The sequence below is a fragment of the Castanea sativa genome, chromosome 11 (genome assembly GCF_040712315.1).
Source record: "Castanea sativa cultivar Marrone di Chiusa Pesio chromosome 11, ASM4071231v1".
Classification (NCBI taxonomy): domain Eukaryota; kingdom Viridiplantae; phylum Streptophyta; class Magnoliopsida; order Fagales; family Fagaceae; genus Castanea; species Castanea sativa.
Genome location: NC_134023.1, coordinates 23020323 through 23092411, shown reverse-complemented (window position 1 = coordinate 23092411; position 72089 = coordinate 23020323). Strand labels below are relative to the sequence as shown.

The following is a 72089-nucleotide window of genomic DNA, read 5'->3' as shown; positions in this document are numbered from 1 at the left end:
AAGTGACCTTCAGGAATCTTCGAAGGATGAGTTGGGTGATCAAGCTAATCCAATAACCTTGATAGATGATCCCAAAGGCAAAGGAATTGCCGTTGAGTCCTCGGTTCAGCTTCCATCTCCTAAAGACCCCAAAGGCCCTCTGAAGATCAAACTGAAACAATGAATGCTTGCTGCCTTTCTCTATTTTATTTTTATTTTATTTTATCTCTAAGTGTAATTTCTAAGTGTGATTGAAAAAGTACTATTTGGAATCTAATATAAGCACGAATGTTTGTTTAGATGATTCTTACTTTTTTGCTTTGTTTTGATCATATCATTCCATAAATACCATCTTTTTGTTCTTTACCAAAGTTAATAGCAACAACTTGAATTGAAATTGATAATCCAGGAAGGTTTAATTATGCCGGGAACTGCATTAAATGATGCATTTAAGTATTTGATTTTTCATTTTGGATCTCTAGTTGAACTATGTAAAAATAAGGCATATAGTCTTTTGATTTAGACATGCAAAGATCTGATGTTTTTGACAAAAAGAAAAGAAGTGTTTAATTTTTCCCAAGTAAATGATCCGAGGTCCAGGCCTAACTTAGGTTTTGTTTAACACTTGGTAAAGAATATTAATTTAGATGAGGTATGTGGTCCGAGGATCCCTTAGATAAATAAATTTGAAATGTTAATTTTCCCAAAGTAGATGATCCGAGGACCGTACGTAACTTAGGTTAAGAATATCAATTTAGACGAGGTATGTGGTCCGAGGATAAATTGAAATGTTAATTTTCCCAAAGTAGATGATCCGAGGATCGACGTAACTTAGGTTTTAACACTTAGTAAAGAATATCAATTTAGACGAGGTATGTGGTCATAAATTGAAATGTTAATTTTCCCAAAGTAGATGATCCGAGGATCTAAAGAATATCAATTTAGACGAGGTATGTGGTCCGAGGACTTAGACGAATAAATTGAAATGTTAATTTTCCCAAAGTAGATGATCCGAGGATCGGACGTAACTTAGGTTAAGAATATCAATTTAGACGAGGTATGTGGTCCACGAACGAAGATAATGAATGTAATGTAGTTTACAACAAAAAACGGCCGAAGTGCCTTTTATTTAGTAATAGTACCTTCATAGATTATTTACATTCCGGGGACGTGGTACAACACGTTCATCCAAATCTTCCAAACTTTCCTTAATACTAAGTCAATAATAAGCTAGTTGAACCATGGCATTTTCTCGCCGTTCCTCAACTAAGTCTAAGTTTCTCATTAATAGATCATCATTGCTATAAGTCATGGCGAAGGGTGTTTCAAGGCTTTGCTATCAAATTGTAAACCGTTATCCGAAATGAGAGTATAAGGGATGCCGAACAACGATATTCTTCCACACAAACTTTTTTGCTTCCATGTCTCCGATATTTGATAATGGCTCGGCTTCAACCCATTTGGTGAAATAAAGGGTCCAACAATGTCCAAGCCCCATTGAGCAAAAGGCTATGGGATGTATATTTGGAGCGAACCTTTGACATTGGTCACACTTCTTTGCATAATCTTGCGCTTCTCTCGCATATTTGGCCACCAATAGCCTGAGCTAAAGACCTTCCTCCCGTGTGACTTCCTCAAATCCCTTCGTGTAACTCTTCCAAAAGTAGCTCTGCATGCATAACAAATATGGTCCCGAAAAGGAACGTTTGTACAATTTTTGGTCCTGAAATGTTACTATTTGATCCATCCAACTAGGAATTTGAAGAATTTGAGTGGAGTTACCATCCGTCCAGTGGGTTTCAATAGATCTTCAACGAGGATAACTCGTGGTAGACTTTGTGCCGAGGACGTTGCGAGCGTGGCTAATGAGTCGGCATGGGTATTGCCACATCTGGATACATGCAATAGTAAAAAAGACTCAAATTTAGATTGCATATACTTAGGTATTCTCGCATTCTGGAATCCCTTGCTTCTAGCTTCCCTTCTACTTGGCCTACCACCAATAGTGAATCTGAGAACATTTGCACCGTCTTTCCTCCCATTTTATGAACCATGTTCATCCCTGTGAGGACGGCCTCATACTCTGCTTTGTTGTTGGTGGCCGAGAATCCTAATCTCAAAGATTTCTCAAAAGTAATTCCCTACGGGGATATCAAAACTAGTCCTATACCCGATCCTACGATTTCTTTGCTCCATCAACATGGACTTTCCATAATGGAGGCCCTTCACACGAAATCATGCCTCTGCGATTTTTTACCCATGCCTTCTTGATAGTCTTCTAACGAAGGCTCGGCAAATTCCGCCACAAGGTCCGCGATGACCTTTCCCTTTATAGAGGTGCGAGGCATATACTTGATATCGAAAGCTCCTAGGCAGTTCCTCATTTGGCAATTCTTCCCATATAATCTGCACTTCGAAATTGATTTAAGAGGGAGTTGTGTAAGAACAACAAGCTGTATGAGGCTGGAAGTAATGGGGAAGTCTTCGTGTAGCATGTACCTTGCCAAGATAGCTTTCTCCGGTGGCAAATAACTCAGCTCGGCCTCGTGCGAGAGATTTGCTTACATAATAAACCGGTCTCTGGATGTTATTGTCATCTCGGATAAGAACCAAACTAATGCATGGTTGGCCACCGCAATATATGCAAACGAATTTCATCAACCTCGGTCGAGACATAAGCGAGTGGTCGCGAGAGATATTCTTTTAGGCGTTGGAAAGCCACTTGCGCTGCACTCATCGGTCCATTCAAAACCCTTCCATTTATTCAATAATTGAAAGAAAGGTACGCATCGTCCGCGGACCGAGATATAAATCGTTGAGAGCGGCGAGTCATACACTGTCTCGCCTTTGCACTTCTTTAGGATTCCGAGGTGGTGTGTTGTTTATTGCCTTAACCTGAGCAGGATTCACTTCAATTCCCCGGTGAGTCACCATATATCCTAGAAACTTGCCCGATCCCACACCGAAAGAGCATTTAGAGGCATTGAGCCGCAATTTATACTCTCTCAGCTTCTGAAAAGTGTTGCTCAGATCTTCCAGATGTGCAGAAACTTCTTTACTCTTTACCACCATATCATCCACGTATACCTCAATAGTTTTTCCTAGCTGGGCCTCAAACATTCTCGTCATCATCCTTTGGTAGGTAACCCTTGCGTTTTTCAAACCAAAGGGCATTACCTTATAACAATAATTTCCTGTCGGAGTGACGAATGCAGTCTTCTCCTGGTCCTCAACGGCTAAAGGTATCTGGTGATAACCTTGGAAAGCATCAAGAAAACTCATCCGAGGATGTCCAACAGTAGCGTCAACCAATTGATCAATCCGAGGCATTGGGAATGAGTCCTTCGGGAAAGCTTTGTTTAAATCTGTGAAGTCTACACAAACTCTCCACTTCCTATTCTTCTTTTTCACCACCACCGTATGGGCTAACCATTCAGGATAAAACACTTCTTTGATAGCACTTGCCTCTTTGAGTTTGAGCACTTCCTCTTTTACGGCTTCGGAATGTTCTTTGGAGGACCTCCGAGGTGGTTGCCTCCTCGGTACTATAGTTGGATTGACCTTTAAATGATGACATATGAAGTTCGGATCAACCCCAGGGGCCTCATACGCGTTCCAAGCAAATACATCCATATTTTTCTTTAAAAATAAAATCAGTTTTGTCTTCTCTTCCTGCGGCAATTGAACTCCAACCTGGGAAGAACTTCTCGGGATCATTGTCTATGAGAATTTTCTCCAATTCTTCACATACCGCTTCATCTACCTCGGCGTGGGAAGAGACTTTGATTGCTATGCTTCTCGTTAGCCGAGACGAGGAGTCAGTTGCAGTCGACGCGAAGTTGCGGCCGTGACACATTGTCGAGCCACGAGCCCGACTCCCAAGTAACTCCACCACACAGTCTCGAGAATGAAATTTGACTTTGACATGCAAGGTTGAGGAAACGGCCATAGCTTAACGCATGCGGCCAAGGTCTCGCCACAATAGCCGTATAGGGAGAATAAGCATCGACCACGATGAAATCTACGTCTACCACCTCCGAACCTCGATTGCACGGGCGTCTAATTTGTCCCTTCGGAACGACGCTCTCCCTTCGAAGCTTATCAAGGGTGAGTCATATGGCATGAGATCTTCAACTCTTAATTTCAAGCCTCTAAATAGGTCGGGGTACATGATATCTACGCGCCCTTTGCCTTGATCAACCATTACCCTCTTTACATCATAGTTCCCTATTCGAGGGTTACCACTAAGGCATCATCATGAGGCTGGATGGTCCCCATCTTGTCCTCTTCGAGCTTAGATGGCGGGATGCTTGCCTTAATCTCTTGGTGATCCGTGACTCTTCGGCCAATGTTCGAGCCACGCGACATTACCCCGAAAGAGCCGGCCGATCCCAGGTGCTGCAAAAATGACATTGATAGTACCTAGAGGAGGTACGGATGAAGGACCGTCGTGGTTTGCCACTCCCGATTGGTTTCCTCGCCCGTTCGGTTGGTACGAAGCGCCTTGCTTTCCTCCTTAACCAATTGTTCCAGATGATTCCACAAAGTGCGACAATCTTCGGTGGTATGACCTCTCTCCGGTGATAATGGCGGTGGAGATTTTGGTTGCGTCTCAAAGGGTCCCCTGCCATTTTATTTGGCCATTTGAAAAAAGGCTCATGCCTTATTTTCTCCAACGTTCTTGCAGCACCGGCTCCCCGAAGACGGTGTTGACCACTTGTGGGGGTATGTGACCGACCTACCTGGAAAAATCCCGCGCAGGCCTATTGTTGTTGTATCTGTCCGACCTGAAATCCCTCCTTTCTTGTGGGATAACCTTCGCCTTGCCTTTTCCCTGCTGCTGATCTTCCTCAACCCTTTTGTACTCGTCGATGCGATCCATTAGTCGACGTACGCTTCTGACAGGTTTCTTCGTTAAGGATTTCCTCAAGTCATGCTCCGTTGGTAGGCCGACCTTGAAGGTCCTTATTGCTACATCGTCAAAGTCTCCGTCAATTTCGTTGAACATTTCCCAATACCGGTCTGAATACGTTTTCAGGGTTTCCCCTTCCCTCATGGCCATGGATAGTAAAGAATCCAATGGACGAGGAACTCTACTGCACGTGATAAAGCGAGAACCAAATGCTCTAGTAAGCTCTTTGAAAGAATCAATGGAGCCTGCCCTTAAGCCGTCAAACCATCTCATGGCTACGGGCCCTAGGCTAGAAGGAAAAATCTTGCATAACAAAGTTTCATTCCTGGAATGCAACGCCATTCTCTACGGCTGAAATGGCTTACGTGCTCCACGGGGATCCGTCCGACCATTGTAAAGAGTGAAGGCCGGTTGTGTGAAGCGCCGAGGCAACCTCCCTTCTTCCAATCAAGCGCGTGAAGGGTGACACGGAGATTTGGTGTAACGCTCTTCCCATTGCGTCATTTCCTAAGCCCCTAGGGGGTAGTCTACGCCACGCCTCCCATGCGGTGTCTTCTTCGGAAAAGACATATTCACCTGGGGAGTTCGGATCTCTGCCCGTAATTGTCATCCTCGGATCCTTCCGAAGAGGGGTCGAGGCCGGAGGAGTTCTCCTTCGCCTTTCGTGGCGCAATCTCCTCTTTAGGCCGTCAATCTCCTTACGCATGGCCCCGGCATTTCTTTCATAAGGAACTCTGCTTCCTCCTTGCCGAATGACTTGCACTTCGATGGTGTGTGTAGTATGTACACTTCCTTCTCGGTTCTCTCCGTGATCAGGATGCAAGGAGTGATCCTCACGCTGAGAGCCCACGGACTCCGCGCTGCGTTGTGGTCCTGATCCTACCATGATGTCCTAAACTTCCTTAAAGACTAAATTCCCACAGACGGCGCCAATTGTAAGGACACAATTCAAATTCCTGAACCACGATTGGGAGGAAATGGGCTTGAAAGGCCTTTCTTCACAATGAATTTGTAGAGGATGGGTTTGTAATCTAGATTTCAAGGATGGCTTAGACAATTACAAAAAGAACGGGCTTTGGGCCCAATGGAACAAAACAAAGAATCGTTGGCAAAGAGTAAGACTGAGAATTCCTCCTCGGACTGTTTCCGAGGATAGTTTATAATAGTATTTCTCAAGTTTGGATACAAATATTGATTATCATACACTTTTTCTTTCTTAAAAAGCCTCCCTCTTCTTCGTATGCCTTCCCTTCTATTTATATTCTTTTCCTTCTCTTCATCATCTTCCACTTTCTGGTTGCAATCCTGATTTTTGGATACTTGTCCCATCCATTCTTCCCTAAAGCCCGCTGGGATTAGGGACCAAGTTCCAAGCTCTATGCTCAGGTCCCATCCTTCCATCTATACAGTCAGCGTATCAATTACAGAGCTTTTAATGTATGGGCGGTGGTAGCAGCTTTACTTTAGACATTCCACCGCTCTTTCTTATTGTCCTCCACGTATACTGTGTATCCCCATAGTTGTAGGACTCTTTATAACCTAACTCGGGGACACTAAATTTCTCTTCCTATGTCCTCGGCTTAACATTCCGAGGACAAATCTACTCCTCGGACGTTTTGGGACATTTAAATACTCCACGATCATTTTGATGTTTTCGGATTTGGGTTTCTAGCCCAAAAGACTTCGTTGGGCCGTCCTTCATAAATTACTGGGCCCAATACCCCTACAATAATTATTATGTATATTTTCAATTTTTTGAACTCATCATATTGTGATTTGTGGCAACATTGTATAGAGTGTTGTACAATATTTTGCTGCCTTTTGTGCAAAGCAATGGAACAAGATAATCTTTTATTAGTACAAGCGCATGGTGTAGAATACTTCTTCAAAACTCTGTTCTCATTTCTCACAATACTTGAAGAAACAAGGTGTTCTTTATAAGTTGGAACAAACATCGTTATCGAATCATCTTCGGATTGTTGGAAATTACCTTTGCAAAAAAAAAAAATCAACTTCATGAGTAGTGGGTATCATGTTTGAACCATTGAACTTCCCAATTGAATTACTTTATGATCATTCCACCAAATGGCACTAAGATGGTACCATTATAAAGTATATAACACAAAATGGTAAGAGCATTACCATTACAACCCCCAAATTGCTATTTTACATCCACACTTGCTCAAACCTGATTGAGCCAAACAATAAAACAAATTTAACTAATAAAACAAACACACATGGCAAGCTTATTCGGTGGTTGAAAATTTTTTTTGGACAGATGGATTATTGACGTCATTCAATTTGGAATATTACAGTACCTTGGTTTTTTGCTAGATTCTTTTGTGAAAAAAAATTGTGATATGCCAAAAATGTATTGACCCCTTGTGATAGATTAAGTTGATTAATTAGCCAAGTTATTAATTAATCAAATTAACATGCAAATTGCGTGGTAGCACAAACAAATCACCAATGAAACTAAGTATGCAGCGGAAAATAAATGACACGGTGATTTGTTTACGAATGGAGAAAACCTACACGGCAAAAACCCCACCAGGTGATTTTAAGGTCACCACTCTCGAAATTCCACTATTATCACAACAAGTGGTTACAAGTAAAGGAATCCCAAGTACCTTACCAACCTACAGTTGAACCCTTACCCCAATACCCAATTGGACTTGTTCTGTAGTGACAATTTCTCCTTTCAATGCACGGCTCCCAAGTACGTGACTAACCAACTGCGCGGATCCCAGTACGCGACTTCAATTACCAACTAGAGAAGATTGTTGGCTGCAAAGTTCTTCAATTCATCCACACGATGAAGATCAAGAAGATGCTTGGTTACAAAACCCTACGGTGCACATTACATAGAAACTTCTTCACAAGAGAGATGAACTAGGGCAAGAACTTTGTCTTTGATCACAACTTGCTTAAACAATGATTTCTCAGTGCTTGTGCAACTTGTGTACTCTTTGACGGCCCTGAGAATAATCATTTTATATGTCTAGGGTTAGGAGAAAAGAAGGCCCAAAGACACATCCACGGATTGGAATCAAAACAGAACTCAAAATCTGTTTTTCTTAAACCTCGACAGATAGAGGTATCGAGATGCTGTCAAGCAGCTGTCAAGCTGCGGGGCTGGAACAACTCTTTAAACCTTGACACATGCTAGCTATCGAGATAGCTGTCGAGCTTTAATGGACTTGCACTTTTCAGCATGTTTCTTCGACAGACTTGATGACTTCAACACTTGATCTTGAAACACAGTTTCTTGAAGTATAAAACTCATCCTAAATCTACCTAATTACAAGTAAAGTGCATTTTGTCAAAGGATTAGCCAATTACATAAATGAATGACATATTTTCTTAAAAAGTGAAACACATGTCCTAACAAATTGAAACAAAATTCCTATTACAACAACCCCCCCCCCCCCCCAATTGCTATTTTCTTTCATCCTTTCTTCTTTTTATTTTTATTTTTTTATATTTTGATTCTTTTTCCATAGGATGTGTGTGTGTGTGTGTGTGTGTGAGAGAGAGAGAGAGAGAGAGAGAGAGAGAGATTTATTTGAAGTTGTCAATAAGCTTTAAACTCACCTTTAGAAAAAGAAAGAGAATTTGAACCCCATCATAGATCATTTTTAACAAAAACCATGACAGATAACTGGTATAATTGGCAACAAAATAATTCAACAAGTAGCGACATATCAATGAATCTGATAGATATAAAGAATACTAGAAAAGATAGCTTAATATGCGATGATAGCAATAGTTTTAAAAATCCAAAAGCAACTGACAGACCTATATCAATAACATATAAAGACAAAGAAAAGGACTTAAGGAAAGAAGACTTAAAGACAGAAAAGAAAGAAAGTATTATAGAAATAATGCAAGAAGAACGAGGCAAAGAAAGAACAACACGTATGGAAGACAAGGAATATTAAAGAAAGGTATAGTAAAAGAAATGATAGAAAAGATAGAAAGCAATTGTACTATTAAGCTAACCAACTCAAAAGAAACTCTAGGTAAGAAGTTAGAAATAGGAAAACACATGTCAAAAAAGGAAATAGAAAAGGAAAGACGTAATAGTGATAGTTTTGATAAAGTCAACAAAGGATGGAAAAATGATAATAATGATAGTTTAAAAGAGAAAATAGATGAAAGACTAAAAGCAATTGAAAGATCCATCGTATATACCCAAAATGATAGTTTGACAGAATTAGCTAAAAAGATAGAAATTTTGAATTCATGTATAGACAAAAAGAAGATAGAAAAAGACATAACAGTTTTAAATACTACTGAGTTGTCAGATAGTGAGAAAAATGACAGACACTAGAAATATTATGTCATAAATATAAAGAATACGGGCATACTAAAAAACAATGTGACAGACATAATAAAAATGTAAAACGTATAAGTAAATTAGAGTTTGAGAAAGACATAATAAATGAATTAATGGAAATATTTAATGTTAAGCAAAAAGAGATAGATCAAGTAATGAAAAAGGAAGAATTAAAATCAACCAACCCACTTAAAATTGATAAAAGAAAAAGGAAACAAAAAGACATAATAATGAAATTAATAAATAATTTACCTAACCACCTAAAAGATAAAAAAAAAAACTATTTATTAAAATTAAAAGATTCTATAGACATTCCTATTGCTTGTATTAAGTGTAAGAAATATGGACACCATGTTATGGAATGTGGAAAAGAAGCCAAAAAGGAAAAAGAAAAGGCTAAGAAAGAAAAGATGAAAATGGAGCAAGATAAGATAGATATAAAACCAGTAACTTTACAAGACTTAATGACAAAAGCAAAAATAATAAAACAAGAAATTAAAGAAGATAATTCGACAGACATAAATGAACAAAATATTGCAGAAATAATAAATCTAAAAGAATTCTCTAAACCCATGATAGACCCCCCTTTATTAGATGATAATAATAGACAGATTTTTTTTTTTTGAGTTTAATTGATAGAGTAATTTTCCAAAAATGGCATACAGAAATCACTTTAGTAATTAATAAAGAGTTCTCTTTGACAGAAATTGCTTTAATAGACTCAGGTGCTGACATGGACTGTATACAAGAAGGAATAATACCCTTAAAATCTTATGAAAAATCATTTGCAAGATTAACTCAGGCTAATGGAGAAAAGCTCATAATTAATTATAAAATACCTAATATTCACATATGTAATGACGAAATATGCTTTGAGACTGTTTTTGTGTTAATTAAAGACCTTTCTTCTAAAATCATTTTAGGCAATCCTTTTATGGCTTTACTCTACCCCTTTTCAACAATAGAAGAAGGTATTAAACTAATGTGCTAGGAAAAGACATACTTTTTAAATTTATCCTACCAACTATCCCAAAAGAAATCTATTCATTCACTAATACTTCGATAATAAAGGAAATTGATAGGGGGAGAATCGACATGAAAAATAGACATTTGGAATCTCTAAAGTCAGAAATAATATATGAAAAAATTGCTGATCAGTTGACAAACCCCATATTAAATCATAGAATAAAATTATTTAGACAACAGATTGAGGCAGAAATTTGTTCTAATTTTCCTACTGCTTTTTGGCACAGGCACCGACATATAGTACAACTACCCTACGAAAAAGATTTTAATGAAAGACAGATACCTACTAAAGCCAGACCAATACAAATGAATAATGAATTATTAGAACATTGTAAGAAAGAAATTGAAGACCTATTGATTAAAGGTTTAATTAGGAAAACCAAGTCTCCTTGGAGCTGTGCTGTTTTTTATGTTAATAAACAGGCAGAATTGGAACGAGGAGTTCCAAGATTAGTTATAAACTATAAACCTTTAAATAAAGCATTACAATGGATAAGATATCCCATTTACCAGTAAAAAAGATTTAGTTGATAGACTTCATGATGCAACCATATTTTCTAAATTTGATACGAAAAGTGGATTTTGGCAAATAAAGATAGATGAGAAAGATAGATATAAAACTGCCTTTACAGTTCCTTTTGGTCGTTATGAATGGAATGTTATGCCTTTTGGTTTAAAAAATGCACCTAGTGAGTTTCAAAATATAATGAATGATATATTTACACCTTTTACAGAATATTCGATTGTCTATATAGATGATGTTTTAATTTTTTCTAAATCAATTGATGACCATTGGAAACATTTTGATATATATGTCAAAGTAATAAAACACAATGGATTAGTTGTCTTAGCCACTAAGATAAATTTGTTTCAAGATAAAATCCAATTTTTAGGACATAATATTTGAAAGTTAAAAAAGCATGTAAAACACCTTTGAACGTTTAGACCCCTAAATAACAAATTACCAATTCAAGCTTATAGACAAACAATGTACGTGCGGAAAATGTAAATAAGCTAAAACAGAATTGATAACCTAATCTAAACCAAATAAAATCACATCCATAGCAGAAATTAAATGGCAAAGATTAAGGGAAGAGAGATGCAAACATAAGGACAACACAACGATGTGTTATCGACGAGGAAACCGAAGTCCTCGGCGTAAAACCTCTCTGCCGCCCTCCAAGTAGTCAATAATCCACTAAAGAATGTAGTTGGGATACATGGACAACAGAAGACCCTCCAAGCCTAATCTACCCAGTGTACCTAAGCCCTCCAAGCTCCTACTCCAACGAGGTTGCGCCGAGCCTATTTCTTCTTTAGCTTACCAGATTCCGCTATAGCCCATAGCATCAACCAATATAAAATTGGTGCCTTCCTAATTGCTTCCCAAAGCACCAAACAGCCTTCTCACAAATATAGGTATGGTGAGAAAAGGTTTTGGTAATGGACCTCTTAAGGATGTAATAATGGAGAGGAAGAGAGTAGAGGAATTTGAAGAGTCTCTATGTGAAGATTGTGGATGAGTCAATCTTGTTTTTCTCTAGGGTTTCTCTCAAAATTCTCTCTGGAAGCTCTCTACATTTCGTGGGAATAAGGGGTATTTATACTGGGGTGAGAAAGGAATGCGAAGAGTCAGATTTTTCCAAACAGGGCTGGTTGGCGGATTGGCCTCGTGACTTGACTGAGTCGCGAGTTCAAGCCGTGAGCAAATAGAATGGTCAGACTGGACTTTTTGTCCTGTAGTGCTCCAGCTGGCGTGACTGTTCAACTTCTCTGCATGCTTCACTCGTGTGCATCATCTGGCGACTTGCAAGCCGCGAGCTACCCGCGAGATCCAGCCGCGAGTCCATGCTTCACTACACATTCTTGAGCATTTCTTCACACTCTCTCACACACTACCCTTACATGAATCCCACCTAAATACAAGGTTTCTAAGTGCTGAATTTCAAGCAAATTGACAGGGAATAAAGCCAAAAAAATGGTTGATAAATTTCAACCTTACAATATTTATAAGGGAACCCATAGTCCTATTGATAGAGCTATTCAATTTGCAAATAAATTTGCAGATGAAATAAAAGATAAAAATCAGTTACAAAGATTTCTTGGCAGCTTAAATTATGTTTCAGACTATTTTCAAAGATGAAGAAAAATATGCAGACCCCTGTATAAAAGATTAGAAAGGAATCCTCCTGCTTGGATAGACAGACATACTATGATAGTTCGACAAATTGAAAAATATGTTAAACAACTCCCTTGTATTGTTATTCCTTCACCCCATGCTTTCAAGATTGTTGAGACAGATGCTTCTGATATAGGCTATGGTGGAATCCTAAAAGAATTGGCAAAAGATGGTCATAAAGAACAGATCCTCAGATTCCATTCTGGCTCTTGGTCTGCTACCCAACTGAATTACAACACTATTAAAAAAGAAATTTTATCTATTATATTATGTGTTTCAAAATTCCAAAATGATCTTTTTAATGTAATTAGAGTTGATTGTAAAAGTGCTAAAGAAGTTTTACACAAACATGTTCAAAATCTTGTATTTTAACAAAGTTTTCCAAGATGGCAAGCTATTTTAAGTGTTTTTGACTTTGATATTGAATACATTAAAGGAGAATCTAATTCAAAACTTTGATTTTTTAACCCGTGAATTTTTACAGGGAAGATGAGTTCACCTTCAGAAAAGAGTAACTCCCCAAAACCCAGAACTAGTCAGTCCTATGCTGCTCCTCCTATTCCCCCTAGCAGATTTCTTCCTTCCCCTTCCTTCACTTCACCCACTTCTTCTTCACATAGACCCCAAGACAGATCCCCATTGGCATACAGCCCAAATCCCTTTAGCCCACTTTCCCCAAGCCTCAATCCAACAACTAAACAGACATATGCTTTGCCCCCAACCCCAACTCCTCCCTTAAAAACACCATTTAATATAGCAACAACCTCTTTTCCCCCTTTAGCCTCTCCCTCTAGCCAACCAAAGTACAAATCCTCTACCTCTCAGGAAGCCCAAGCACCGAAAGAAAATCACAATATTGAACTCCCAAAAGACTCCTAGAATTTTATTTTATGGATTGAACCAGAATACCAGCACATAACAGATACCCTTTCCCTAGTTAGACAGCTTATACCCCCGGGATGGGAACATCCTAAGATGGAAACCTTACAAACCCAAACATTTTATAAGCATATTTTAGTTGATACAGACTCAATACTATTAACACATATGCCTTGCTCCCAACACTAAAAAAGAATTGGCTACTCTAAAGTGGTCATAAAACAGATCCTCATCCCCTCTCAGTGGAAAGCACAACCTTGGATTACTAAAAACTTTTCCGTACTATTTGAACCTCAGTTTTATAATTACTATGACTATATGGAAGCCTGGGATAGGTTCCTTCTACTCCAAAATAATATTTATAGACATACTTGGCTTTTTCGTTTTAATATGTATAGAAAGAAAGACATAATGATTACCAAGATGGTTCATAGACTGGTGGAATTCCTATGGTCCCGAAGCCAAAATTCTCCCTCCCAATCTCCTCTAAGCCTAAGAGACTTTCAAGAAAGAACTAGGCATTCCTCATCTAAAGGATTTTCCACATCTTTTACAGGTTTCCAAATCTTCCATGGATTAGCAGATGGGAATATAAGATAGAAAAATGTCCCCAGTATCCTTTTCCTATGCTTACCAGAAAGTTTACATTAAAATGGTAGAATAAGTTTAATTTTGATCACATCTGCCAGGATTTACAGAAAAAATCTTCTTCCTCCAAGACAGAATGTTCTCATTTTCTTCTAGAAAAAAGTCAAGGCCAGTGCCAGCTTGCCTCTGTTTCAGACAGAAGACAACTCAAAAAACAACTGCTTAAGGCTGCAACACAAATTTTATATGATGAAGATGACACAATAATGGAATCCTCCTCTCCAAATTATAGGACTCATACAGAAGCATTCCAAGACTCTCAAGACCCCTATGACATATGATAGAAACGACAGAATCTTGACAGATCACTATTCATTTGCACGTGTGAATAGTACCTAGACAGATTCCCAGATAGACAGATAGACAGACAGACAGACAAAGACAAACCAGGCAGAAATTATGACTGCTATAGATAGATGAACTACTGTTGTGTTTTCTCCGCCAAAAGATCAGAAAATTTCTTTTTGACAGAAAACTATTCACCAGCATGCGTGAATAGCCTCCAGACAAATCCAAGATAGCCTCCAGAGAAATTCAAAAAAATCTAAACAGATACAGAAAAATATTCATAAGTCACTACTGTTTACCAGCATGCGTAAAAAGAAGATTCCTAGACAGACTACTGCTCATCAATACTAAAGTTATTTCTACAAGGTTTCGCATGTTTCTACCGACAGTTTAACTTGAGTTAACTTTACCTACTCAGGTTACTTTTGAAGACTTATCATGGTTTACTTCATCTATAAAAGAGACAAACTCCAAAGAAAGAAGATAGGTCCAAGTTTTAGGTTCAAATTCCAGGTCCAAAGTTTAGAAATAAGATAGCCCTCTCTCTCCCTTAGAAAGACTCTTGTAATCCTTCCCCTCTTGTAATCTTGTAACCCTTCCCATTAGACAGAACTTTGTAAACTTTCAGACAGATTTTATTTTGTAACCTTGTAATTGTTCAAACAGTGTTTATTTCCAAAGCTTGTAACAGGCAGAAGTATTTTCAATTTAGTTTTAAAGAAATAAGTTTTATTCAAGTAAGATTTTACTAGTTTCTGTTTTCAAACCTTATTTTGAATATATCTATTTTGCTATTTTCTTCTTTATCATATATTTTATCATTGTTTATGCTTCCATATTACTGCTGTGCTTTCTCTTGGGTAGAATTTGGTATCAAAGCCACGGATGGTAGATGTATGAGTTTTATTTCTTTGCAATTAAGAAGTAACTAGGTACTTATATTACTGCATAGCCACTACTTGCTCCTTGGTAGCGTTGGTCAGCCTCAAGACTCGTTGGCAAACCATCGTTTCGCATTGGTCAGCCCGTTTTGTTAGCCGATAGACAGGCATGTGTTTGGGTGGTCTCGCAATGGAGTTTCCCGAGGAGGTGGTCCTGATAGCAAGGATACCAGTGGTTAGTAATAGTTCTGCCAGTAATTATTAATTGCTTGGAAATAGAATGAATATGTTTAGTCGCTCATCATCTATTGCTAGGTCACACTTAGGGCAGGCACACATTGATAAGAACATGGATGATGATAGAATAGTTAATTTTGAGGAATATAGCATGAAAGATATAGACAGGAATTTGTTAGAATGTAATAAATGGAATATACCAACAAAAAAAACTGATAAAATCTACTGACAGACTTCATTTTCTAAGTTATCATTCTTCACAGATTACATTATAAAAATTGTTGAAAGAACTTACTCTTTATATAATGAATATGAAACAATATAGTTATTCTCAGCAGACTCTATTAATAGACATAAAGAAAAATATGCCTTTTTACATGTTGGTTTGGTTCAAGTAGCTATAAAGCCATTAACAAGAGAAGCTTTAAATACAAGTGTTTTACTTTGTTTAAGAGATGACAGACATTTAAGATTTAATGATTCACTTCTTAGAATGATGGAAACAAGTTTACATAATGGACCAGTATACTTTAATTGTTATCATAATTTTGCTTTAAGACTATCTGATAGAAATATTATGGATGCTTTAACTTTGAATGTTAAAACTGATGGCTATTATATGAAAGAAGGCTCAGAACCTTAGCCATTATTTATAGGATTTATTATAAACTCATGAAAACAACCCTTGACCCTCAATCCATGGTAGAACCATCCCCTAAAGGACATACTCCTTCTTCAAGCCTTAATCCCAAATAGTAGACTTCGGGTTCCCAGAAAAATATAATGGAAATACATAAACCTTCCTGAAAGATCGAAACTAGAGGCCATTGCTCCCACACCAAAGATAGAAAACACAGAACCATATTTTATAGCCCAAAAGACAGACGAAACAGTTATTATTTCTTTCAATAGTAATGATAGACACACTGATAGCCTTATTAGAGCCAGTAGTTCTTCAGGAAGAAAACTTTTATCTATCAAACTTTCAAAGAAACTTTTGGAAAATCTTTCTTTTTAAAAATAATATGTATATACTTAAGTGCTATTGCTGGTGAGTAGAGATTATAGCATCATCTGCCACGGGGTTTATAACACTTTCTGTTGCTAGCCCAATTTCATCAGTGCACATTTCTTTGAAGATGGAAATTTCCTTTAACAACTGTATATCTTTAGGGACAGGGGGTAGAATGAACTTAAAGAATATTTCTGTCTAAAAAATATGAGTATATATTCCATTGTTTGTCGTAGAAAATGGATAAAGTAAGGCCAAAAAAGGATTTCCTAGGATAACTTTAGAGGACAACTTATCTATTAAGAAGAAAGGTGTTCTGAAATTGATTCCATTATTATATATGTATGCCTTAGTAAGTTTATTACTTATTTTAAGTCTATCACCATTAGCCTGAGTTAATCTGTCTATTGTTGATTCATAATACTTGGAAGGTATTAATCCTTCTTGTATGCAATTCATATTAGCACCTGAATCAACAAGGGCAATAACTGTTAATGAGAATTCTTTATGAACAACCAGAGTTATTTCGGTATACCATTTCTAGAATATCATTTTGTCAATTATATTTAAATATTCATCTTCATAAAGCTTTCTTATGCCAAGTTTCTTTTACACTATTTCCATTATTATACCAATTATCTGTCAAAGGTGATTTATGATGAGGTTCAAAAGCTTTAAGTAGGTCCAAAAAACTGTCAGTATTCTTTTCTACTTTAGTATATGTGGTGGATCTTTCAATAGTTTCTAAAGATTCTAATTTTTTATTAATTATATTTAACAAACTATTTTTGTGTCTATCAATTTGTCGGTTGATTTTATCTCCTGTTAATGTACTCCAATTGTTAATGTTACTAATATAGTTATAATTATCATCAATATCACTGTTAGAATTAGAATCTTTTTCATAATCCATATTATCATTATACCAATTACTGTCTATATCTCCCATGCTATAACCTTCATCATCTGTTTATTTGATCACACTTAGGTTAGGCACACACTAATAAGAAACAAGAACTATGATGATATAGATTATGATGAAGGTTATAGCATGAAAGATATAGACAGAAATTGGTATAATGATAATATGGATTATGAAATAGATTCTGATTCTGACAGTGATATTGATGATACTTATAACTATAATAGTAACATTAACAATTAGAGTACAATAACAGGAGATAAAATCAATCGACAGACCGATAGACACAATAATAGTTTTTTAGATATAATTAATAAGAAATTAGAATCTTTAGAAGCTGTTGAAAGATCCGTTCAAGAAAAGAAAAGTCATAGTTTTTTGGACCTTTATGAAAGAATAAAAGCATTAAACTCACCTTTAGAAAAAGAAAGAGATTTTGAACCCCATCATATATCATTTTTAACAAAAACCATGACAGATAACTGGTATAATAGGCAACAGAATAATTCAACAAGTAGCGACATATCAATGAATCTGATAGATATAAAGAATACTAGAAAAGATAGCTTAATATGCGATGATAACAATAGTTTTAAAAATCAAAAAGCAACTGACAAACCTAAATCAATAACATATAAAGACAAAGAAAAAGACTTAAGGAAAGAGGACTTAAAGACAGAAAAGAAAGAAAGTATTATAGAAATAATGCAAGAAGAACAAGGCATAGAAAGAACAACACGTATGAAAGATAAAGGAATATTAAAGAAAGGTATAGTAAAATAAATGATAGAAAAGATAGAAAGCCAAAGTAATAGTACTATTAAGCTAACCAACTCAAAAGAAACTCTACGTAAGAAGTTAGAAATAGGAAAACACATGTCAAAAAAGGAAATAGAAAAAGAAAGACATAATAGTGATAGTTTTTATAAAGTCAACAAAGGATAGAAAAATGATAATAATGATAGTTTAAAAGAAAAAATAGATGAAAGACTAAAAGCAATTGAAAGATCCATCATATATACCCAAAATAATAGTTTGACAGAATTAGCTAAAAAGATAGAAATTTTGAATTCACCTATAGACAAAAAGACGATAGAAAAAGACAACAATTATAAATACTACTGAGTTATCAGATAGTGAGAAAAATGACAGACACACTAGAAATATTACTTGTCATAAATGTAAAGAATATGGGCATACTAAAAAACAATGTGACAGACATAATAAAAATGTAAGATGTATAAGTAAATTAGAGTTTGAAAAAGACATAATTTAATGCCAAGCAAAACGAGATAGACCAAGTAATGAAAAAGGAAGAATTAAGATTAAAATCAGCCAACCCACTCAAAATTAATAAAAGAAAAAGGAAAAAAAAAAATATAATAATGAAATTGATGGATAATCTACCTAGTCACCTAAAAGACAAAAAAAGACAATTTATTGAAATTGAGAGATTCTATAGATATACCTGTAGCATGCATCAAATGTAAAAAATATGGATACCATGTTATGGAAAAGAAGCTAAAAAGGAAAAAGAAAAGGCTAAGAAAGAAAAGACGAAAATGGAGCAAGATAAGATAGATATAAAACTAGTAACTTTACAAGACTTAATGACAAAAGCAAAAATAATAAAACAAGGAATTAAAGAAGATAATTCCACAGACATAAATGAACAAAACATTACAAAAATAGTGAATTTAAAAGAAATTTCTAAACTCATAATAGAACCTCCTTCATTAGAGAAAGATAATAATGATAGACATAATTTTTTGAATTTAATTGATAAAGTAATTTTCCAAAAATGGATACAAAAATCACTTTAGTAATTAATAAAGAATTATCTTTGATAGAAATTACTCCAATAGACTCACGTGCTGATATGAATTGTATACAAGAAGAACTAGTACCTTTAAAGTATTATGAAAAGTCATCTGAAAGATTAAGTTAAGCCAATGGAGAAAAGCTCATAATTAATTACAAAATACCTAATATTCATATATGTAATGATGGAATATGCTTTGAGACAGTTTTTGTTTTAATTAAAGACCTTTCTTCTAAGGTCATTTTAGGAAATCCTTTTATGGCTTTACTTTACCCCCTTTTGAAGACAGATGAAGGAATTAAAATTAATGTGCTAATTTTTAGATTCATCTCACCCCTAACCCTAAAAGAAATTCGTTTCTTTAATAAAGTCACTATCCTAAAAGATATCAACAAAGAAAGAATTTGTAGAATAGAAAGACATTTGACAGAATTATTACTTGCTAACTAGTTGATAGATTATGACATAAAGAAATTTAAACAGGATATAGAGACAGAGATTTATCCTTATTCTTCCACTACCTTTTTGCATATGTACCGACATATAGTCCAAACATCTTGTGGGAAGGACATAAAAGATGAAAGTATGTTTACAATTTCCTTTAAATGGACTGATAGTTTGACAGAAATACCAAGTAAGATTGTGACAGATGACATATTCACACAATCTATATAGTACTAAAAGCTGAAGCGTAGCATTTAATGTTGCTACGCTCACGTTGAGCCACGTGAGCAGCCATGTCATTTCCATAATATTTTTTTGTATTTTCCTAACAATTTAAAAATAGATTTTATCAATTTTGAAATAATAAAATAAATCTCACCTCTATCTTCACCATAAAGGCCACTTCTTATTAAATTAATTCTCACCCCTATCTCCACCATAAAGCCCATTTATTAATTCCCACCACTATATCCACCATAATTCCCACCACTATATCTATATATCTATATCTATATCAGTTTCTCTCTTCATCTTTGCCAAAACCTATAGTTTCAAACTCTTAATCTAATTCTCACTAGCATTTTCCCTTAAAAACCAACAAACACAACGTTTCGGCTTTAGGAAGTTACAAATCTCACCTCAATCTCCACCATAAAGCCCACTTCCTATTAAATTAATTCCCACCACTATCTCCACCATAATTCCCACCACCATAAAGCCCACTTCCTATTAAATTAATTCCCACTACTATCTCCACCATATAGCCCATTTATTAATTCCCACCACTATCTCCACCATAATTCCCACCACTATATCTATAGATCTATATCTATATCTACATCTACATCAGTTTCTCTCTTCATCTTTGCCAAAACCTACAGTTTCAAACTCTTAATCTAATTCTCACTAGCATGTTCCCTTAAAAACCAACAAACACAATGTTCTGGCTTTAGGAAGTTACAGATCGCACCTCTATCTCCACCATAAGCCCACTTCTTATTAAATTAATTCCCACCACTATCTCCACCAGAAAGCCCATTTATTAATTCCCACCACTATCTCCAACATAATTCCCACCACTATATCTATATATCTATATCTTTATCTATATTAGTTTCTCTCTTCATCTTTGCTAAAACCTATAGTTTCAAACTCTTAATCTAATTCTCACTAGCATTTTCCCTTAAAAACCAACAAACACAACATTTCGGCTATAGGAAGTTACAAATTTGTACCTTTCATATTCCTTCTCCCTCAACTTCTTTCTTTATCTCTCTCTACGTTCTTCTCTCTGTCCCTTTATCTAAAACGCCAAAGCAACCTTCTCTCATTCTACAACCCTTCCTTCTTCTTATCTCTCGCCTTTCTTTGAATCTAACAATGATGAAAAAGCATGATGGTTGAATCCGAATCATTTAAATTGGAGCTATTGACAATGGTGTTGTTGAAGGCAAGAGTGGCCTTGATGATCTCCTCCTAGGTTGTTCATTTCTCCAACCTAGAAGACTGAGTCATCCTGCACAATGATTTAAAGGCTTCCCAACAAGTTTATAACTCCAAAGATCAAAACTTTTTTTTTTTACTTTTTTGTTTGGTGGGTTTCGTTGAAATTTAGTATATGAATGAAATGTTTTATTTCTAACATGGGATTTGAAGAATTTTTTACTTAATTTGCAGTATTACATAAAGCCCAATTTGTGGAAATGCAAATCGAAAACATATGGGAAGAATAGATTGTAGTTTTTATTATTATTATTATTATCAAGAAATGGATGTGTGAATATATATGGAGACTATGGCAATAATTAGTTGGTTGATAAATCTATTATTTGCAAATAATTTGGAGGTAATGCTTAGCAAGTTGTTATATTTAAAGTTGTTTTAATATGTGGTTAAATGGTATCCTTTATTTTGAAGCAAATTGGTTGTGTTAGATAGTGATTATTTAGAGTTTTGTTGTTACATTTGAATTATGCATCAATTTATAATTTTTGTGCTACTATTTAGACCCCTACTTTAAACTTAGATAAATTTCATAGTGTTACATGTGCACAAATAGTTTGATAAAATTCTTAAGTGATGTTTCATTGGCCTTTTTTTAAAATGGCATTTTTCATACAATATAACAAAGGTTGCCAACAAATTTTTTTTGTTTGGATTATGTTTCTCAAACTTAAAATGAATTACTAGCTTCTATGGATGGCACCTATTCTTTGAACTTGATTTTAGGTTTCTTTTTATTCTATTATTTTAGAAAACGTATACATAGCCATGAATTTTGATTGGGTAAAATACTATTTTGGTCCCTAAACTTTGACAAAAATTTGTTTTTCGTCCCTAAACTTTAAAAAGTTCTTTTTTCATCCCTAAACTTTGTAAAGAGTTTTTTTAATAGTTTAGAGACAAAAATAGGGATGGAAAAAGGAATTGATTTCAATAATTTAGGGATGAAAAGTAAAGTTTAAGGGCATAAATAAAACATTTTCAATAATTAGGGATGAAAAATGAACTTTTCAATAGTTTAGGAACGAAAAATGAACTCCTTAAAGTTCAAGGATGAAAAATAAACTTTTGATAAAGTTTAGGAACCAAAATAGTATTTTACCCATTTTGATTCTATACATCTATTATACCAAGCAATGATTGATGCTTTTGAATGCTTCAGATTTTATCCAAAATTTGTTCGGTTTTCATGGATAACCTATTGTTTTAGGTTTAGGTTATTCATGATACTTAGATTCAGAGTTTGAACTTTTGGATTAAGTTTATTGTAAATGATTGCATCATTGTGGTGTCCTTCATTGCTTTGAGAAGTAAATTTTGACTTGAATGAATAAGATGAACCAAAGTATATATGAATGAAATAAGATGCATGTGACTATGTTGTCAATTGCCATTAGTCGTATTCTATACCATATATAAACTCTACAATGATGTAGCTCTTCATTATAACGAATGGTCTTGGTTGATGAAAGTCAAAAATCACTGCAAACAAAAATCGAAACTGATATCTTTATTTTGAACTCATATGTATTCTATTAGGATTGATATATATTGGTCATGGTGAGCAAATAAGACAAAACTTATTTTTTATTTTGCAAACATGCATGCAATGAATATATGAACAGGATGGCTTCAGTCAGTTTGCCAGATAATCTCATCCCCCTTCCCCTATATGTGTGTGTGTGTGTGTGTGTGTGTGTGTTTCTAAAAAAGAAGATACTCAGTATTGTTGAGTCGTCCCACATCGGTAAGATGTGATATTGAGAAGGGGTTTATCACTTGCTCCGTGATACTAACTGCAGCATGCAGTTTTGGTGTTGGCGTGTGAGTGTATTCTCTTATCTCATCCCCCTTCCCCTATATATACATGTGTGAGTGTGTGTGTTTCTCAAAAAAAAGATACTCAGTGTTGTTGAGTTGTCCCACATCTGTAAGGTATGATACTGAGAAGGGGTTTATCATTTGCTCCGCGACACTAACTGCCGCATGCAGTTTTGGTGTTGGCATGTGAGTGTATTCCCTTATCTCATCCCCCTTCCCTTATATATTGTGTGTGTGTGTGTGTGTGTGTGTGTGTGTGTGTGTGTGTGTGTGTGTGTGTCTGTTTCTCAAAAAAAAAAAAAAAAAAAACTCTTTCTCACATTGCTTAACAGAATTAACATCTCATGTTGATGTTGTTTGATGATGTGTAAGGCTATAAGATGTTGAAACATAAGGAACTCTAGGATCTTTTGTTTTTGGTTTTGCATAGTAAGAGCATACAATTACAAAAGGCAAAACCCACCCACACTCCAAAAGGAGAAAAAAGGGCACTTAGATTTGGGCAAAAGTGACTTTTATTTACTCGAAATCATTGGCTGAAACTATTTCACTTAAAATTGTTCATATGCAGGTTTAAAGAAAAGAGATGAGACTCTAGCTAGAAGGAGGATGCTTGGGTGAAGATTGTTAGGTGAATGATCTCCAAAATCATACAAGTGTAGAATATATTTATGTAATGAGGTTTATTTATATGTAATAATTTATAATAGAAAATAACTTTAATTTATATGTAAAATGAAGTCATATAGATTTATTAGTGCAAAAATGAATGTAGATTTTGCATAAAATTCTCTCATTGCCTTGATTTTTTTTATAAAAAAAATTACCATCTTTATTTATATGTTGAATTCTCTTTTTTCTTTTAGTTTATTTTTGCTGGGCTAATTAGGCTCTTATTGATATTTGATTTCCTTTAATCTCATATTCCATGTTAATTAGAATTTAGAGGTGCATGTTTAAGAAGAATAAAAAGAATAGATGGGATTCTAGAATGATATTTATGTTAAAATTTGAAAATCCTTTATTTTTTATGAAGGCATAATAGTGGTTTAGGTCCGACTATAGTAGATAGCATGCTTGATCCTAAGAAGTCATAATTATTATTTTTTAGACCTTAACAGTATCAAATTGGTCTCTTCAATTTTTGGGAAATTATTCTAAAAGTCTTTCTAAGCATTTAGATTCATTTAGATTCATTTATATTAATTTACTTTTAATGCAATCACACATTTGTTTTATCTTTGTTATTATAAATATAAGTGATTTTAAATTTAACTATCTCGTAACTAGTTTGATCCTAGTAACTAGTTTACAATAATTTCAAATGATATTTTAGTACAACAAGTTTTGTCAAATTCCTCTTTACAAATTATTAAAGAAAATATTAATTGTGGTAATTTCTTGATCAAAGACAAACTTAATTTCTTAACAGTTAATCACAAGTTCTTGACAAATCCTCCTTAGACTATTCTAGTAGTTGATGAGAGACTTTATGGAGAAACTTTATTTCACATATTCTCGCAAAATGAGATATATAGTAATAAATATAAAACGGATAGAATCATGGCAGACTTTGTGAAATTTTTGGATTCCAGTCACTCCAACATTGACAGACTTCACTATGACTACTCTTATACCACTACTTAGCCAGAGCACAAAGGTGTATAGAAAGAAGTTTGTTTTGTTTATGCTTTAAACCTTAAAAAAGATTTTCTTTTAAAATATTTCAAAGGAATTTTACAAAAAGACATTGCCCAAAAGATTTTAAAAATGAATTTGAAAGAAGCTTTGCAAGAAAATATTTATTTTCAAAATATTATTTCATGACATAATCTTTTTATCAAAACCCAATTGCAGACTAATATGGATAAAAGACCTTCCAGAGTAGACAAAAAAGGAAAAGGCAAGGCACCAGCGGTGCAACCCAAAGAAAGAGAAATCCGAAAGACTTCGGATAAGCATGAAGGCGTCTCAATAGAGACAATATCCATTCAGGATACGTTGCTAGTAGAGGCAATGTATTCATGTGGTGGTAAAAGTGAAATTCTGCAAGAAGTCCTCAGCACTGATCTCACTTTTAATGATGGAGAATTTACAAACCTTCCTTTTCACATCAAACTACTTTTTGATAATTTATAGGCGACCTTCACCCTCAAACAGAAACCCTTATTCCAAAAGACCCTTAAGGCTTTGGAATTGCATCTTGTTAGGTTATTAGACCTTTAGGTTTAAATGTATTAGAACACTAATTTGTAATGTTGGCAAACCATGATCAAAACGGTTTAGTCTTGTTTAGACTGCTCAAAGTATGTGTCTTTAATGTAAAGTTGGAATCGAGTTGCTGCATAATTTACTGTGCAATTCTGCCTGGCTCGATCGATTGAGAAATAGACTCAACCGATCGAAAGTCGTGCAGATTGTTTTTCTGCAGAAATTTCCAACTCAGCCCAAGCCCGTTTTGTGTGTAGGGTTTTATTTTTTGCCCTAGGTATAAAAGGGAAAACCCTAGCTAGGTTTTTTAGAAGTTGTTGATGCTGTGTGTGTGAATCTTCTGTGAGATCTAGAGGTGTTTGCCTTCACACAAACTTATGGTTATCAAGGATCAAGGCTATGTCAAGAACTTGATGATCATTCAGTTGCTGCATTAAGAGCTTAAAGATATACAAGCGGGAGTGCTTGTGCTTGCTAGAAATCCAAGAAGGAAGTAGTTCATGGACTCGGAGTTGTCCCGTGGTCGTGATAGTAAGTTTCCTACTCGATGTAGCAATAGGATGTTAGTGGTCTAAGTCACTATTGTGTAAACTTCAATTTCTTCATAGTGGATTCAGTTTTACCTTAAGGATAGCTAGGTTAAATTCTTCCCAGGTTTTTTACAGGTTTGGTTTTCTTGGGTTATCATATCATTGTGTTATTTATTTTTCCGCTACTTTGCATGATATGATTGTTTTGTGTTAACCTAGATCTGCATAATTTACCTAAGTTAATACCTTGGCTAAATAACTAGGTTAATTTGGTTGTTTTAAGGGGTCTAAAAACGTACACATCTTGTTAACACTAGTGCATTTATTGAGGCACTTGGTTGTCAAATCCCTGGCAAGGAGGTTGGAGATTCAAGCTCCACAAAGGCGGAATCATAGTCTCTAAAAAGCTATCTTATGGGAACAAGCTTTTCAAAGCTCCACCCTAAGATTCAGCAAAAAACGAGACATGCCATTCAAACTTTGCCCCCTGAGATCCAACAGAATATACTAACTCATAGAGTCCTAACTAGTTCTTATGACAGATGGATGTATCTTTTTAAACTTTTAGTCTCTACAGCATTTATCAGGACAGATATGACAGACGATGTGTGGCTATCCCATAAAGTCAAATGGTATGAAAGCTTTGGAGAAACAAAAAGAGTTTATGATGGTTAACATCCCTACCCGGGATTGCTTATCAATACTGAGACAGAGGATCCAATATTTGTGATCCTTCATGGTTGTCTGAAATGCTAGAAGCAGGGTTTATCAGCAAGTTAATCCTCACTTCTGCCACTCAGATTAGTTTATTTCCCAAAGTCATCCAAGAAGCAGCTGAACAGATTGGAGGACTTAATTATATGAAGCTTACTATTTGGAGCACTCTCCTAGCATGGGACACTAGCTACTATATGGAAGTCAGGCCAGCACACGTTTTGGTTCTCATCAGTGATTTCAGTTGCAGCCCTAATCTTTATTGGTACACAGGGTAGACTTATCTATCACTTGATGATCCACATGACCTGGCACAAGAATGGTCTAATTTCATGAGCAATAAGATTTATGAAGTACAAAAAGAATTACAAAATGACTTCCACTTATATGGCTATACTAACCGTATAGCTCTATATGGACCAAGACCTTCAGCAAGGAGGCTCATTGGAAAAAGAAAGATCACTAAGGACCATAGAATAATGACAAAGAATTGTGCTCCTAGCTTCCTTCCTATAGTATACTATACTCTATGTGAAAATTATGGAGCATTCCATGAGCATACAATCAACTCTGACTCTGATCCGTTAGATTATGATAATTACATGGATATAGATTGATAGACAAATAGGCTAAGCAAGCAAGACAGAATGTTATCCCCTATTCATCTCCACCATTCATTAGCATGCTTGAATAGCTTCAGACAGATCCATGACAGTCTAGACAGATATAGACAGATTTTCACTACTATTCACTAGCATGCATACTGTGACAGATTCTCAGATAGACTACTATTCATGAATAGAAAAAAGATTCTACCGACAAAATAACTCTACCGACAAAATAACTCTACCGACAGTTTAACTTGAGTTAACTTTACCTACTCAGGTTACTTTTTAAGACTTACCGTGATTCACTTCATTTATAAAAAGACAAACTCCAAACACAGAAGACAAGTCCAAGTTTTAGGTTCAAATTCCATGTCCAAAGTTTAGAGAGAAGACAACCCTCTCTCTCCCTTAGAAAGACTCTTGTAATCCTTCCCCTCTTGTAATCTTGTAACCCTTCCCTTCAGACAGAACTTTGTAACCTCACAGATAGATTTTACTTTGTAACCTTGTAACTGTTCAAACAGTGTTTATTTTCAAAGCTTGTATCAAAGACATACGTTTTCATATTTAATCAAAGACAAAAGTTTTTATTCAAGTAAAATTTTACTAGTTTCTGTTTTCATATTCCATATTCCATTTTAACCTTATTTTGAATATATCTATTTTGCTATTTTCTTCTTTATCATCTATTTTATCATTGTTTATGCTTCCATATTATTGTTGTGCTCTCTCCTAGGTAGAATTTGGTATCAGAGCCAGATCAAAAGTGTACGGAACTCTCACCTCTCATATGAGGATAAAAAAAGGCTCTCCGCCATACAGCGTACGCTTTACATACGTGGCTCTGATAGGTACCACTCATGTTCCTTTGTAAGGGCGTTCTTGGGGTGACCTTCCATACCCCTGGATAGGGCGTTCTTGGGAAGCCTTCCATACCCCGGCATGGGTCCCGCGTTTGGGAAGGTTTACTTGGGTGAATGATAGTAACTTAGGTAGAATTTGGTATCAAAGCCATGGATGGTATATGTATGAGTTTTATTTCTTTGCAATTAAGAAGTTACTAGGAACTTATATTACTGCATAGCCACTACTTGCTCCTTGGTAGCGTTGGTCAGACTTAAGACTTGTTGGCAAACCATATTTTCGCGTTGGTCAGCCCGTTTTGTTAGCCAACGAACATGTGTGTGTTTGGGTGGTCCCGCAATGGAGTTTCCCGAGGAGGTGGTCCCAATAGCAAGGATACCAATGGTTAGTAATAGTTCCACCAGTAATCATTAATTGCCTGGAAATAGAATAAATACGTTTATTAGTTCATCATCTGTTTATATGATCACACTTAGGTTAGGCACACACTAATTAGAAACATGGACTATGATGATATAGATTATGATGAAGGTTATGAGAGATATAGACAGTAACTGGTATAATGATAATATGGATTATGAGACAGATTCTGATTCTGATAGTGATATTGATGATAATTATAACTATAATAGTAACTTTAATAATTGGAGTACATTAATAGGAGATAAAATCAATCGACAGACTGATAGACACAATAATAGTTTTTTAGATATAATTAATAAAAAAAATTAGAATCTTTAGAAGTTGTTGAAAGATCCGTTACACATACTAGAGTAGAAAAGAAAAGCGATAGTTTTTTGGACCTTTATGAAAGAATAAAAGCTTTAAACTCATCTTTAGAAAAAGAAAGAGGATTTGAACCCCATCATAGATCATCTTTAACAAAGATCATGGCAGATAATTGGTATAATAGGCAACAAAATAATTCAACAAGTACCGACATATCAATGAATCTGATAGATATAAAGAATACTAGAAAAGATAGCTTAATATGTGATGATAACAATAATTTTCAAAATCCAAAAGCAGCTAACAAACCTATATCTATAGCATATAAAGACAAAGAAAAAACTTAAAGACAGAAAAGAAAGAAAGTCTTATAGAAATAATGCAAGAAGAAAAAGACATAGAAAGACAAAAAAGCAATAACATGAAAGATGGCCTAATTATGGAAAGAACAACACATATAGAAGATAAAGGAATATTAAAGAAAGGAATAGTAAAAGAAATGATAGAAAAGATGGAAAGACAAAGCAATAGTACTATTAAGCTAACCAACTCAAAAGAAACTCTACCTAAGAAGTTAGAAATAGGAAAACACATGTCAAAAAAGGAAATAGAAAAAGAAAGACATAATAGTGATAGTTTTGATAAAGTCAACAAAGAATGGAAAAATGATAATAATGATAGTTTAAAAGAAAAAATAGATGAAAGACTAAAAGCAATTGAAAGATCCATCATATATACCCAAAATGATAGTTTGACAGAATTAGCTAAAAAGATAGAAATTTTGAATTCACCTATAGACAAAAAGACTATAGAAAAAGACATAACAGTTTTAAATACTACTGAGTTATTAGATAGTGAGAAAAATGACAGACACACTAGAAATATTATTTGTCATAAATGTAAAGATATGGGCATAATAAAAAACAATGTGACAGACATAATAAAAATGTAAGATGTATAAGTAAATTAGATTTTGAAAAAGACATAATAAATGAATTAATAGAAATATTTAATGCCAAGCAAAACGAGATAGACCAAGTAATGAAAAAGGAAGAATTAAAATTAAATCAGCCAACCCTAAAACTTGGACCTGTCTTCTGTCTTCAGAGTCTGTCCTTTTATAGATGAAGTGAACCATGGTAAGTCTTGAAAAGTAACCTAAGTAGACTTCTCCATGGTAACCTGCGAGAATATATGAAATAAAGCTTCTCCATGAAGTCTACTCAGGTTACTTTTCAAGACTTACCATGGTTCACTTCATCTATAAAAAGACAAAAGACAGGTCCAAGTTTTAGAGTTAGTTGATTTTAATTTTAATTCTTCCTCTTTTCATTACTTGGTCTATCTTGTTTTGCTTAACATTAAATATTTCCATTAATTCATTTATTTTGTCTTTTTCAAACTCTAATTTACTTATACGTCTTACATTTTTATTATGTCTGTCACATTGTTTTGTAGTATGCCCATATTCTTTACATTTATGACAAATAATATTTCTAGTGTGTCTGTCATTTTTCTTACTATCTGATAACTTAGCGGTATTTAAAACTATTATGTCTTTTTCTATCGTCTTTTTGTCTATAGGTGAATTCAAAATTGCTATCTTTTTAGCTAATTCTGTCAAAATATCATTTTGGGTATATATGATGGATCTTTCAATTGCTTTTAGTCTTTCATCTATTTTTTCTTTTAAACTATCATTATTATCATTTTTCTGTCATTTGTTGACTTTATCAAAACTATCACTATTATATCTTTCTTTTTCTATTTCCTTTTTTGACATGTGTTTTCCTATTTCTAACTTCTTACGTAGAGTTTCTTTTGAGTTGGTTAGCTTAATAGTACTATTGCATTGGCTTTCCATCTTTTCTATCATTTCTTTTACTATTCCTTTCTTTAATATTCCTTTATCTTCTATAAGTGTTGTTCTTTCCATAATTAGGCCATCTCTCATGTTATTGCTTTTTTGTCTTTCTATGTCTTTTTCTTCTTGCATTATTTCTATAATACTTTTTTTTTTTGTCTGTAAGTCTTTTTCTTTGTCTTTATATGTTATAGATATAGGTCTGTCAGTTGTTTTTGGATTTTGAAAATTATTGTTATCATCACATATTAAGCTATCTTTTCTAGTATTCTTTATCTCTATCAAATTCATTGATATGTCGGTACTTGTTGAATTATTCTGTTGCCTATTGTACCAGTTATTTGCCATGATTTTTGTTAAAGATGATTTATGATGGGGTTCAAATCCTCTTTCTTTTTCTAAAGGTGAGTTTAAAACTTTTATTCTTTCATAGAGGTCCAAAAAACTATTGCTTTTCTTTTCTACTCTAGTATTTGTAACAAATCTTTCAACAGCTTCTAAAGATTCTAATTTTTTATTAATTATATCTAAAAAACTATTATTGTGTCTATCAGTCTGTCGGTTGATTTTATCTCCTGTTAATGTACTCCAATTATTAATGTTACTAGTATAGTTATAATTATCATCAATATCACTATTAGAATCAGAATTTGTCCCATAATCCATATTATCATTATACCAGTTACTGTCTCTATCTCTCATGCTATAACCTTCATCATAATCTATATCATTATAGTCAATGTTTCTTATTAGTGTGTGCCTAACCTAAGTGTGATCAAATAAACAGATGATGAACTAATAAACGTATTTATTCTATTTCCAGGCAATTAATGATTACTGGTGGAACTATTACTAACCATTGGTATCCTTGCTATTGGGACCACCTCCTCGGGAAACTCCATTGCGGGACCACCCAAACACACACATGTTCGTTGGCTAACAAAACGGGCTGACCAACGCGAAAATATGGTTTGCCAACAAGTCTTAAGTCTGACCAACGCTACCAAGGAGCAAGTAGTGGCTATGCAGTAATATAAGTTCCTAGTAACTTCTTAATTGCAAAGAAATAAAACTCATACATCTACCATCCATGGCTTTGATACCAAATTAAAACTCAATCTATCATATGACATCAAAGTAAAATTAGAATTCAAAATTTTATGAGCAACCAAACAAAGAGAGAGAGAGAGAGAGAGAGAGAGAGAGAGATATCGAAATTTTATCGGCGAGGAGAGAGAGATCGGAGAGACTAGAATCGCTGTCACTGCTACACCAAGACTCGGTTCCACCGCTTCCATTCTCCAAGAAATCACTAACCGTCAAAGCCAAATCGTGCTCACTCTCTTGGCTCAGGCTCAACCCTTCTCCTCCGATCTGACCTCCACCTCCACCTTTCATCGGCCACCAATCTCATGTAAGCATGCAGACTTTGCAATCCATGATTTCCACCTCCCAAAAAAACCCACGTTGTTTTCGTTCTCACCACCCCGATCACCACGGTGAAGAAAATGACGACAACGATTCTTCTTCCTCACGACACGTGTCAACCATCCTCACCGATGAAATTATATATTCACTACAAACTCATTTTCTCTCTCCAAACCCTAGAACTCTCACAGAGCTCAGGAAAAAAGAAATGAAGAAAATATTCGGTTTTGGGTATTGGATCTTTGGATCTATGTAATTAGAGACTTTGCGTAGTATTCGGTTTTGGGTTTCTCTTTTCTATTTGGTTGCTGAGAAAATATTAGATAGAAACTAGGAAGATTTGTCATTTGTAGTGTTAAACCATTTGGGTTCAACTTTTTTTTTTTCATTTCCCTTAATTTTTTTTAGGAAACAAACAAAAATTATTTATATAATCGGTTTGTAATTTTGTTAATTTAGAAAGGGTAAATTGGGTAATTTATTTGGTCAATAATGTATCTACTCTACTCTCCCTTCAAACCTCTCCAATTTGAGAGAATTAAAAATGTAGGGTTAGAGGTAGTTGAAATCCCTCCAAACTCTTTCCCCTCATTCCTTATAAAACTTCCAAATAATGTAATTAAATTCCTCTCTCTCTCTCTCTTTACTCTACTCTTCTCCTTTTTTTTTTAGTTCCAAAGAGGCCATTAAGGTTTAAGAGGGGTTTAGAGGGAAGAAAGTCACGTAGAAAAATAGAGAAGAGACAAGGCCGAGTGAGAGAGGAAGAAAATCTCTAATGGTGATTTGAGCTTATGGACCAATTTGGTTAGTTTTAAAATGTCTTGAACGTGACTGATAGTAGCCAATGCTCGAGGTGGTTAATGAAATTTACCCAAAACAAAAACAAAAACGAAACACATATTGGTTTCCATTCTCTGCTCTTCTCTCTCTCTCAGTCCCAACGACAACGTTAACTTCCTCCCTCTGTCCTGTCGTTGCAGGTACTACTCTCTTCTCTCTCTCTTGCTCACACCTCAATTATATTATTTGTGATCTGTTGTTTACAGTTGTAGATCTACTCACTATCACTCTTTCGATTTTCTACTTTTCGCTTTTTTAATCCATAGACAACTATTTTTCCTTAACTGGGTTTTTTTTTTTGGATGAAGTCAAACTTAGCTCCAAGAACTGAATCACAATTCACAAATGCCACTTCCATTTAATCAATTTTAAGCTGCTGCATTACTGGGACAATTTCAATATAGTAATTGGTGTTGAACTATGCAACTTTTTTTTTCTTCCTTTCTAAGTGTAAATGCTTGGGCAGTGTAGAAATTGGGCTAATGTAAGGGTCTTGAATTGTGTTTAAAGAAAGTAGGCATTTCTGTCTGTTTTAAATTGCTGACAAGCTTTTCTTTTTATAGATTTTTACTTTGGGTTGTATGGGCACCAATTTGATTTGGTTGAACCAAAAATCAGAAGTGGTACAAGTTTTAGTTGTATGGATAGATGATTTGGACACGGTTTCATGGCATCAATTTTATTTCCTTAATTCCAATGCTTGGGAATTAACTTATATATATATATATATTTGGTTGTTGTTCTTGGGCATGAGCATAAAATGCTTAGCCTGTCAGGGGTGAGTGCCCTTGATTACATCAACTAGTTCTGGCTGGTGGGGTCAGTTCTCTGTAAGTTTTTACTGGCTAGAGGTGAGTCTAAAGGACTCTTCTTTAGAAAGGTTCTCTACGATATATATATTACACAAAGTGTGATGTTAGAGCATTTAGCAAGTTTTCCTTGTGTAAATTAGAGGGGTGCAACTTTGCTTTGTGTCGAATCCTTGTTGCCCATATGAATCTCTCTCAATAAAATACGGAATGATGCGACATGCAATTAGGACCCTATATGAACAAAATCATTTTGTTTATTCAAGGAGAGAAGAGATCATGCATCACAAAAATAAATAATTGGATTTGGCAGGTAGTGGGTGGGATTAACACTGCAAGTCTACAACACTTGAAAGGTGGGTGCATCATTTGGGAAAGAGAAGTGGATGTGTTATCACATATGATGCCAAAATGAAATGAGTTTAAAATTTTGTATTTTTGTGTTGACTGTTATTTAGGGGGCAAGCTTTTACACGGAATTTTTCAGTTCTTATTACCAGCAAAGATGGACAAGTCAAGCACCTTGGAATACATCAACCAGATGTTCCCTACAGGTTTGCTGGGTGTGTGTGTGCGTACTAAATTTTGTTCCTCTTGTTATGTTATGCATATGTATTACAAACCAGAAAAGAGGATGTATGCAGGTTACAGAATGTAGCATAGGCTAGTAAAAAATGCATTCACTTACATATATATGAATAGATGGCCTCTATAAGAATATGAAAATCTCTAATATTAGATAATTTGGGGATTATTTTCTGAATGTATTCCTAGTTATCATCCTGAAAACATGATATGGGTTGGTCGGTTGAATGGAATTTTGCAACTACCAGGTGGGAGTTGCTCATTGTTCGAAATTGTTAGTGAATTTACAGAGTATATGTTGTTACTAGTTAAGTTTGCATACATGAAGAATTATTTTTAATTTTTGGGACTCATTTCATGCTCGAGATCTTTATTATATAATATCTAGCTAACTTATAATAATAATAAAAAATTACATCCTTTCTAGCTAATATATGTATCCTTATCTGATGCTTATCATGTTGACATTTTAAAATGTGGTGAATATTCAGAGGCATCGTTATCTGTTGTTGAGCCACTCATGCAAAAGATAAAAAGTGAGATTAATCATGTGGATTCTGGAATATTGGCAGCTGTTCGTCAACAGGTCATGATCTTTTCATGTTTGTCTTTTGAAGATCTATCAATTATCAAAAGTATTTAAACTGCATTACACTCTCGTTTGGGCTTTGCCATTTCTAATACGGAGAGCTGAGGCTTTGGATGCCACTCACTTTTCTGTAGAATTCTAGACTTCTAAAGAAGATATAAAATGTGGAATTCGCAGAATCATTCAATTAGGATATTTTAATCAGTTGGGCAATAAATTCAGTTGCAACTATTTTCATCTAACTGCAAAGTGTTCATGCAATTTTTAAAAACATGATTATACCTTATTTAGTTTTTTGATGGCTTGGCTACTGTGACTTCAGAGTAATTCCGGAACCAAAGCAAAGGAAGATCTTGCTGCTGCTACGCATGCAGTGGAGGTCTGGTTTTTAGATTTGAAATTTTAAATGTTTATTCAGATTATTACCAAAATTGGTTGCACTGATGAAGTTTATCAACCTTAAGATTTTGCTTTACTCACATGATTAAGCCTTAGTAATGCTGTATTTTTCATTTCTTGTCTTATCTTGGGGCTGTCTATGTTTCCTTTTTTTGATATGCGTTCTATCTTCTGTCAAACAGGAACTCACGTATAAGATCCGAGAAATAAAAAGCAAAGCTGAGCAAAGTGAAACAATGGTCCAAGAAATATGCCGTGACATTAAAAAGTTGGACTTTGCAAAGAAGCATGTAACAACTACAATTACAGCTCTTCATCGTCTAACCATGCTAGATTTGACTCTGATATCCTTTTATGTTTTGTACATGGAGTTTTCCTCTGAGTTTTTAGGGTTTCTTCTTACTAAGCTTGTCTGATTGAAACATTATGGATTGTGTGTGTGTGTGTGTTTTGCTTGAGTTAGATACATAAATCTTTTTTAATGGAAAAAAATTAATAAAACTCTATCAATCAAATAGAAAAAATAAAAAAAGAATTTTTTTATTAGGAAGAAAATGTAAAGGCAGTTGCAATACAAAGGTATTTTTTGTGGGGAGGGATGGGAGATGAATTTAAGTACCATTTGGTTGGTTAGGAATGTTTGTGAACCACTTCAAAATGGAGGGGGGGGGGGGGGAGGGATGGTTTTTCTGTTAAGTTTTGGCATGATTATTGGTGTGCTGGACCACCTCTAAAGGAGAACTTTCCAGGTTGTATGGTATTAAACATAATATATATGCTTCAGTGCCAGAGTTAATATCTTTCTTAGGGAAATGCTATCATTGGAATGTCAGTTTTAACCAATTGGTGGGAGTTAGAATCGGTTCTCTTTCATGGATCTACTTTATTCTGGTGTGTGGAAAGGGGAGGGGGTGGATAAGTTGGGCTGGAAACCTTCTTCCCAGGGGGGTTTTTGAGGTTTGATCTTACTATTAAGTCTTACTATCCCCTTCTCAATTGTCTTTTCCTTGGAAGACTCTGTGGAAACCTAAAGTGCCAACCTCAGTTTTTTCCTTTGGATGATGGCATTGGGTCATATTTTAACTAATGATAATTTACGGAAACGTCATCTTGTTATTATTGATTGGTGTTGTATTTGTAAGAGGGCTGTGGAGACCTGTAATCACCTACTTATACACTGGCCTGTAGCCATAGAGATGTGGAGCATGGTGTTTACACTGTTTGGGGTTTGTTTGGTTATGCCCAGTGGGGTCTTAGAGCTTCTAACCAGCTGGCCAGGTAAGTTTAGTAGGCATAGGAATGGGGTGATTTGGAATGTGATCCCTCATTGCCTAATCTGGAGCATTTGGCAGGAGGAGAATTGAATCCATGAGCTGAAGCTACCTTTCTTCCAAACTTTACTTGGGTGGACAAAGGCATCGGGTGTTTCCAACTTTACTTCTTTGCCTGATTTGCTTGCTAACTGTACTTTCTATGCATCTTAGTTTTGTTGTTTTTATGTTTTTGGTTTTCCTCAGCACACTTCCTATGTGCTTTGGCTCTTTGTTTCTAATTTTTCCTTTCAATGAAGTTTTATAATTTATCCAAAAATGATTCCCCCCCCCCCCCCCAAAAATAAATAAATAAATAAAAGGTGCTTGCATTTGTAAGTTCTTACTTCAACACTGTTTTACATGCCATGATAGTCTCTGCTGTAGAGCAGCTTCAAGTTATGGCTTCAAAACGACAATATAAGGAGGCAGCTGCACAACTGGAGGTACCCTATTTGTTAGTAGATTTGTTGTCATCTCTACTGTAGGCCAAAGATTTCTTTTGATACTTCTTTAATCTTTTCTCTTGTGGTGTACTCTAGCTTGGTAATTTTCCACTCTCTAAGGGCATATTATTTTGTGGTACTTCAATGTCAAAAACTTAAGTTTTCTTTTTCCCGCCGGAATTGGAAATATGGTTATCAACCTTTTGGTTTATTGTCAGTGTGTAACAGACTATATGATGCAGGACAGATTGTGCTTTTCTTAAATTGACTCAGGAAATTTGAATTTCAGCATTGTATTTGGAGTAATTGGTTGTGTTTTGATGTAGTAAAGGTTGCAGGAATGGCTCACATTTAGTCTAATAGGAATTGTAGTCATGGAATTAAATGTTTTTTACGGGGTTTAATCTAGAAGCTCCAGGCTTGGTTTGCAGCAGGCAGCAAAGTGGTCTAGCAAACACTATAATTTGTGTTTGTCTTAAAGATAAAATTTTCGCATTTATGAAGATGTTATCAGTATTTATTCATACAAAGTTTTTTTTTTCCCTCAAAAAAAGTTTAAAATTTTTGGTTCATGATGCTGGTCAGGCTGTGAACCAATTATGTAGTCACTTTGAGGCCTATAGAGATATTCCAAAGATCACCGAACTCAGAGAGAAGTTTAAGAATATCAAGCAAATTCTCAAGTCACATGTGTTTTCTGATTTCTCCTGGTAATTTGTCCTTATGGTTCTTCCCATATTTAAGAACCAGTTTTATCTAGAAGAGCTGCATTCTTGTCATTTGCATTTTTCAAAATCTTCACTTATTACAGAATATACTTATTTCGACCTACTTAAACTAGATAATAGAGGAGGGAAGCATAAAATGGAAAGACACACGCACTCATGTGCACACAGCCACTCTGATTAATAGATTCATATTTCATTTAAGTTGCTAATGAAAGAAAGAATTTCTGAGGGATAGTCAACTCCAGGGACATCCACAGTTGATATTGATATTGACAAGCAATTTTAGTGCTACAAGTTTTTCTCTGAAGTGTCTTCTTGGAATCATCTCCTCGTTATGCGTCTTAAATAAACATAATTTCCCAGGAATCCATCTAGTTTTTGTTGCTACAGATGCTATCTGTACTTTTTAAGGTCCTCCTCTGTTCCTGTTTTAATCTCAGCTTAGGTACTGGAAAAGAGACAGAAGAAACTAATTTGCTGCAGCAGCTATCTGATGCTTGCTTGGTTGTTGATTCTTTGGAGCCATCGGTGAGGGAAGAGTTGGTAAACAATTTCTGCAGCCGGGAGCTTACTTCTAATGAAATATTTTTTTGAAGGAGCTGGTATGTCTTACTTCGTACTTAGTTATAGTTATGCTTTCCTTATGAGGAAATCACTGCAGATATTCATTTTATTTGAACTTTTCAATTTTTCTATATCATTAGAACTAGCTAAGTTGGATAAAACCGAAAGGAGATATGCCTGAATAAAGCGCCGAATAAGAACAAATGAAGAAATTTGGAAGATCTTTCCTCCTTCATGGCATGTTCCTTATCGCCTCTGTATCCAGTCTTGTAAGAAAACAAGGTATGGCATCTATGCGTCTTTGACATCAAATCATTTTTTTTAAATAACATGAGTTGAGTGCATCATTGATAGCTCAATAACTTTCATGATTTTCCAAACTTTACCATAAAAGCCAGAACCTTTTTAAATTTGTTAGCAGTTTTGAGTAATATTTGGAAGAGAACACTTTAAAATATCAAAACCTGGGAAAAGTGATGTTTGGACATCAACATGGGTGTTCAGTTGTCACCGCATATTTATACAAAGTTCTGAGTCTTTTGACCCATTTTCATGAAGCAAACTAAATGCTTTGTCCCATTTGCTTGTAGTATAACATGTAATTAGAGGTAAGATTTTTTCATTGTAATGTAGTGGATAGCATGTCGTTTCCTTTTTTTTTCTTCAGATTTAGTTTCATTTACATTCTTCACTTTAGTTTCTCTTATGTGGGTTTTTACCAACACTGGTTGATATAAAATTTCACCCTTTACCTTTTACTCACAATGTAAATGCTCTACCATTTGAGGTTTTTTAGACAATTTCAGAGACTGATACTGGGCAACTGATATCCTGATTCGGACATGCAACAAAGGTAGATTTGTGGAAAGAAGTTTTGCTTATTCCAGCAGGGAGATCAGGTATAGGTTAGGGTGGTTTTGTTGTCTTGGCACAACCACCGAAGGGAAGCATAACAAATTAATTTTTATTGATGGTAACGAAAATTTTTATTAAATAAGAAGCCAACCCGACTACATTGGAGATGTACTGTGAGGGCAAAAATCAAGAACAAAGATTACAATTATCAAGTAAATCAGTAATAGAAAAACAAGAAAAATGCAACAAAGCCACACTCCAAACAAGGAGAGTATGGCAGAAGAAAGACTTAATGGAGGCAAGTTGGAAACAATGGTGACCCGTCACAACCAACGGCAAAAACTTTGGGGAACCCATATCAAGGCAGGAATGGAAATTTGGGAGGGAATAATCAAAGGAAGATTTAGTGGTATGACTTGTGAGATTTTGGCAAAGAATGGAGGTACGATAGAAGGATCTGGAATTTAAATTTGAAAGGCAAAAACTATTCGTACTGAGGTAGGGGAACAGGCTTGTGACTGCTAAATTTTGGGTCCCCAGAACCGTAGTTGTAATTACTAAAGCCCATAACCAGCCTATTACGGAAGCAACGGTTCAAAACACATGACTCAGTCTGGTTGTTAAGTGAGGGAGGGCTATTTTTAGCACCAATCAACATCAATAGGGGGGTGCCTTAAAGATAGTGTTTTAGGCAAAACGCCAATAGGTTGGTTGTTCAAGAACCGTTTAAATTTCTGGTCGGAGACTCTAGGCTGGGGCTGGAACTTGACAGTACTTTGTAATTTATCTTAGAACATAACTTAATTGAGCTACCTATAGAGAGAGGGGCGTATACTTGGTTGAATTCCACTACATTAGTCAGTTGGTGCTGCATGTGTAGGTACAGTGGGGAGTCCATGGACTATTTGATGTTGCATTGTGATTTTGCATATGCTTTGTGGACATGTTTTCTCAGTATTTGGAATCCAATGGGCAATGCCAAGAAATGTGGGTGACCTGTCTGGTTGGGGCAAGAATAATTTTTTTGTTTGGTACATAGCCCCTCTGCGCTTGTTGTGGACTTTATGGAGGAGAGAAATCATTGTATTTTTGAAGACGTGAAAAATTCAGTGGTTGAACGTGTTTACTAGATCAATATATGAGTGGTGTCATATTTTGGTTCATAGTACTACTCATTCCTTTGTAATTTTCCTTTATTCTGGTATCATTTTATTTGTAATTTATTCCTGTTATGCCTTTAATGGATACCTTATGTATACTGTACACACCCTGTGTACACTAGGTAATTGCTTATTTTTTATAAAAACTTTTTACTTGTGAAAATAATCCATCCTTTACACTCATGCTTTCAAGATATTAACTACATCTAGGCTTTTGAGGACTATCAGATAATGATCTCTACTCTAGGGTAATCATGTAGAACCTAGTTTGTGATAAAAGGTTGTGTTTTCAGGAAACAACTTGAGGAGATCCTTGATAATATGAAGGGAAAACCAGATGTTGGGACATTATTGATGGTAAGCCATATTTTTAAACACTTTTTATTGATGGGCATAATTAATACTACTATTGCCTGTTTGTTTTTATTTTTCAAGGTATTTTTGATTTATTCATTAATCAATTATTCAACCTGGTTGTGAGTTTATTGATATCTCAATTTTTTAGATAAATTTAATCTTTTCATATATTTTTCCATTTTTCTTCGATAAGGAATTTAAGACATCCTTAGACTAACCAAATGCTATCTTGAGCTTAAATAATAGATTTAATCAATTTTAAGGTTTGACCACTTGAAAAAATCCATATTGAACAGGCAGACAAATTATTTCTTAATTTTTACGGTTACTTGAGGAGTGAAATATGGTATAAGATTGTATTACATAGTTTAATCAATGAATGTGTTCTAATTTGTAAAAGTGCCATTTTAACTAATTGTTACAGATACTTTAATGCATCTGAGGATTTAATTTAATTAAATGATATTCTATCATGTTTTCTTCTACAACTTTGGTTCGCATCCTTTTTGGATTCACCTTATGTTACTGCTGCTTGCAACTCAACTTCGTCTTAAAATTGGTTCTCAAATGGAATTTGAAATATTCGTTGTACCTTTGCATATAATTTGATTAGTTTACTAGAAATCTTCATTGAATGCACTTTAAGAATTCTTTGACATTGCGGTTGAAATTTAATTTTTATGATTTGTTTTTGGGGCCAGTTGGGCTATATATTTGAGATGTTTATGCAGCATTTGCCTCACTAAAATATTTTTTCTTTGCATCCATAATTATTCTTTGACAATACCATTGCAGATTTACAAGCCGCAGGGGTGCATATTGGGCAAGCTAGCTTGTACCAATCCCTGGCTAATTCAAACTTGGGCAGCTTGGTTTGGGGCCTTTTAAGGTTAGGTTTGACTTGGGCTAAGCCAGAAATAAGTTCCATCTAGGTTAGAGTTGAGGTCCTTGAACCTGAATCCAGCAGTTGGTTCAACCCATAAGCATAGTCCTTTAGCCAAATCAGTTGGTGTAATACTTTTTTTTGCTGAATGATGAGTATTAGTGATATCAGAAGAGTTCAGGGCTTGGTCCATCTGCCCTCCCTGCCTCCAAGATGTTGATAGGAAGAATGGAGATGAGAAGGGCCTTGAAAATATTACAAAAAGGAGCCCAGGAAGCAAGGACATTGGCAGCACAATTGGCTTGTCTAACAACAGCTGAAAAGAGCAAAAAATGAAAGGAGCGTTGCCCTCAAAAATTATCTTGTCCAAACCCAAATTATGTGCTGATGAGACTGCTAATAGTGCAGCCTTAGCTTCAACCCTTAATGGATCTCCACTGACTTCAATACCTGTCCGTGCATATATACATTTCCTTAAATGATCACAACACACTGCAGCAAGGAATAGATTGTCTGGCGTAATTGCTGCATCAAAGTTGATTGATTTTTAACCAGCCAGGAAGGGGTGGGGACCAAGGGGTATGAGGTGGTTTTGTGTTTTGCTTGTTTGCGAATTCCCAAGCTTGGATGTGGAAGAGAAAATTTTTGTTTATCTCTTGTGCAAGCTGGTGGAGGGGGCTGGAGGGGGTGGGGTGATGGGGTGGGAGTGATTGGACTCTTGTTAAGCTTGCTCCTTTGGAGCCAAATTTGGTCACAGATAACAGCTGCAAAGAGTAAAAATTTTGGGGCCTCTTCAAAAGAGAGGGAGGAGGGTACATGGATTTAGCAGAGCATGATCCAGGTGGAGAGGCCAAGAAGAGGAGAGCCACACTGATTGAACAAATGGACATTGTGTGAATAGGTGGAAGGCTATCTTGCTTTCTCCTTTGCAGAAGATGCTGGATTGGTCCCTGGATGTAATGTGAGTTGAAGAATGGCTTTTGTGGGAAGAATGTCCCATGCTATTTTTCTGAAGAATCACTTTGAATCTAACACATTTTTGCATTCCAAAGAGAATTCCAATCTTTTGATATGAGGGGGCTGGTAGTATTAGGAGTTGGGTTTGGGAAGGTGAGGTATGCAGATTTTGTTTTTAATTTTCCTGAACTGTTTGGGACCCAAATGAATTTATCTTGTGATTGTCTTGGGGAAATGTGGATATTATGGATTTTTCTGGCTGTTTGTGAGTCGAATACTGGAAATTTTCTGTCCCATTGGAAGGAATTGGGGTTAATGAGGTCGGACACTCTATGGATGTCATAGCTTGGTTGTGCCGGGTTTGGAATTGGGATGAATCCATCAAGTGAGGGAATCCAAGGGTGATCCCGAATAGGTGTGTGTCTACCATTACCAATTTTGGTGCATATACCTTTCTTGATGATGAATCTGGAATGAAGGATTCCTTTCCATTGCCATGAGCAATTGGTGGTTAACTTGCCTTGCATGAATGGGGTGCCTTTCAAATATTTGTTGTTTAGAGGGAAGCCCATTTGTGCCTGGATTCTGCAGCCATTCTCCGCCTGAGTTTGGCTTGTTTATATTTCATATCTAGATATTTTTACTATTTCTACAACGGTATAACTTTGGTTTTTTCTATGAATCTCATGTTTATGATGCTTCTGTTTAAGGTTTGTGTTTGAAGTATATCAAAGTTAATCTTATATAGTTGCAATTCTTTGATAGTCATTAAACTTGTGTTTTCTCATTATGATTAAACCAATCAATTTCAAAGTAAATCAGTCTTAGTTTTATAATTCTTTTTATTAACAGAATAAAAATTTATGTTGTAATTTATAATTTTGGCTTGGATTTAAGTTCCAGCTTGGCCTAAACCAATCCCAACTGGGCCCGAAGATCAACCTAACCCAGCCTAGTATTAGAAGCTAGCCCAACTCCAAACCCAGTCCCAACTTATTATGCAAGCTGGCTCATGTTGCGTGGAATGGGCTAAAGGACAGGCTGGCTTGGCCAAGCAAAGTGTGCCTGGTTAAAACCTTGAGTTGGCCTCCAAACTGGACCAACCGGCCTAGTTGCAGCCTTATTTGTTTTCTCTTTATTGGTAATTACAAACCTATGACTCCTACCTCCACCTTGCTCTTACAAGGGGAGGAGGTGCCATTGAGATAGAGCATTCGCAAGTTGCAAAGTTGATTAGAGTACCTATCATTTTTTCAGTACCAACCACGAATATTTTGATTTAGGATTATTGATCCTATCCCATATGAGGTTCCTTGTACTTTTTAGTTTTAAGTTGTATTTGTTACATCTTTTGTCAACATTAATTATTGAAGGACATAAATGCAGAACTAAAACAAATCACTAACATCTTGCAAAACTGTTATTAAACACTTAACAATTTGTTATTTTGTCTAGAAAAACTGAATTTTAATCTAAGTAGCAGTTCAAAATTAAGTTAGTTTATTTTTCTGGAGTAGTTGAGAACTATACTGAACCTAGTTCTGTACTTGCCAAGCACTTGCTTCCTATGAAGATGCATGCTTGAGACATCTCTTTGTCTATAGGTTTTTTGTGTAATAATCATAAACTGGTTGGAGAAAGAGTAAATTCCCTTTTGGAAGGAAAAGTCAAGGAAGGATAAAAATGGACTCTTTGGCTAGTAATTTTCAAAAGCCCACACAGATTCTACGAGACCAACTAATTACAAAAGCGAACATAAATTTCTACTAGTCCTACCATCAACAAACTCAAATGATCAATTGCCCAATTTAAACTGCTAAGGAAGAAAACAATAAGTTTGGATTAGTAAGGTGCTTTAGGTGATCTCTGTTGTTGAGGTTATATGGAATGGAAACCTTAGATGGGCAGAAAGTTTCTATTGAACTGCTGCAACCTAATTAACTTGAGTATTTGCCTGAGAAACAATATTTATTGTAAATGCTTGTAACTTGTTCTTTGGTGGTGTTATAAATGAATCGAAAGTTGGCCTTTTAAGATTCACATGGACCCCCCCCACCCCCCACCCCCCCCTCTCTATTTCTCTCTCCCCTTTGTTCATCCTTTTTCAGCTCTTCACTTTCTTTATTTGATAATAAAGATGCATTTTATTGCAAAGAGACTACTCCATGCACAAGGAACACAGAGGTTGCCTCTTCACTTTCCTTGCAAGACAGGGCACTGTGTCTAGGAAACCAAGTTGTTCCCCATCAGTTTTGCTTAAAATGATAGTTGTAATGATAAATATCACATGAAGCGTTCATTATAAATTGTATACTGCAACCTGTCCCATAATCATTTTTAATTTCTTTTGTCTTTTTTCTTACATTGACGTTTTCCATGCTGGGGTCTTGTTTTAGGCACTACAACGTACTCTAGAATTTGAGGATGAATTGGCTGAGAAATTTGGGGGAGGAACTCGTAGCAGGGAGATAGGTAATGAGATTGAGGAAATTGGTACAGGCCAAAGTTCTAGTCAAAGCATTTCAGATATTCGAAAGAAGTATGAAAGAAAACTGGCTGCACATCAAGACAGTGGGACTGAAGTATGCATAATAAATTGCTTACTATTGCTGTGTATAGTTTGTTTAGTAAAAATCTGAAACAATATTAGAATATATTGTCACCCGTTATTCCTTTTGATATTTCTTTGACAGGAACATGATCGGAATAGAGATCTGTCAGTGCCTGGAGCTGGGGTATAATTATCTGTTTATCTTTGCTCTTGCATGTAATTTATTGATAGTATAAGCATTGCTATATAGCTGAAACATATCTGAGGTCTCCAAATCTAAGTGCCGCATTCAGCTTGAATGTTTGTTCAGTCATATTCACCTCTTTAGTATGTATCCATCCAATTGATTTTAATCATGGATAGGATTTTCTAACCTAGCTACTTACATTCCTAGTGCATGGTTAGTAGCCCTGCAATCTCTCTAAAACAAGTAACACAAAACTTGACTTTGAGAAAGAAATTCCTTATATTACATTATTATGATGTTAATGAAGACACCTTATCACATTATGATATAGTCACTACAGTTGCAATGCTTTGGTAATTAATTCCTATTTGCTTTTCCAATGGAAGCTCTAAAGCACTAGATGTACTAAAATAGGTCTAAGTGCTTGGGTGTGTCATGTTCTAATTTGTAGTTCTTAGTAATTATTGTGGAAAGGATATTCATACATGCCAATATTTTTTTTAACAACATAGATCATGCAAGTGGGATTAATCTAGGATGGTCTTCTCTGAATTTTGCTATTATAGCTCCTCTGTTCTTTCCAAGGGTATTCTTGTTGGTCTTTTAATTCAGCACTTCTTATTGAGATTATAGATTTGGTCTTCTTTCTCAGTTTTAGCTAGTACAGATGAAGCATAGGTCCTGAGAATTATCTGCACTGTCTAATTTGGCAGTTCAACTTCCGTGGAATTATTTCATCTTGCTTTGAACCCCACTTGATAATATATGTAGAACTGGAAGAGAAGACACTTATGGAGAATCTAGAGAAACTAGTTCAGGTATTTTGATTGTACTACTTTTTCACTACATTCTATGATTTTCTTGTGCTTATTTTATTGATTTTTAATTTTTAATTTTTTTTTAATAGGAGGAGACGTGGGATATTGAGGAGGGAAGTCAGAATAATGTATTATCAAGTAGCATGCAGGTAAGCAATGGGACTTTTTTCCGTCATTATTGAAATTGACATAATGCATGAAGGAGCAGCATTCCAAATTTGCCTCTTATAGGATTCCTGAAGTTCCTATCCCAGTGAGTACCTCAATTACTGTTCTAGGCATTGCCCAGCGGATCCACACCCTGGAGAGACCTAAAAGCCAAGGCCCACTACTTCAGATTATAATTACTGTTCAATTTTGAGCAATTTCTATAGCTATTTTATATTTTTTGTAGTCTCCCTTAAACTTCAGGTAGATCTCTGGTTGTTGGATCTATATTCAATTGTGGACTCAGGTGTCATTCTAGTGAAACCTACTGAAAAGGGAATCACAAAGTTATTTATTTTAATCTAGATTAATTTGTTTAATATCTATTTTATGATGTGGAACCTCATGGAGGCAGGGCCCTTGGGGCCCACCTCTAGGGAGTAAACTATGAATACATGACCCCACCCACTAGATTCTTGTATCAGGTAATCTAAGGGAACTCCTAGTGGGGATTGAACCTAGGATGTCTGGGTCTATAGTTTATCCTAAGCTTCCAACCACATGGCTGCACCCTGACAGGTATTGTCACCTAGGATGATTGCTTGCACAATGAGCGATTGCTGCTCATTTCGCTGCATTTATAGCTTCTTAATGCAAGTGACTTTCTCCCTTTTTAGGATTTCATGGTTTGCTTCAATTTCTCCAATTCCTTTGGTTTTGGATTCAATTTGAAGTCAACCCTAGAAGATGGAAGGAAATGGGGTTAAGTCTGAGCCTCGGATGAGGGGGGGAATAAAGACATTGGGAAAGGTATCATGGATTGAATAGATTAAAAAGGATTCCTATTGACCCAATGAAGAAATTAAATATATTTTTTAATTCCAAAACACAAGATAGGACCATTTAGATCTATGTAAGATTTAATCTAGATTTATTTAAGTTTTTAAGTAAATTGTATTTTTATTGGTCAATTAAAATTATATTTTAGGTCTTTTTAGGTAATTAAGCTTCTAGTATTATATTACTTGGAATAGAGGTTATTTTTGTAATCCAATAAGTGGGATTTCCCAAACCCTAAACCAATTAGAATAAGGGTTTCCCCAGTCAACTAGAAATAGGGTTTATCATCAGGCCAAGAATGGGTTTTTGGTATAGGCAGGGTTTGAACTTCAGATCTTTTATTCAACAACTAGAGACGTTACTAGTTGAGCTAACTCCAACCAACTCTAGGTGTTGACTTCTAGAGATTTTTTCTCTATTGCTTGGTGCTGACTCAAACAAGTCAATGCTGACTTCTAGGTTTTCTATCCTTTATTTTTCAGTTCCTTCATTTTTATTGTTGCATTGTTTTGGTTTTGTCCTGCGTCACTTAATCATTGCATTATAATTTTTTTTTTTTTTTAAATGTTATCCTCTTTAGATCACATCCTGTGATCCTACTAAATTGTATGGTAGCATCTGTGCCATCCTTATTTGTGGTACATTGGATAATGCCTAAGACAGTTGTGGAGGTGCTTACATGCTAGGAAAGGAAGTTTTGCTGTGATGATGGCTGCAAGGTTTAGAGTTCAGTCCCATTTTCTATTATGTAGACATTTTGGTGATACTGTAATAATCAAAACTTTAACAATATTGAGCTTAATTGGAACCACTTAAGTCTTTATCTTAAGATCATTGATACCTTGTATAATTGGGCAAATGTTTTGACACTGTATTATTAAATAATAATAAAAATGCAAAAAGCACACCATCTAAATCTGACAGGACAAGTGTTCTAGACAGCCTTCATTGTAACTCTTCCTTGGACTTCTTTCTTTTTTTAATCTTAGATTGTAACATCTAGGAGAAATCTGCATATACCCCCTGCTGTTCTCCTTAAATAAAATTTGTGCTACTAATAAAATAAAAAAAATGCTGGGTGTTTCTCAATGGTAGTAACTATAGTCCAGTGCAGTTGCTGCAATATAACAACATCATTTTGATGGATATATTAATGGATTAGAACAACATTGATTATTCAGGTTGTTAAATAAAAGATCAAAGACAGAAGGACTAACCATTAATGGATTAGATCCTCATATTTTGCCAAAATAACCTGTAGACTCAGTAGACAATTCGTTTCATGCCTTTTGTTTTGGATGCATCCATAAAAGCATGTCCTGTCTTGATAGGCAAGTAGACTTAAAAGCTAAATAGTTTTTTTGTTGTGCATTGATAGTATACCTTTGTTGCCTTTTGTAGTTGTTTCTTATAATCAAGAGGAGCTTAAAGAGATGCAGTGCTCTAACAAAGAACCAGACATTATTTAATTTGTTCAAGGTGAGTTCTTGAATTTATTATTTTGGTACCATTTGCGGTCTGTTGTCCTTTTCTTCTTTTTTCTTTTTTCTTTTTTTGGTCAAGACTGGTATGTACTCTATTGCAATGATGTTAATCATCATCACATAGAATTATTTTTTATATTTTAATTGTGGTCGTGGTTAGCATGAATTAAGTACTCTATTTTTGCTAAGCATGAATTAAGTACTCTATTTTTGCTAAGCATGAATTAAGTATTCTCTTATTAACAAAATAGGTGCTCTTTATGACTCCCTTAGGATAAGGACACAGAATAGGGTGGATCATATGATGAGGGTAGAGGTCATGGGTACTAGATGCCCCAAGTGTCTGCTTAACTTATAATTTATAAAGAGTTTGGCTCATCTTTTCTTGGTTATCTTTGTAAGTTACCAATGGGCTCTAGGGCCTCTAGCTCAACTAGCTTCTCCTCCCATTATAAGTTCTAGGTGGAGGGAGTGGTCATGGTTTCAACACCCATTGATGCATGTGTAACTTACATGTTAAAAAAATATCTTTGAAAGTTATCCTAAGAATTTAGATGATTATGATTATGTGCTTGGACTAACTATAAACCCAGAAGTCTCTGGTTCGTCTCCTAACTGAGGCATTTCACGATTTACCTAATGCATGCCCAGTGGGGGTGTGCAGGCATCTGGGGTTTGCCCCTCAAGGGTGGTCCCATTGGCCCATACCTTGAGGGGTTTCCTAGTAAAATATATATATATATATATATATATATATATAAATATTTTATCTCATTATCAAATATTGATGAAAACCACTTTTAAGACTAAATTTAGTGAAATCTTAAGAGTTGGAATTCTGGGATTCTTCTTGACGGATTTGTATTCTTTTAAGATACGTCCATTCCTATGGACCATGGCTTTGGGGAGAATCTTGACCTCCAATAATTTGAGGAAGCGTCAAGTAGTTGTGATAGTTGTGATAGATTGGTGTTGCATGTCTAAGAAAGATGGGGAGACAATTGATCATTTACTGTTACATTGACCTCTAGCTAGAGAGCCGTGCAATTTGGAATTTTCATTAATTGGGGTTTCTTGGGTTATGCCAAGAGGCATAGTGAAACTCTGGGTAGGAAAATGTAACAAATGTAAATCTGCGGTGATTTGGAGTATGATTCCTCATTGCCTTATGTGGGGTATTTGCTGGGAGATGAATGCTCACACCTTTTAAGGAAGTGAGAGATCAATCCATGATTTGAAGCTTTTTTTCCTCCCAACTTTGCTTGAGTGGGCTAATTTTTTAAAAAATTCTTTGGCTGATTTGCTTGATAGTTGTACTTCCAATACTCTTTAGTTTTGATGGTTTGCTGGTTCCTTAGCAGACTAACTGTGTGCTTTGGTCCCATGTATTTTTGTTTCCTCTAATTTGCAATGAAATTTTATTACTTATCAAATGTATAAGAAAAGGAGGAGAACAATATGGTGAGCCAATTCTCCTCATGTCGGGTTTTTTACGTGGGTCATAGTGAAGGGAAAAAAAACTCTTTAACAATTGACAATTTGTGGAAAAGGGGCATTATTATTCCAGATTGATGTAGCATGTGCAAGTCTGACAAGGAAACTATGGGCCATCTAGTCCTACATTGTAGAGTGGCCACAGAGTTTTGTTTGAGCCTTGTAGGTATGAGTTGGATGAGGCCTAGCAGAGTGACGGATCTATTAATCAGCTGGACCAGTCTATGTGCTAAAAAGGAACATTCAAAATTTGGGTAGCTATTCTGTCTTGTTTGATGTAGACTATTTGGAGAGAGGAATTTTTGCATTTTTGAAGACCGAATGCTTGGTAATACTGCTCAGGTCACAAATGGTGGGCATTGGGCAATATATTTGAGTAGGAACAGCTTAATTCTCAGTCCCTTGCCATTGATTCTGATCTTTTGTCTTTTTTTTGATAGTTTGTATCTTGGCTGACCTGCTTGGTTTCTTCTTTCTTTTTCTGTAAGTGTCCTGTAGTATACTCCTTGTGTACTTGGGCCTCATCCAACTTATCTTATTTTTAAATGAATTTCTTATGCTACTGATAAAAAAGTGTTAATAGATACATTAGCAACTTATACGTCAAGATATCTGGAAACAGTTCTGGATGCTTGATGTGTTAGTGGGTTTGTAGACATGGAAAGTTTAAAAGCAGTGATTCTAATTTGCCATTCTTGGTTCCAAAATGCTTATACTCTCATACCAAAAGCACTAAAACATGTCTGCTTATCTCCATGTTTGTGCCGTGTATGCGCTCTTGCTTTTTTTTGTCTATGCTTACTGACCCCATGCATCGTGGCTGTTTCCTGAAGCACAAAAGCGTGGTGCTTTAATTCACCAGTTTGCAACAATCATGCGTGTCTTAGGGTTAAGAGGTTCACACTTATACAGATTCATGGATCATATTACTGGTTTGGGTTGGTAGCATGTAAATAAGGATATTTGCTAATGGATGTTTAAAACTAACCAGAAGAAATAATTCTATTTCAAATATGTTTGTTATAAAACTGAATCTTCACCGAAATTGGTGCAGTGACAGGAAAAAGAAATTCATTAATACTTTACGCGTGCACGCGCACACGCACAGCCTATATATGAGTAATATATCCAAATTTCAAATAATTTTTTCTCTAGATACAAAATTAATAAGCAATGCATAGAAATGATCTCAGATTAAGTGCAACTGAGACTGGAATGGTATGGTTCTATTATTACAATGGTAATATATGTGGTTTATATATATATGGAATATAACCTTGTGCCCTTTTCTACTTTAGGTATTTCAAAGAATTCTTAAAGCATATGCGACAAAACTTTTTGCAAGACTACCCAGGGGTGGTACAGGGATTGTTGCTGCAGCCACGGGTATGGATGGACAGATAAAGGTATTGGCAGACCTTATTTATCTTCATGATTGTTTCAAAACTTGTTTATTTTCTATAACAGAGACTTATTTTATCTTTTGTTACCCATGTGATTATTTCAAGCAGACTTCTGACAGGGATGAAATGGTGATTTGTTATATTGTAAATTCAGCTGAATATTGTCATAAAACAGTAAGTTGGTTCCTGAATTCATGGTGCTTGTAATTAATTGCTGAATGTCATCTTAATTTATGCATGTATGCTATCGTTGATTTTGTAACTGTTAATTTAACTCATCAAGATTCTTTAAAAAACAAAAAGCAACCTTCAAGATTCATCATGTTTCCTCAAAACCATTTTCTTTTCTTACACTACTAATCTGTCTTTGATTTCTATAAAGACTAACTTATAGTTTAATGATACTGCTTGTTCTCACACTGTAAATTGGTTATCTTTTCAAAATTTTAAATTCATGTGAAGATCCTCTTTGGAACCTTTATTCAAAGCCTTGAATTTGTAGTTTATGAGCTGCAAGCATGTTTCCAGGAAATGCATATGATATGACATAATCCCATGGAAATTAGGACACCACATTCCTGGGGCTTAGTAGTGGCTAATTGTATACTTTTTCCATATACTTCTATTGTATAAACTTTTAGATATTATGAATGCTGATGTGCAGTCATTAAAACTTGGGATTTATTTTTGACAGTCTGGTGAATTAGCGGAAAGTGTTTCAAAAATAATCGACTCTCAATTAGCAGATGGAGTGGATATGTCAGAAGTGCAGGTACTCACTATTCCATAAATAAATTATGCTATTGATGTTCTTCTCTTCATTTCTAGATGAGTAATTATATTGTGCAGGATGAGTTTTCTTCGGTTATAACAAGAGCATTGGTAACCCTAGTGCATGGCCTGGAAACTAAATTTGATGCTGAAATGGCTGCAATGATGTGTGTTCTGTGGGGTATCCTTGAAAGCGTAGGCGAGCAATCAGAGTAAGTACATTAATGAAAATTTGAACCTTAAGTTACAGTGCCTGACAACTTTCGACAGTTGACCATATCCACCTTCTTGCAGGTATGTTAATGGCATAAATATGATCCTCACAAGTAGCATTCCTGTACTTGGAAGCCTTCTTTCACCCATTTACTTCCAATTTTTCTTAGACAAGGTGATTATGAGGAAGAAGATAACATCTTAGGTTTTGATGCTCAGCGTAGATCTTGGTCTTATGAAGTTTAAGAATCGTGCATATAGCTTTATTATATGTTTTCTATTATTGATAAATGATAACTTATTTATACTACTAATAATAATAAATTATTTCTTTTTAAAAAAGAAGATGATACCATATTGATCTATTGATCAAGAAAAAAAAAATGGTACCATATGGATATGTACAACCAACTTAAATGTCCTACCTTGTATCTTACCAAGTTCAATCAGATATTCTGGTTTGTGTGTTTTGTTCGAAGATCATGCCTCTATAGGCTTTATGCATCCTTGATTGTGCAATATTTAGTTGACTACTAAACTTTGTGCCTATTCAGTTGAAGGGCTTACGCTCTTTCAAAGAATCTGTCTTTCAAGTTTGTCGGCTCAATATTCTAATTTCTTTCTTATTCCATGCAGCTTGCATCTTCTCTTGGTCCTCGATTTTATGCAAACATCTTTAAATGCAAGCACATATCAGAAACTGGAGCCCAACAGGTATGGACTATTTTCATTATTTATTTCTGTTTCTGTTTTGATAAAGTGTGTTGGCATCAAGAAAGACTTGTTTTAAAGACCTTTTGTTTCAAGGAAAGTAAAGTTATATCTTTTGGCTGGTGGGTTATTTATGAATGATGCCCCTTAAATTTTAATTCTAAGGAGGTTCTCCTCATGCTCAGGGTATATGCTACTCGTGAGTCACATGTGCACTTTGAAGTTTGCATTATTTCTACTATTGCGCGTGATGCACTATGCATAACAGTCTCTATTTTTCTTAAAATATTTTAGTTGCTATCACTTACTCCTACACTGCCCAGTAGCTCAATAGTTGTGGAATATGGTGTTCACTATTTGGGATTCTTTGGGCCATCCTGTGTAGTGCTGTGGAACTTCTAGCATGTTGGTTTGGCTAGTTTAATAGAATCAGAACTAGGGCGCTTTGGGGAATGATCCCTTGTTGTCATATGTGGGTCATTTGGAGGGAAAGGAATACACGCACCTTTGAAGGGAATGAAAGATCGATGCATGAGTTGAAGCTTCTCTTCTTTAGACTTTGTTTGAAAGGGAAAATGTTTTGGGTGTTTTAACTTTCAATTCTTTTCCTGATATGCTTGATTTTTGTACTTTCATTGTTTTCTTATTTGCCTCTAGCACACTGCCTGTGTGCTTCATTCCTCTCTATTTTTTTACATCTTTTTTCAATGAAGTTTATTACTTATATAAAAAATAAAAATAAATAAATCATTCAAATTACCAGAAAAATGCTGACTATGTATTTCACTTGTGAATTGCCTAATTTGGAGCTGCTTGCCTAGACCTTTAGTATTCTTCACATTCTTTTACATTGTTTTAAAATTCTTAGTTCAATAGTATGAACAAATTCATGAGAAGAATGTCCTTTGTATCTTTGATAAAAAGCTTTTTGAAAAGTTCAAATTCCCCCTTCCCTAACTATCAAATTATCAACAAACAAAAAAATCTATTTTTTTTCTTGAACGTAATCTTGTGGTTGTTTTATGTAATTGACATGTAAATGAATGGTTTGATGTTTTTGCAGATGCTATTGGACACTCAAGCGGTAAAGACAATTCTTCTAGAGATTCCTGCACTTGGTCGACAAGTGAGTTACTGCTTTTCTATAAATAGCTTTCATGTATTTCTCCCACATGATAGATATGGAAATTCATGTTTGGTGAGAAAGTTTATGTTTGTTGCACTCAACCCTTCTCTTTTATTATTTTCCCAATTAAATATCATATTGTTATATGTTCACTTTTCTAGAGTGAAAAATGTTTTAATAAATTTTGACTACTACAGAATCTATAAAATCTAATCGATATTCTGATTTAAATTTGCTTCCATTATATTCCATTACAACTATCCACTTTTGTGGGCAACATTGTAATCCAGATAATTCTAGATGCCCAACTCTATCTTTGCGAGGTTGACAGATTTTTTAAATTTGGCTGCTAAGCATTGTAGCTCTCATTTGGAAATTCTGTGTACTCTAGTGAAAGGGCAGGAAATTGATAGTATAGATTGACTGGTTATTGTACTTATTCCTTTTCTTATTTGATAAGTAAAAATCTTTATTCAATGGAGATAGAAAATTACATCCACTATACACGGGAAGTGAACAGAGGGTCTGAAAAATCCAGACAGAGAACATAAATCTAAGAATTCCTGCAGATTAGAAAAAGAATGGCCACTCAATACAGCCATCCAGTCATACAGGATCCGTAGCAATAACAGCTTCACATCTGGAATCAAGTGCTCAACTCCTTAAAAAATACACTGGTTCCGTTCTCTCCATGTAGTCCACATCACACAGAGAAAAGCATCCCAAATATCCACATAACAATGCTGACCAAAACCCCTCTTTCCAACATTCCATCAAAGCCAATACATTCTGAGGCATAACCCAAGCTCCCAAACATGCCAAAAACCGTAGACTACACATCATGAGCAAAAGAACAATGAAGCAGCAAATGATCAACAGACTCCCAACTCAGCTTGCATGTACAACAGCAATCCACCACACACAACTGCCTTTTACAGAGATTATCTATAGTTCAAATTTTCCCCTTAGCGGCTGTCCACACCAATCCATCCACTCCACTTGTACTCGTTCATTTAAAAACATGGCCTCTGATTGAGTGAAATGGCAAGCAAACTCGTGCAGCTGACTTGGAACAACTGGATTAATATTAGTCATGTAATTTTGGATGTAACAGCACTGAATATTCATGAATGTTTTATAAGTATGGACAAGAAAACGTATCATTTACCATCTGCAAACTATTCTAGACAGTTGGTTTCAACTATCGGATAAACATCAACGTATTGCATGCATTTGCTGTGTTTTCTTTGACTACATATGATTGTTTGCTGGAGTGTATTTATTGTCTCCGATTAGGAAAAGCAAACCTGTTAAATATTTCATGGTATTCCTTTTTAACAGACATCAGGTGCTGCTAGCTATTCAAAATTTGTAAGCCGTGAGATGAGCAAAGCTGAAGCACTTCTGAAGGTTGGTTATATATTTTGCTTCCTGGAAAGTTTTAGTTTTATTTTCTGATACGAATTTATGTATATTCATTGTTCAGGTTATACCGTCCCCAGTTGATTCTGTGGCGGACACATATCGTGCATTGCTGCCAGAAGGAAGGAACACCAATGGAGTTTCAGCGCATTCTGGAGCTAAAGGTTATAGTCAATTCTTTCTGTTCTTCAATATATGGTTTAGTCATACACTGCTGGCTGAATGATTGGTTAACTCATGTACAGTGTCAAGCACCAGCTGCCCCCAACCAAAAATAATAATTAAAAAAAAAAAAAAAAACTTGAATGGAGATAGGTCAAAGCCGTGAGAGGTGACTCAATAAGACTACTGATGGACTTGTGAAACTATTGGGGTTTTCTGAATCCTTGAGTCGTGAGTCTAAGTTGTACATTAAACAATCTTCATGTGGACATGTTGTTAACAATTGAATTTGTGTACCCCACTGTCTTTTAATTATGCTGGTCAATTTACCAAAAATATTTAAACTTCTTTAGAAGTGGTAGGTGCTGGAGTTAAATATATACCTCAAATGAGTTTTGCTTTTATGTATAATTAATTTTTGCATGGCATTTGCAGGGCCTTAAAAAAGCTGATCAGCAAAGTATACTAGATGACTTGAACAAACATGGGCCAGGGATCACACAACCTTCCGTGGTACCATCAGTTGTCCCAGCTGCCCCTCCTGCCCCTATATCTCCTGCAATACCCAATCCGGCTTCAGTTGGACTAATTGGTTACCGAGAGGATGTGCTAGCCAGAGCTGCTGCACTTGGAAGAGGTGCAGCTACGACAGGGTTCAAGAGGTTCCTCGCTTTAACTGAAGCTGCAAAAGATCGGAAAGATGGGCCCTTCAGAAAGCTCTTTAATGCTTGACAGCATTAGAATCTCATTAACGACAGTTTTGGTACTAGTCACTGATTTTTTTTTTTTTTTTTGGGTGGTAATATTTTTTTGTTTTTTTTGTTTTATCACTTTATGTCCAGCAATAACAAAAACATATTGTCAAAAAAAAAGGTCTTGTATTACTTTCTCGATGATTTAATAAGAAAATGCTTATTCTCATATATGGAGGAATTTGAGTTTTTAAATCTCTTGCCTATTCCACTCTCCCTTTGTGACTGATCTGTTCAACTCTTAAGAATTTATGGACTTTCTTTGGTAAATTGTCTCACGTCTTCTGATGGTGCATGTTTTTAATAGTGGCATTTTTTCTTTCAATCTTGTGTTGGCTTCAGAGTTTGCTCTCTTCTAAGAACAATGTTAGGGACAGCTTTTTTTCTATTTTTTTTTATTACTTGTGAAGGCTTTAAGTTGTGATTGGAGTATTATTACCTTCACATGAACCTACCATGAACTCCACTTTATTTATCTTCAAAATCCTTACCTCAAAATGTTCAACCTAGGACCAATCAGATCAAAGGAAAGAGGCATCTATTGGCAGTAGAGTGGTTCTCTCTGCACAAGGTTTCAGATTGGATCTCAAGAGGTAGTCTTGCTGACCAATCATGGTTGGAAGTTAGTTGAAGCAAAAATTTGAAGTTTTGGTGTCAAATATCGTAGTCATGCTCAGTGCCCAAGCGACTGGCTAAAATAATAGAAAGAATGATAGTTTGCAGTTTCCCAAATGTTATTTTCATCATGTTTGGAAGTTTATGAGTTCATAGAAAACTGGAATGAAATCATTTTTTTTTATATAAAAAATAAATGGTGTATATTTTCTCTAATGTATTTCAGAGTTCATAAAAGACTGAATAAAAAGTAAAGAGATATATTTTACTACTATATCATTCCCACTTTATTTGTCATTTTCATGATATGAAAATATTGATACTTCACCTTTATTTCATTGAAGGAATAAGTGCTTTTCATTTTTGTGGGGAATGCTTACAAGAATATATAATGGAATTAGGATTCTCTACTAACCATTTCATTCCAAGCCAAACAAGCTGTTGTACTTGTAGTTGGCCTTTTGCTTCAATATATAATAGTGGAGCCACTTGAGTAAAAGATGAAATAGCATCAGTTAATCAGTTTAGAGAAAAAGTTCATGCCTTGGTTTTGAGAATGATTTTGAGAGCCTAAGTGCAAGTTACCACCTCTTTCATTTTTCCCTTCTTAGGGATTCAAAGTAGACCAAAATTAAGTTGCTCTATTCTAACTTGTAGGAGTTTGGAAGGAATGTAAAAACCATAAAAATATCAAAGCTTGAGAATAGAACCTTTTGCTAATGACATATTGGCATCTAATAAAATGTTCAGAAGTAGGCAATCTAGAGAGCAGATGTGAGTATAAAAAATAAAAGACTTTCACAACTTACTTCCAAACTTTACAGGAATCGATTTTGTTCCCACCCCTATACAGATTCCAACCTCTGGTCAGATTGTTAAGAATGTTAAATAAATGTTTGCTATAGAATGAGATTTAGTCACAATGGGAGACATTATTTTTATTACAACTAGTACAGGCACTACTGCAAAGAAAGCCAACCACTCTTTAAATGTCAAAAGATCCATATAACACATTGGCGTGCGATAATATTCCAAATATCAACTTGTCTTCGTCTCAATTTTTCGCCCGTTTTTCCTATCCCACATTAATGACATTATAGTTATTCTGTAAGGAACAATTTCATAATGAATCAAGCACCATTTTTACAATCCAAACTAGGATTATTTGTTTTAGTGAAATCAACGTTCCAAACATTGTTATGCTTCATAATTTTATCTAAATATTAACTAGGAAAGGAGTACACTCAGATTTTGAGTACTAAGATGAAAAGGAAAATAAACAGGGTTAAAAAAAAAAACAAAAAGAACGAAAACAGACTGTTTCAGAATAAATTACATGGGCCTCGACTACCAACATAAGATTATTCTCTTCATTTAAGAATATAATTTTAATATAAACAAGAAGATATCTTAGATGCTACGTCTTAAGAGTAACTAGAAATATTAGTACTTCTTGTGGTGGAGAATCCAGTAAGCCATGCCCCTTCCATGAAACTCAATTAATCAAATTGAATCATTGTCTCTTGGTAATCTTCTTCCCTCTGGGAGTCGTCTCCTTTTCTTTCCTTAACTGCAATTTCAAGCATTCGAGTGTTATTTGTTGGCTATGACCCATAAATAAATAAAAATACATAAATAAAACAAAAGAACAAAACAAAACTAGAACAATCTACAATAACTTCCAACCTTTTGTCATCCCCAAAGCTGCCAAAACGACTGGTAAAACCACCACCAAAGCCACCGCTGTTTCGACTTGATTGACTGTCACTGAATCCACTAGAACGACCTGAACCACCAAAGTCCCCAAAACCACCAGAACGACCTGAACCACTAGAGTCCCCAAAACCACCAGAACGGTTCCCAGGCCGGTTTGTGCTATGGCCACCAAAACCACCACCAGATTGTCGTGAGCCTGAGCCACCAAAGCGTCCAGAGCTAGAATCACCATAACCACCACTACGACCAAATCCAGGACGCCCATAGTCTCCTGACCGGCCAAAACCAGAATCACCAGACCGACGATCTCTCGTGCCAAATCGACCACCACCACCACCACCACCTGTGTAACCTAACATGTCCATGCTTCCACCCGTAGCAGCAATTTTAGGTAGCTGATCATCAACAAGTAATCAAGAAGTCAGTCTAACATAGAACATCTGGTAGGTGGAAATCAGTATCAAAACCACACTATAGATTTTAGATGACAAATCTCTGTTTTGTATCTAAAGGGCTGTAGGACAGACCAGCAGTAGGATTAGATTCATATGCAGAAAAAGCAAGTGCTTGTTAGTGTGGTAAATTTTTCTACTGCTGTGTATTGCAGTCTTGGTCATAACTGCTTTTATGAGTGCATTTTGTAGAATGTGAACATGAATATATATGATCATGAAAAAGTTAGTTTGCTGCTCATTTGTAGTTCAGAGTAAACAAACAAATTCACATAATTCATAACATCCTATCACGATACCGTCCAAGCTATATTTTCAATGATTTTAACTTTTGTCAATCTAATCATACAACACAGCTTCACTACCAGATAGGAATTATTTTACAGACATTGTAACATATATAATCTCTTCAACTTGTATTAAATCAAACCCCACCTCCCCCTCCCCATTATCTCTACCAATACAACACACACACACACACACACACACACACACATATATATACATGTCGTGTGTATGATTCTGAGTTAAGGCATATCAGCCCCAATGGTTTGACCAGAGATTTGCATTGCATTCTTAAAAGCATTAAGCCTATATTCTATCTCATTATCAACGCATATAAAATGTTGCGTCAGCCCAACTTTCAAATAGATCTTAAACTCAGAACAAATAAGAAGATGCAAATGGCAAAGGATCTTGACCTCTGTAAATCTGCATCCTACATCTCGCTCTATAACTTTGACAGCCCTTGTCTGATCTGATGTATAAATCAGGATAGCACTTCCTTTCTTCCCAGCACGACCTGTACGCCCTGACCGATGAACAAATATCTCGGAATTGTTGGGAAGCTCATAATGTATTACCTAAGCAAAAGTTGAGTTAAAATATTGAGCTAGAAAATTAATAGGACCACCAGAAAACAATTACATGCAAACAAAACATCCACTAATTAGAAAAGCAGGTTGGAGAATCCAGAGAAACAAAAGAGAATCGCTGTTAAATAAACATCTCCTCTCCCCATAAACAGGTAGGGCAGAATGAGTATAAACACCAAGAATATATGTATGCAGAGCTGCAATGGCCTGGTTATGTCTAGTCACTTAGTCCCTAGACCTTATTGCTAATAACATAATAAAGAGAGAGAGTATGATCGCTCATTGATCTCACAATAATACATCTCACTAACTGATTGGATAGAAGGGAACCTAATAAATAAAATAAACTAGTTTTATCACACGCGCTTCGCGCGTGCAATGAGGCTTTTTTTTTAGTGGTCATAGCCAAAAAAAATTGTTATAATTTTATATTGAGAATCTAATTTATAAGTGAATAAAGAAATTTGAAAATCAATAGGAGAGTGACCATATTTTATAGGCAATGTTTTAGAAGAAGTTAAACGTTATATTTTTACCGGATTGTCCTTTAGTTTTATTTCTACTTAAATATAGGGAAGTAAGGATATTTTAGAACAAAAAAATCCGGTCCAAACAGGGAAAACCCCTTAAATAGTAGTATAGAGTAGAAAACAGCTCCAGCACATAAAGTCAGTCAACCCAACAGCTAAAGTTTCTTTCACAACTGCTTGCAAAATGGTCTTGTACAGTAGAAATCACTGTATATATAATCTGCAACAGGAGAAATAAAAATGCTTACAGAAAATGGATAGTAACTAGAAATTCTGGTTTTTGCACCAAGTTCTTTTGGTGGGTAACAGAGAAAACAAATTTCAATGAGAAATGTAAGAGTACAAGCACATGCTTAACATCATCAATCACACACCATGGAGGAGATAGATCTATTTTCATTTGTCAATAAAGAAAAACACTAGTTGATTGCAAACATAGGAGAATTCATAATCACCAAAACAAAAGATTACATAGGAAATTAGAAAGAAAAGTGCAGAATAGTCCTACCAGATCAACATTAGGAATATCAAGCCCACGAGAAGCAACATCAGTAGCAACCAAAACATTGAAATGCCCCTCTCGGAAACCTGCAAGTGTTCTTTCCCTCTGAGCCTGTGAGATATCACCATGCAAAGCCTCACATCTGAGGCTTTTTGCCATGGCATATGCCAATCGATCAGCGTCACGCTTTGTTTGAGTGAAAACAATACACTTTCCTCCTTTTGCATGCTCCTGACAAACAAATCTGATGGTGAGAATGGAAGCAATATTGAAAGAGTGATAGAACAAGAATACATACAAAGTTTCTCTTACATCAAGAAACAATGAAGCTTCATAAAATTTTGATAAATAAATAATGTTATTAAATAATTACATCAAACAGAAAGAAAAATTGAAAAAGAAAATGTTTTGGAATCATACTGTTATCAGAGGGCCAATAATTGAAGCTTTTCCATAGCTATCCGAAGCAATTGAGTACAAAGAAATTCCATCAGCCAACTTTTGATCGGAGTCTCCAACCTACAGAACACTTGAGCAATAAGTGCACCGGATTCAAAAATAATATTATCATAAATACAAACCTCAAGGTTGCAGCAACAAGTACAAAAAACATTATGAAATTAACAAAATAAGAGACTTTTTTTTTCCATCCCTACTACTCCTACTCCTATAATGATATTGACAATAACCACTGCAACCAAATCAAATTCACAGAAAAGTTAAAAACATAAGAAGCAAAGAATCGGATCCTTCAACACAGAAGTCTAGGGTGGTGACAGAGTAGTCATTTTGTAAAACTCATAACCAATGAGTAATGACTAACTAAAATGATGAAGCGTACTCACCAGATCAATGGTTAGTGGCTTTTTAAGATAATTTTGGGTGAGCTGTCTAATCCAAGTTGGCATAGTTGCAGAGAACATCAGAGTCTGACGTTGCTGTGGCAACCTCTCCAAGATTTTCTCAACGTCTTCCTGAAAGCCTACTTGAAGCATCTGATCAGCTTCATCAAGAACAACAAACTGAACTTCTGATAAGTTGAGAGAACCTCTGTTAAGAAGGTCAATAATGCGACCGGGCGTGCCAACAGCTATATCGACACCGTAATCAAGCTGCCTCATTTGGCTTGAGATGGGTGTACCACCATAAACACAAATGGTATCCAAGCCTGGTGCAGACTCGGCAAATTCCTTCTCGACCTGGCGAGCAAGTTCCCTAGTTGGAGCCATAACCAAGGCCAGAGGATACTTTCCACGCCTGTATGATGAAATTGTTAAGAAAGAAACAATTGGAATTGGATCACGCTGGTACACCACAGAAAGAGAAGCAAGTGAAGAAATAAAACAAACCCATGCTTGGCATTGAACTTAAGGATTTTATCCAAAATGGGAATTCCAAAAGCAAGAGTTTTGCCAGTTCCTGTTCTAGCACGGCCGATCATGTCACGCCCTTGCATTGCTGGCTCCAGCACCGCCCTCTACACAGAATAAATCACATTTTCAAGTAAAATCTCTAGCCATAATCACATTTTTGAGACGTAAACCAAAAAATTTATTGCACAAACACACTATACAACAAAAACAGAGGGCTTAAGCTTCAGAGTCGAAACAAAACAAAAACAAAAACAAAAACCCTCATAAAATCTAGGCCATTGAAGGCCAAACTTCACTAAAATTCACCAATACAAAAACCCATTAATTTAAAGACCCCATTATCAAAGGCAAGACACACAGGTTTTAAAACAAGATCAAAATTTTTTGTTTATAGTTATGAAAAGGGTAACCATTATCACTAGCCGCACAAACAAGGACATAATTTTTTTTTTTGAAATTACAAAGAAATGATTTTTGTTACTTGTTATTGAAAATTAAGAGAAACCCATAAGAGGAAAAGTGAAAATAAACAAAGGGTAAGAGCCAAAGAGACCTGAATAGGGAAGAGCTTGGTGATACCCCTCTTGGCCAAAGCAGAGATAATCTCCTGAGAGATTCCAAGCTTAGCGACCTCCAAACCTTCATCAGCTTTCGGCGACGAAGACGAAGATGAGACTTCGGATTCGTAATCGGCTATGGCAGCGTACTCGGCGAGAGAAGGCGAGGAGGCCTTGAAATTCAACGGCCCTGATTTGAAATGAAAGGCTCTGTTTTTAGGAAATAGAAATGGGTATGCAATGTCTCCATTGTTGACAGGGTGGGAAGATGGGGTTGATGAATGGTGAAAGTATTGGGTTTGAAGAGCAAAGGAAAGGTTGTTGTTGTTGTTGTTGTTGTGGTTAGTTGTGAAGGAAGAAGAAGCGAAGGCGGCGATGGAGCGTTTAGAGATGATTGAACAACACCTTCTTGATGCAATACTTGTCATCATCTTTGTGATTTGCAGAGGAAGAAAGAGAGAAGAGTGTGTGTGGGTTTGGGAATGGAGGCTGTTTTAGGGTTTTAGGATAGGGTTTGGGGTTTGGGGTTTTGGAAGCATACGCCAAGGAAATGAGGTGTAGAGTGAAGAAATCCTCTACGAGTGATGAAGCAAAAGCTAAAAGGGTTTAATTGCTACTACTTAAAATGTTTGCTAAGATTTTTATGAGATCCGGATCCTCTGTGGTCAGCTTCATCCCAACTGTGCTGCACCCTCTTCTTTTTTTCTTTTTTTTAAGCACCATGAACTTTAAGGTTATATTTGGTAACCACTTTTATTTTCAATTTTCAAAAGCTTATTTTTCAGAATATAAAGAAAAAACAATTTTCTTGTATTTTTGAAATCAAAACATTTTCGGTTAGTTGAAATTTAAAAAATATATAGTGTTTTTTGAAGACAAAAATAAAAAATACTAAAAGATGTTACTAGGATTTGAACTCTAATACTAACTCATTAAATGAGACAGATTCATTTTATTATATGCATTTTTTCATTGACTTTTGAGAATTAGAAACTGAAAACAGTCTTTTGCATGTTTTCATCTGTTTTTAATTTCTTTCACAAATTGAGTTTTGAGAACAATTTTTGTTTTCTGTTCATTTCGGGTTTCCAAACAAGTTTTTTAGTCTTTAAAATAGAAAATTGTTTTTGGAAACATAAAATAAGGAGAAAAAAACAGTTATTAAACATACCTTAATTGTCTAGGGCAAGTACTGTAAAATATTTCATTTATATGTCTATATTTTCTATGTTTGTTTCGCAGTAAAATATGATTAAATTTATAGGTTCCAATTAACTTAATTCGTAAAGTATTTTGTCATTGAATAATAAACTTAGAATTCAAATTCTGCATATATCAAAAATTGATTGTTGTCTTAACTTGATACTAAGAGCAATTAACATAAAGTGGATGTTACAGATTGAAATTAAAACTTATCTGACTTGAAAAACAAAACCTATATAAAAACTTGTAAAACACTTTACAACAAAAAATTTTGGTAAAATGTTTTCCAAAATGGAAAACATATTTTTCCTCTTTTTTGCTCACATAGATGATTGTCGTAGTTAAGAACGGCAATGAGGCAGGGTGAGGCCAAAAGATGGGATCTTCACCGTCACTTCTTTAGGGCTTTGCAAGGCCCCATTACGCCTAGTAAAATTCAACTTCGTGTTAATTTTTTTCACCTCATCCCATGTCTTCATATTTTTTCTTAACAAATATTTTGTTAATATGGATATACTTGAAATTAAAATTGAATTTATATTACATTAAATCAAACTAATTTCTAGTAAGAACCGAATCTTATTATTCAAAGTATTTAACAAGAGAATATCACAATAAAAACAAAAATTCTTAATATCAATGCATATAAATACTTAGTAATACAAATTAAGTCTATAACATTAATAAAGTGAGGCAGGGTAGTATGGAGACGGGTCTAAACCCATCCTCACCTCGCCTGAGAGTGCGGAAAAAACTCACACAATGCGGAGTGGGATAGGCAGGGCAAAATTGTCATTCTTAATCGTAGTAGCCCATTTTTGTCGTGCTCAGTGGAGAGGTGGGCTTATAGTGGTCGGCAAAGCCAATTGCAGCTGGGAGGCGATGCTACACCACTAAGAGGCGCCAACAATGACTATGAGGTAGCAATCTGCTGAAAATGTTTTTAGAAAATATTTTACAAATAAACAAACAGTGCCTAGGTCCCATTAATTTCAAAGAAGCAATTCAAATTTTTAAAATTTGTAAAATAATTCAATCTGGTCTTTTGTGCTTTTGAGATGTAAATCAAGATTCTATTTTATAATGTTTTCAAATTAAATTGTGTTTGGAAAATTTTATTTAAAATCATATAAAAATATTTTTAAAGCTTGTTTAATAAAAAAAATCCAAAAACAACTTTTCTTTGGCTATTTCACCACCAACCAATTTTTCCAAAAAAAAAAAAAAAAAACTAACACACACACGCACACAAACAACTACAACGAGAAGCATATCATTCACCCAGCAAGCAACTGTGAGTCACCTCACTCATCCACACAACCAAATCAAGTTAGCGACCACAACTCAATAACGTTGAAACAGAGATCCACAACCAATTTTGCTAAGATTTATGGCAAATGGGCATCAAGATCTCAATTGGTTACTTGTTTTGTCAATATTTACATCAAATAGTGACAAGTTTGCCAAGAGAGAGACCGTCTGAACAAAAAAAAAAGTAACAAATAAAAAGGGATTCGAAGGCATGATACTTTTATTTAGAAAGTTTTTTTTTTTTTTTGATAAGTAAAGAGAAATGGTAAGAGAAATGTAGGGACAATCCTTCGCTCAGACTGCAAAAACTAGAGCAGCAGAGCGGCCATTGCGTTCCCCCAAATAGTTTTGGTAGTGTGCGCCTACACACTATCATCATCATCATTATGACAGTGCGCCACGATAAACCTCTCCTGTGGAAATACCACGCCACCCCTACCTCAAGAGGGAAGCGCTCGGCCTTAGGCACTTTTTATTTAGAAAGTTAAGTCGATTGGCTAATGATGGTTGAAAAATTACTTGTCAATCAATAAGGTTTTGAATAGCATCCTATAATCGAGTACTAATTCAAGTTCGTGTGTCGGGTTCATGTCGTGTAACTGTCAACTCATGAGTATTTGATTATATGAATTGACACTAACCCAACTCATTTATTAAACGGATTAGAATTTCTAAATCATAACACGATATGTTTAGTAAATGGGTTAGTCAATTCTCAAAAAAAAAAAAAAAATGGTTAGTCGTGTCAACTTATTTATCATGTTTGGCTACAAACTTAGTTGTAACCTAAGGCAACAATTTCTTTTTAAAAAATAAACATAGCTACATATTTTTAAGATCTAATCATTGGGTTGCATGTTCTTACGCTTTTAACACACATGTCAAATTTTGTTTCAATCAAATACTATTTACTATATAATCCATGAACTTATTTTTTATGCATAATTTTATACTATAAAAACTTGTAATTTAAACAAATGAACTAGCTATTGATTTTTACTATGTCTGTTATAGCCACACCTCCAAGTTGAACAACATTGACCATTACTCCAAATGGCTGTTACATCCTCTTGGAGTAATGTCTCATGCGTTTCTCTATGTTCATAGAGGGAGAGATACCCACAACGGGTCTCCTCCTTTCTAGTTAACTAAAGCAATGAGCCAAGCAAGCATTCAATGTGGGTTCTACTTCCACCTCAATTTCTATTTCTAGTGATAAAAAATTGTTTTAAAAACACTTTTGAAACAACTTCTTTTTTTTTTTTTAAGAAAGAAACTCACAAGGAGTGGGAAATGAGTTCTACCATAAATGCACACTACAAACTTTACTCAAAAGTTATAGTAATTTAGGGATGAAGGGCCCAGGAAGGTATATTGGGCAATGGGCCTTGTCCCAGGACATTTAGCTGTTCGAGGACGATTAGACCTTAACGAAGAAGTATAAATCACTAAGTTATGGAAGGATTTTGGTCATAAAGGTTTGAGAAAGTAGTCCAAAGATAAATGCTTCCTCGGTTAGGCAGAGTAGAGGTCAAAAGTTCGACCTACCATCAAGAACAACACACCAGACAATTTTTTAAGTAAGGATAAGCATCAAGAGAGAATAGGACAAAGGAAAGCTGAGAAATATCTAAGGGGAAGCTGCGACCTCCGCATTAAATACTCTGCAGCTAACTCTCTGGCCGCATTAATGTGGAAATGATACCTGAACAGTACCATTCAGCCTTATAGCTGCCCACAAAGACTTCAAGAAGGAACCGATGGGACAAGGATCAGAACCAGTAATTTGATCTACACGTGGAGGGCTGAGATGAAGTAAAGAAGGGGAATATAAAAAAGAAAAACCCCATTACAGGGAGGGAGAGAGATAATCTGAAGAAGAAAGAAACACTGTACATTCAAGAACTATAATTGTCCTTAAGTCTAATAGAAATATATAAGAATTGCTTTCCTCAGACCTTGCTGAGGAGGAATTTCATTGTCTAAACCTGTTTATTCTTATTTTCTAACATCATTTAACCTGCTGTGATCGTTGTCCAACTCATTAAAGTCTAGTTCTCAACTCACTCTCTACAAATTCATTGTGTTGGGCTCTTTGGGCCCAAGTCCTTTTACTTTCTGGGCTTGGGAACTAAATCGTGTCATTACAATAACTTTTAAGGGATGAAACTACCATTTAAGGCTGTGTTTGGTTAGGTGTAAAATATTTTTCGGGTGTAAAATAATTTCAGGTGAAAATATTTTCTGGAAAGGAAAATATTTTTAGGTGTTTGGTGGCATTTTAAAAAATAATTTGGAAAATATTTTCAGGTGTTTGGTTGTAATCTTGAAAATATTATAGAAAATACATTTTCTACTTGTTGCTCACATTTTCTCACATTTTCTCATCTTTCAAACAAATATATAACATCATTTCAAACAAATATATAACATATTTCTCAACAGAGAAGCACAAAAAAAACAAAACCCAAAAAAAAATCGCTGGCGCAAAGAAGAAAGAGAGAGAGGCGAGATTGAGATTGCGAAGGTGGCGCGATCCGGGAGAGAAGAAGGAAGAGAGAGGCAAGATCGAGATTGCGAAGGTGGCGCGATCCGGGAGAGAAGAAGGAAGAGAGCGGTGAGATCGAGATCTCGAAGGCAGCGCCGGTGTTGGGGTGCGATCTCACCGGCGCATCTGGGGTGTGATCTTGCTAGCTTCACTCTCCCTACTCTCTCTCTCTCTCTCTCTCTCTCTCTCTCTCTCTCTCTTTGTGCGTCTGTGACCCGAAAATGGTTTGAAGTGAAAAAACGAACGAAATCAATTTTCCAGCTTTGGTCCCTTATTTTCCAGTCAACACTGAAAATATTTTCAATTTGACCCAATTTTTGATAACAACCAAACACGCACTTTTACGGAAAAGTATTTCCGAAAGTGGTTTGAAGCCAAAACAAACGCAACCTAAACTTTAGAAAAGTAGGATTCTTTTTTAAATTTCTCATAATAATAGTGAGTAATAATGGTAATGTGTCACTTTTAAGTTTTAACTAATATATAATTTTTAGGCTACACAAATTTTATTATTATTATTATTATAAATGTACCAACCACATGACAAATTACTATTTAAATTAGCATGCGGACTAAATTGGATGGTCTTAGAGCACTAGCATCCAGGGATGCAACAAAAAAAAAAAAACTCATTTTGCATCTTCAAACACTACTTTATTTATTTTTCCAACTCATTTTACAACTCACTCTACATCCTAATTTTTATTTTTACATACAATCCAATAAATTAACATAAACTGCCTAATAAAATAATAAATAGTATTATTCTCTCTCTCTTTCCTCCCACTATCTTTTTTATTGCACACACAACCGTTAGATTAATTTTTTTTAAACAAATTATGAATAGTAAGGTTGTATATATGCAACTTTACTAGTCATAGGTTGCAAATTTTTTTAAGTATACAAACCCAGATGGAGTGTTGTCTTAGGTTGTAAAATAGCAACTAGGGTGTAAACAATGCTAGTGCTCTTGGAGCATTAGCATTGGAGGTGTAGAACCCCCTCCCCCCAATTCCTAAAATAGCAACTGACAATCCAAAAAAGAGCTACATCCAAGAATGCAAACTTAAAATTTTTTACAACTTGTGAACAGTAAATCCTTATATTTAGAACTTAGTGTTCATGAGTTTCTAAACTAAAATATTATATTTTATTCTCTCTCTCTCTCTCTCTCTCTCTGAGATGGGTAGTTTTATATTTATATTATTATTTGATGGGTAGTTTATAGTATTATTTTAATGAGCTGTATGTAAAAATAGAAATTGGGATGTAGGATGAGTTGTAAAATGAAATTGTAAAATAAATAAAGTGATGTTTGAGGTTGTAAAATATGTTTTTTTTTTTTTTTGTTTGCATCCCCTAATGCTAGTGCTCTTACAAACTTTAAGAATTTGATTTCTACTTTTAGAACTTGAAGGATCAATTGAAAAGAACAAAACTTGGATATAACTTCTACTCAAACAAATTAACATGACTATATATTTTGAAAATCTAACCGTTGGATTGCATGTTCTTTATGTTCTTCACACACATGTCAAATTTCGTGTCAATCGGATGTTATTTAATATTTGATCCATAAACATATTTTTTATGCATAATTTTAGACTACAAAAATTTGAAATTTAAACATTTGATTGATGACATAGCTATTTATCTTTGATTTTTAGAAATTTTGCAAGCATGAAAATTTGTCAAAATTTATGTCCAATAAAAAAAAAAATATTGAGTGAAATTGTAGCCATTAGCTTTGTCCAATTGAAAATGAGAATCAAAAGTAAAGCTTGCCATTCTTTTTACTTATGTGTTGTCTCATTTCACATACAAATGACTCATTAGTTGTTAGAACAGTTTACTCTTGGCAAAACTCTATTATTTAAGTTTTGAAAATTATAAGATTCTACCCCAACTAAAGTTTAGAGTAAACTACACCACTCTCTCTAGCCGTTCATCGAAATGCACTCTCCATTAAGGTTTGTATAAATACAACAATTAAGTCCACACTCAGCGACCATTTAATTTCTAATGGATTGATGGGGTCTTGATGATGAGTAATTCTTAGGTACTCCCGGAGCACGGAGAATGGTGCTCCTCCTCTCACATTCATGGTGGGATCCATTCATTAAATGCATGGTGGGGCCTACATAATGTGAGAGAGGAGACATTTCTCTATGCTCCGGGACTACCTAAGAATTTTCCCTTGATGATAATAAGGTCAGATTAAAATCAAATGTAACTGTATTGGGTTATATATAATATATTTTTTAAAAGTTTTTGAGAAGAGTATTGGGTTACATTGAAGTTTCTGAGTGTATCTCGAAGTTAATTCTTTGGCAGTCCACGGTTAATCAAAGCTATTTTTGTTTTGTGCAAGTTTATAAATCAAATCCATTGATATCAACCAGACAGAACAAAGAAAATCAAACCCTTAATCAATCCGTCCTAACTCCTAACTGAAATTGTGAAATCTTTGATTTCCCACAAAAAAATAAAAGAGAGAGAGAGAAACCAGAAGAAGAAGAAGAAAAGAATAGGTCTGTCGCTCACGCTAACAACGACCACCAATACTGAAAGAAGAAAATTAGAGGAACAACCAAGCTTGTTGCAATTCTGGCTGTCCATCTTTGCACCCTGAAACGCTGAAAATATAAGGGCTAGGTGAGATCGAAGTATCGAACCCAATTGATGAGCACCCCAATATTAGATAGTAGAAGACTAGAAGTGGAATAAGAATTGCTACTTTTTTTTTTTTTTTTTTTTTGAGAGCGAAATAATCCATTATGCAATTAATAAAATTGAGTCCTAGTACATAGCTTCCAAAGCAACTGGAGGTACATCTTCAATCTAGTACATATCAATGAGAACTAGCATACCTAGCTAAAGCATGAGCTGCCATGTTACTATCTCTTTTAACCCAATTGCTACTTATTTTTTAAAATAAGATTCTGATTAATAATATACTCACTGCTCAAAAGGATTATTGGAGATAGAGATATACTCGCATAATTAATTAGTATTATTTAATTTTTTATGAACTAAAAAAATTCAAAGGAATTAGAGTAACAAATCAAATTATGAAATAAGATTTTTTTTTTTTTTTGGACGCCCTAGTTAATTATGCAGCATATTAAATTGGCTATGCCAATTAACCAATTATATAATAAACAATATTATATGTTAAATATCACAAAATAGCATGTCATCATATTATAAAGCAATAAGCATAAATAATAAAAACAAAATGATATGGTAACAAAGTGGAAAATTGATGGAGACCACTTCAAAGGAAAAACCACTACTGGGACACTCTTACCCTAATGAAGAAATTTACTATGATAAGTTTACAGTATGATTCAAACCCTTAAATTCAGTCTCTATTCTGTAGATAACTTATTGAAAATCCTTTGAACTCCTTAGAGCATCCAGAGTTAAAAATTTAGTTATTTGGCACCACAAAAAATTACTTTATCTATTTTACCTACACTCATGCTACAGCAGTGGATCTATTTTAGTTTTCAACACAATAAAATAATATAAACATCACAATAAAATAAGATATCTACTACAATAAAATAATATATCCACTACACACAACCATCACATCCACACATACAACCAAGCAGAGAATAAAAAATTGTTTTTTTTTAGCTTTAATAGCTGTGCACTGTAGCAATGAAGCTAAAAAAAATAGATATAGCTCCACTATTGGATGATGGTTTATTGTGTTTTGGTGAAGCTAAAATAGCTATGTAGCTTTTTAGTTCCATTGCTACAAGTGCTCTTACTCATGAACTTCCAACACATGATTCACACCCTTTGATTGACTCTTAGAATCTCCTTGAATATTTGAACTTCACAACAACAATATTGGGATTAAGGATCCGTGGTTTCAAGCTGAAAGTACCATTGAACCAATAAGTTCTTGTTGATTTGTAATGAACCCTTTTGTATCCTCCTTAGTCATTTGTAATTTAACGTATTTCATTTCTTTACTATTTATACTTCTT

General features: G+C 35.1%; 1 protein-coding gene and 1 pseudogene across 1 annotated transcript; one reads left to right on the top strand and one right to left on the bottom strand.

The window, feature by feature from the left end:
- The first annotated feature begins 32544 nt into the window (after positions 1-32544).
- On the top strand, positions 32545-56574 carry LOC142617549 (vacuolar protein sorting-associated protein 53 A-like; annotated as a pseudogene).
- Positions 56575-58158: 1584 nt separating this feature from the next.
- LOC142615785 (DEAD-box ATP-dependent RNA helicase 53, mitochondrial-like) lies at positions 58159-63614 on the bottom strand. Its single transcript, XM_075788614.1, has 8 exons — positions 63020-63614; positions 62443-62570; positions 61939-62350; positions 61514-61612; positions 61100-61324; positions 59888-60049; positions 58705-59129; positions 58159-58588 (listed from the first exon to the last, which is right to left on the bottom strand). The coding sequence occupies exons 1-8, from the start codon at positions 63452-63454 to the stop codon at positions 58585-58587; spliced, it is 1890 nt and encodes a 629-aa protein (XP_075644729.1). The 5' UTR covers positions 63455-63614; the 3' UTR covers positions 58159-58584.
- Positions 63615-72089: the final 8475 nt, after the last annotated feature.

What these genes read in the sequence shown, in the direction of transcription:
- LOC142615785 (XM_075788614.1), bottom strand. Translation starts at nt 63,454, where the DNA reads ATGATGACAAGTATTGCATCAAGAAGGTGTTGTTCAATCATCTCTAAA. An exon ending in AGCCACTAACCATTGATCTG is followed by an intron (nt 61,613 to 61,938) that starts GTGAGTACGCTT and finishes AGTGTTCTGTAG; the next exon opens with GTTGGAGACTCCGATCAAAA. An exon ending in TAGGATGCAGATTTACAGAG is followed by an intron (nt 59,130 to 59,887) that starts GTCAAGATCCTT and finishes GTTGATGATCAG; the next exon opens with CTACCTAAAATTGCTGCTAC.